The sequence below is a fragment of the Anser cygnoides genome, chromosome 33, assembly GCF_040182565.1.
Source record: "Anser cygnoides isolate HZ-2024a breed goose chromosome 33, Taihu_goose_T2T_genome, whole genome shotgun sequence".
In the NCBI taxonomy this organism is placed as follows: domain Eukaryota; kingdom Metazoa; phylum Chordata; class Aves; order Anseriformes; family Anatidae; genus Anser; species Anser cygnoides.
This window is the reverse complement of record NC_089905.1, coordinates 2319169-2384747: the sequence shown is the minus strand read 5'-3', so window position 1 is coordinate 2384747 and position 65579 is coordinate 2319169. Positions and strand designations below refer to the sequence as shown.

General features: G+C 46.3%; 13 protein-coding genes and 1 pseudogene across 15 annotated transcripts; 13 read left to right on the top strand and 1 right to left on the bottom strand.

Annotated features, from left to right (window-relative positions):
• Positions 1 to 1371: 1371 nt before the first annotated feature.
• Positions 1372 to 2105, top strand: LOC136788166 (feather beta keratin-like). The gene is made up of 2 exons (XM_066986238.1): positions 1372 to 1436; positions 1772 to 2105. Exon 2 carries the CDS (start codon positions 1793 to 1795, stop codon positions 2087 to 2089), a length of 297 nt encoding a protein of 98 aa, XP_066842339.1. The 5' UTR covers positions 1372 to 1436; positions 1772 to 1792; the 3' UTR covers positions 2090 to 2105.
• A 3112-nt stretch (positions 2106 to 5217) lies between these two features.
• LOC136788160 (feather beta keratin-like) lies at positions 5218 to 5990 on the top strand. Its single transcript, XM_066986193.1, has 2 exons — positions 5218 to 5353; positions 5673 to 5990. The coding sequence occupies exon 2, from the start codon at positions 5694 to 5696 to the stop codon at positions 5988 to 5990; it is 297 nt and encodes a 98-aa protein (XP_066842294.1). The 5' UTR covers positions 5218 to 5353; positions 5673 to 5693.
• Positions 5991 to 9282: 3292 nt separating this feature from the next.
• Positions 9283 to 10055, top strand: LOC106029419 (feather beta keratin). The gene is made up of 2 exons (XM_013170705.3): positions 9283 to 9418; positions 9738 to 10055. Exon 2 carries the CDS (start codon positions 9759 to 9761, stop codon positions 10053 to 10055), a length of 297 nt encoding a protein of 98 aa, XP_013026159.2. The 5' UTR covers positions 9283 to 9418; positions 9738 to 9758.
• Positions 10056 to 12238: 2183 nt separating this feature from the next.
• Positions 12239 to 13485, top strand: LOC136788100 (feather beta keratin-like). Its single transcript, XM_066986000.1, has 2 exons — positions 12239 to 12391; positions 12727 to 13485. The coding sequence occupies exon 2, from the start codon at positions 12748 to 12750 to the stop codon at positions 13042 to 13044; it is 297 nt and encodes a 98-aa protein (XP_066842101.1). The 5' UTR covers positions 12239 to 12391; positions 12727 to 12747; the 3' UTR covers positions 13045 to 13485.
• Positions 13486 to 16118: 2633 nt separating this feature from the next.
• Positions 16119 to 17348, top strand: LOC136788104 (feather beta keratin-like). The gene is made up of 2 exons (XM_066986007.1): positions 16119 to 16255; positions 16591 to 17348. The coding sequence occupies exon 2, from the start codon at positions 16612 to 16614 to the stop codon at positions 16906 to 16908; it is 297 nt and encodes a 98-aa protein (XP_066842108.1). The 5' UTR covers positions 16119 to 16255; positions 16591 to 16611; the 3' UTR covers positions 16909 to 17348.
• A 1624-nt stretch (positions 17349 to 18972) lies between these two features.
• On the top strand, positions 18973 to 20204 carry LOC136788141 (feather beta keratin-like). Its single transcript, XM_066986137.1, has 2 exons — positions 18973 to 19114; positions 19447 to 20204. The coding sequence occupies exon 2, from the start codon at positions 19468 to 19470 to the stop codon at positions 19762 to 19764; it is 297 nt and encodes a 98-aa protein (XP_066842238.1). The 5' UTR covers positions 18973 to 19114; positions 19447 to 19467; the 3' UTR covers positions 19765 to 20204.
• Positions 20205 to 23068: 2864 nt separating this feature from the next.
• Positions 23069 to 23841, top strand: LOC136788140 (feather beta keratin-like). The gene is made up of 2 exons (XM_066986136.1): positions 23069 to 23204; positions 23524 to 23841. The coding sequence occupies exon 2, from the start codon at positions 23545 to 23547 to the stop codon at positions 23839 to 23841; it is 297 nt and encodes a 98-aa protein (XP_066842237.1). The 5' UTR covers positions 23069 to 23204; positions 23524 to 23544.
• A 3281-nt stretch (positions 23842 to 27122) lies between these two features.
• Positions 27123 to 28337, top strand: LOC136788139 (feather keratin 1-like). The gene is made up of 2 exons (XM_066986135.1): positions 27123 to 27269; positions 27604 to 28337. The coding sequence occupies exon 2, from the start codon at positions 27625 to 27627 to the stop codon at positions 27919 to 27921; it is 297 nt and encodes a 98-aa protein (XP_066842236.1). The 5' UTR covers positions 27123 to 27269; positions 27604 to 27624; the 3' UTR covers positions 27922 to 28337.
• A 4374-nt stretch (positions 28338 to 32711) lies between these two features.
• LOC106029417 (feather keratin 1-like) lies at positions 32712 to 35111 on the top strand. Its single transcript, XM_013170700.3, has 2 exons — positions 32712 to 32744; positions 34328 to 35111. Exons 1-2 carry the CDS (start codon positions 32736 to 32738, stop codon positions 34700 to 34702), a joined length of 384 nt encoding a protein of 127 aa, XP_013026154.2. The 5' UTR covers positions 32712 to 32735; the 3' UTR covers positions 34703 to 35111.
• A 1427-nt stretch (positions 35112 to 36538) lies between these two features.
• LOC106029420 (feather keratin 1-like) lies at positions 36539 to 40763 on the top strand. Of its 2 annotated transcripts, none has more exons than XM_048049339.2 (3): positions 36539 to 36576; positions 38804 to 38894; positions 40001 to 40763. In XM_048049339.2, the coding sequence occupies exons 1-3, from the start codon at positions 36554 to 36556 to the stop codon at positions 40373 to 40375; spliced, it is 489 nt and encodes a 162-aa protein (XP_047905296.2). In that variant the 5' UTR covers positions 36539 to 36553; the 3' UTR covers positions 40376 to 40763. The 2 variants fall into 2 exon arrangements, with proteins under 2 accessions (XP_047905296.2, XP_066842332.1); XM_066986231.1 differs by lacking the exon at positions 36539 to 36576 and adding an exon at positions 38641 to 38658.
• A 4072-nt stretch (positions 40764 to 44835) lies between these two features.
• LOC106029418 (feather keratin 1-like) lies at positions 44836 to 47125 on the top strand. Of its 2 annotated transcripts, XM_048049341.2 has the most exons (3): positions 44961 to 44990; positions 45987 to 46100; positions 46297 to 47125. In XM_048049341.2, the coding sequence occupies exons 2-3, from the start codon at positions 45996 to 45998 to the stop codon at positions 46666 to 46668; spliced, it is 477 nt and encodes a 158-aa protein (XP_047905298.1). In that variant the 5' UTR covers positions 44961 to 44990; positions 45987 to 45995; the 3' UTR covers positions 46669 to 47125. The 2 variants fall into 2 exon arrangements, with proteins under 2 accessions (XP_013026157.1, XP_047905298.1); XM_013170703.3 differs by lacking the exon at positions 45987 to 46100 and having other exon boundaries at positions 44836 to 44990.
• Positions 47126 to 51923: 4798 nt separating this feature from the next.
• LOC125180256 (feather beta keratin-like) lies at positions 51924 to 53915 on the top strand (annotated as a pseudogene).
• Positions 53916 to 54852: 937 nt separating this feature from the next.
• On the bottom strand, positions 54853 to 56404 carry LOC125180255 (scale keratin-like). Its single transcript, XM_048049322.2, has one exon. It carries the CDS (start codon positions 55721 to 55723, stop codon positions 55064 to 55066), a length of 660 nt encoding a protein of 219 aa, XP_047905279.2. The 5' UTR covers positions 55724 to 56404; the 3' UTR covers positions 54853 to 55063.
• A 3363-nt stretch (positions 56405 to 59767) lies between these two features.
• On the top strand, positions 59768 to 61521 carry LOC125180254 (scale keratin-like). Its single transcript, XM_048049321.2, has 2 exons — positions 59768 to 59826; positions 60492 to 61521. The coding sequence occupies exon 2, from the start codon at positions 60514 to 60516 to the stop codon at positions 61171 to 61173; it is 660 nt and encodes a 219-aa protein (XP_047905278.1). The 5' UTR covers positions 59768 to 59826; positions 60492 to 60513; the 3' UTR covers positions 61174 to 61521.
• The last annotated feature ends 4058 nt before the right edge of the window (positions 61522 to 65579 follow it).

Here is a 65579-nt window from a genome sequence, read left to right as displayed (position 1 = left end):
TTTAGAGGGTGATGTGAACCTTGTTTAAATCTTGGCACGATGCAGGTAAATTCAGCCTTGGTGTGTATAATGGCGAGGGGAGGTGAATGGCGATGCGGAGTTTGTTTCCTTTCCTCTGAAAGGGCTTATGGAGAATCTTTCACTTGTCCTGAAAACACTGCAGAGGACAGGAATAGAGCAGGACGAGTATCCTCTTCCCAACTGGAGCATTCCTGTGGTGAAAAGTGTTATGTCTTGCAGGGTATTATGTGTGCATCACTGTGTCCTGAAGCCAAGTGGGTCTGGAGCAGCCCCGCAGGACTCCTCCAAAAATCCCACTCTGCTGCTGTGCAGGCTGTGCCTGGGGTGGTCCCAAGCCAATGATTGCTTTGTCCCTCCACCCTGGCCTCAAGCTGGGGAGACCGAGGTTGTGGCACACCAACAGCTCTGTTCTCAGTTCCCCCTTCCCACACTCTTGTCCTCCACAGGCACTGCTTTGCTCCTGCCACTCTGATCCTGCCTCAGGCAGAGTTAGGGGCACGTCTGGTGCCCTTGCTCATCTGGCTGCCCTTGTGAGGACTCCCAGAGCACGCGTGCTGCTGAGCAGGGTGGGTGAGGTGTCCTGTGGAAATCCTACCAAATATGTGCTTGTGCCTGCTGTGCTGTCAGTCTGGACAGCCAGGGCGCAAAGACATGGGCAGGCAGAGTGATGTGTATCAATTACTCAGCATGTGCTTTTGTTATTGAAGCTCTCCAGCAGGAAGTCTTGGGAGGGCAGCAGCCTTCATTCCCAATTCTTGGAATTAAGATTTGTAAAGCAGGAAGGTACAAAGGGGAGAAGTACGGTTACAAAAGAAGAGCCAGGCACATTTCTCCCAAGAGCAATAGTTAATCTGAGGGAGAGTCTAAAACCAAGATTAGAGGTGCCTTGCCTAGAAATACAATGACTAACAGAACCTGAGTAAGCGCTGCGTTAAGGAGGGAGATTGATAATGCTGACCCTCACACCTGGAAGTCCAGCCTGAAACTTCAAGGCTAGGGAGGAGATGTACTCCAAATATCAGGACGAGTGCTGAAGCAAGGCTCCAGGGAGTAAGAGGCTCGCATTGCCTTAAGAGGTAGGACAATCCTCATCATTGTCTTCATCATCTCCTTGTGCTGACGTGTATTTTTGCCTGGAAACATTTTGGCCTCTAATCCTGTGACTTGAAAGAAGCCAGCGTGGCAGAATGGCTATGACATGAGCAAGGAAACGAAAAGGGAGCATTGCAGGGAACAAATAAATGCCAGAGATTCTTAAATTGTAATATTTTGCATGTGAGATGAGCTTGCTAGTAAAAACATTACCTGTGCAAATGGTGCCTCTGGGCCTGGGGCAGTCTGGAACAGTATAAAAAGTCATCCAACAGCAGGCTGCCTCATCCACTTCTCTTGCCTTCTCCTCCTTGGTGAACAAGGTGAGCTGCAAGTGCCTTCTCCTCACTCCCCTCTTGCTCTTCTTCTCCCCTTGGCCTTCTGGCCTTGACCGAGTCTTTGCCTCTGTGCAGCTTTGGTGTGGGCCTTGCCCCTTGACGCTGCTCCCTCCATCACTGTTCTGCACGCCACTGTGGGGGAAGGTGGGAGGAGGTCTTGGGCTGTCTTTGCAGGGGCCCTTGGGGACACAGGCTCGCAAGCCCCTCTCTGTCCTCACACAGCCTGTCGCTGCTCCCCAGACTATGCCTTCTGTCTTGGCCAGCAGGCTGTCAGGCTGCTGCTGACACGCTGCTTGTTCTTTCCCTGCCCTCTCTCCCAGGTACGCCTCCATCCCACAGCCATGTCCTGCTATGATCTGTGCCGTCCCTGTGGCCCAACCCCGCTTGCCAACAGCTGCAACGAGCCCTGTGTCCGGCAGTGCCAGGACTCCCGTGTGGTGATTGAACCATCTCCCGTGGTGGTGACCCTGCCCGGCCCCATCCTCAGCTCCTTCCCCCAGAACACCGCTGTGGGATCCACCACCTCGGCTGCCGTTGGCAGCATTCTGAGTGAGGAGGGAGTGCCCATCTCCTCCGGGGGCTTTGGCCTCTCTGGCTTTGGTGGCCGCTACAGTGGCAGAAGGTGCCTGCCCTGCTAAAGCCCACGAGGATGACCAGTGAGTGCATCGACCAGGAAGCACGAAGCCAGGTGCCGGACTGAGGATGGAGCTGCTGGCCAGGGTTTCCAGATGGGCTGAATCCCCTCGTGGCCTCCTGCAGAGCAGAGAGGGAAGCCAGGGTGCCAGCCTGTGCTGTCTGGAAACATGGCCAGCAGACATCTTCTTCTCCCACTTTCTTCTCTGCATCATGAGTCCTTGTTGTCTCCTGCTGTCCTGTTGCATGGGTTCATCCGGAAGCAAGTCAAGAGTGTCCTTACTGTTTGTTCTCCCTCTTGTCATGTGAAGGAGGAAGACATGCATCCTGTTGTGGTGATGGGGGTTCTGACTGCCAGCTGTCCTTGTGGCAGTCTGGACTCCATCCCTTCCACCATGAGCTGCTTTGATTCCTTCTTCAGACTCATTAAAGTTTTTGCTTCAATATAATCTGAGTCTCCATATGTTCCTTTTCTATTTAGATGCCCAGTGAAAGATTTAATCTGGCTTGTTACTTTTTTCCTGTGATTCCCAGCCATGCTCTGTAGAGGGAACTGCGATATCATGGAGTCTACAGGTTCTTCTGCAATGAGACTATTGAATTCTGTGCCTACACTCCTGTTTCTGAAGCAGTCAACCTTTCCAAGAGTGCTGCACAGTCACTGCTTGTGAGTTTGTGTTACTGTTCCCCTGTGGCATTCAAGTGAGGGTTTCTGCCAAGTCCCTGTCTGACCCTTGCCTACCAGAGCAAGGAGAGGAAGAAATCCTCCTGGATGAAGCCGTTGTGCCTTCCTGACCTTCTTCCTCAACCTGTAAGAGAACCAAAAACAGAGAGGGAAGTAACATGGCTTGTGTGGAGGTGGCACATACTTGTTGGGTCCAACTGCACCGGGCTCTGGTGATTGCTCCTGCCACAGGGGACACAAGGGAAAACGAGCTCCACATATGCTTCTTCCCATATGCTCTAGTCCTCCACAGGAGATGCTTTTGTCTGTGTCACCCACTTCTGCTTGAGGCAGAGTGAGGGGCACCTCTCATGCTATCCCCTATGCTGGGGAAATCCTACGATGCCTTACACTGTAACTAAAGGCCTGCATTCTCTGACCGACCACTGGTGTCAGGCAAAGCCCTCAGCGTTGCTGTGCAGGAAGACCCTCAGGAAACACACTCTTTGTCAACATTCCTGAGCCACCTTGAGCTGACAGCAGAAGCAAAGTGCAGTGAAAAGCGGATACCAGGGAGGGAAGGCAGCATCTGCAGCAGGCGATCAGGGAGCGCAGGGTGCTGCAGGGCATTGCAACTTCTGGGCAGACCCTGAGCTGCGAGACATGTTTTGCCTTGGAAAATTAATTGAAGCTTCCTTCCTTTCTTCTTTTGTGGTAGATGCAGCTGGTGTCCTATGTCCCAGGTGCACAGGAGATTTCCTCCTCTTGCACATCAGTTGTCTGAGTGCAGCAGAGGCCCAATGGCCCTCATCAGGCTCACCAGAGGCCTCGCACCGCACCCTCCTCCCATTGACCCCAGGGCTATAGTTAAGCTCTGTCCTGAGCCTTTGGCCTCCCTTTCAGCTCTGGGTCATCAGTGTGGGTTGCCTGGTCTGTTACAGATTTGCTTATGCCTATCCTTGTGTCCCCTTGGTGGGCCCAAAGTTGCCCAGTGGTTTCCCAGCTTTCCCTTGGGTCTGCCTGTTTTTTTTTTTTTTTGTATTGTTTTGTTTTCCCGGGCCTAGTCAGCAGTCCTTGGGCCCTGTGTTGACCCTGGTTGCTGTCACTGGACCTGACCCTGAAGTGTGGACTGGCTTGTCATCAGTCCTGTGTTACCACCATGAATCTGACCATTGAGCTGGACTCCTGGCTGAATCTGCCTTCCATCTCCTCATCTTCCTTGCTCAGGTGCTGTGCAACGAGAGCCATTGCTGGTGTAGCTGCTGCCCTGCTGGCTGTATGGCCTTGCTTGGCTCCTGGCTCCCATTTTGTAGGCAGCAGGTGGCTCCTACTGAGCTGTGACAGCACTCTTTGGGATAGATGTTCACTGTCATCATCAGGGTAGTACTGTGCGCCTTCAAACCCTTCCTCATCTTCCTAAATGAGGAATTTGGTTGGGCCTCTGTGATTAGAGAGTTGCCTGTGTCTGGTGGAGTCCCAGCCTCATTGGGAAGGCATTTTGTCCACCCCGTGGGATAAGGGCCTGGCTGAGGGGCCTGAGCTCTGTATGCTGATTATCCCAAGCTGGGCGGTTGTTCCCCCAGGAACTGTGCTGCTGAAGGAAAGTGCAGGGTATGTCTTGGTGTTGCCCCTTGGCACACGTCCCCAGGGACGTCCTGATAGCTGCTGCTGCCCAGGCTGCCCTCGATGGCACTCCCAGACCTCCCTTGTTTCTGGGCAGAGTTCTGTGTTGCATGGAAATATGGTCACATTTTTGCTGGTGTGCACTGTTCTGTCAGTATGTGGGGTCAAAGCAGAATCTGAGGCGTGGAGATGGGGAAGGAGGAAAGCAGCTCTATTTGTTGTCCAGTATGGGCCTTTGTCTGCAGGAGACATCCCGGTTTAACAGGAGTGGGCAGCAGGAGTGTGTGTTAGAGAGAGAGCCATGTCCCTGTTTCTGAAAGAGGCCTGCTGTGGTGACAGGGGACCTCTAGTTGTTGGGGGCAGAGGGGAGAGGAAAACCAGCCAAGCTTTTGTCTCCTGAGAGCAATGCTTGGTCCCACAGAAGGGCTGAGGCCTGATGGCAGAGCTGCCATGCTTGGAAATCTGTTGCCTAAGGCAGCCTGAGCAGGTTGATAGGTAAAGCAAAGGCTGTGTCTGCTCTTTGCTGATGAGTCTGGCTGGCAGTCTGACCTTTAAGGGTGGGTTTGCAAGGAAATGAGTACCCATGCATTTAGGACAAAGCCTGAAGGAAGCTGCAGGAGGGTGAGAGGCTGGCACCACTTGACAATTTGGCCATCTCCTTCTTTTTGCCTTCATCTTCTTCCTGTGCTTTTGTGTCACTTCCCCAGAAGCATTTTGGCCTGTAATCCTGTCACTTGAAAGGAGCCTGTGTGATGGAATGGGCATGTCCTGAACAGGAAAATGAAAAGGGGTCACTGCAGGGAACATAAGACACCCATTTCTTTAATTGTGGTGTTTTGCATACTTGACGGTCTTGTTGGTAAACACATTACAAGTGCAAATGGCGCCTCTGGGCCTGGGGCAGTCTGGACTGGTATAAAAGCCTGTCCAACAGCAGGCTCCCTCATCCACTTCTCTTGCCTTCTCCTCCTTGGTGAACAAGGTGAGCTGCAAGGACCTTCTCCTCACTCCCCTCTTGCTCTTCTTCTCCCCTTGGCCTTCTGGCCTCGATCAAGTCTTTGCCTCCGTGCATGTTTGGTGTGGGCCTTGCCCCTTGACGCTGCTCCCTCCATTGCTGTTCTGCTTGCCACTGCAGGGGGAGGTGGGAGGAGGTCTTGGGCTGTCTTTGCAGGGGCCCTTGGGCCTCTCTCTGTCCTCGCACAGCCTGTCGCTGCTCCCCAGACTATGCCTTCTGTCTTGGCCAGCAGGCTGTCAGGCTGCTGCTGACACGCTGCTTGTTCTTTCCCTGCCCTCTCTCCCAGGTGCGCCTCCATCCCACAGCCATGTCCTGCTACGATCTGTGCCGTCCCTGTGGCCCAACCCCGCTTGCCAACAGCTGCAACGAGCCCTGTGTCCGGCAGTGCCAGGACTCCCGTGTGGTGATCCAGCCCTCTCCCGTGGTGGTGACCCTGCCCGGCCCCATCCTCAGCTCCTTCCCCCAGAACACCGCTGTGGGATCCACCACCTCGGCTGCCGTTGGCAGCATTCTGAGTGAGGAGGGAGTGCCCATCTCCTCCGGGGGCTTTGGCCTCTCTGGCTTTGGTGGCCGCTACAGTGGCAGGAGGTGCCTGCCCTGCTAAAGCCCACGAGGATGACCAGTGAGCGCATCGACCAGGAAGCCTGAAGCCAAGCGCCGGACTGAGAACGGAGCTGCTGGCCAGGGTTTCCAGATGGGCTGAGCACCCTCGTGGCCTCCTGCAGAGCAGAGAGGGAAGCCAGGGTGCCAGCCTGTGCTGTCTGGAAACACGGCCAGCAGACATCTTCTTCTCCCGCTTTCTTCTCTGCATCATGAGTCCTTGTTGTCTCCTGCTGTCGTGTACCATGGGTTCATCCGGAAGCAAGTCAAGAGTGTCCTGTTTCTTCTCCCTCTTGCCATGTGAAGGAGGAAGACATGCATCCCGTTGTGGTGATGGGGGGTCTGACTGCCAGCTGTCCTTGTGGCAGCCTGGGCCGGATCCCTTCCTCCAAGTGCTGCTTTGATTCCTTCTTCAGACTCATTAAAGTTTATGCTGCAATGTAATCTGTGTCTCCTCATGATCCTTCCCTTTTGGCATTCCCAGCCATGCTCTGTCGAGGGAACTGGGATATCATGGAGTCTACAGGTTCTTCTGCAATGAGACTATTGAATTCTGTGCCTACACTCCTGTTTCTGAAGCAGTCAACCAGTCCAACAGAGATGCACAGGCAGTGCTTTTGTGTTTGCCAGACCATTCTGCAGCATTCACCTAAGGGTTTCTGCCAAGTCCCTGTCTGACCCTTGCCTACCAGAGCAAGGAGAGGAAGAAATCCTCCTGGATGAAGCCGTTGTGCCTTCCTGACCTTCTGCCCCAAAATGGAAGGGCACCAGCATCAGGGAGGGAAGCAACATGGCTTGAGTGTGGTTGCTTAATTACACCATGCTCTGGTGATTGCTCCTGCCACAGGGGACACAAGGGAAAACAAGCTCCACAACCCTTCTTCCCATATGCTCTAGTCCTCCACAGGAGATGCTTTTGTCTGTGTCACCCACTCCTGCTTGAGGCAGAGTGAGGGGCACCTCTCATGCTATCCCCTATGCTGGGGAAATCCTACGATGCCTTACACTGTAACTAAAGGCCTGCATTCTCTGACCGACCACTGGTGTCAGGCAAAGCCCTCAGCGTTGCTGTGCAGGAAGACCCTCAGGAAACACACTCTTTGTCAACATTCCTGAGCCACCTTGAGCTGACAGCAGGAGCAAAGTGCAGTGAAAAGCGGATACCAGGGAGGAAAGGCAGCATCTGCAGCAGGCGATCAGGGAGCGCAGGGTGCTGCAGGGCATTGCAACTTCTGGGCAGACCCTGAGCTGCGAGACATGTTTTGCCTTGGAAAATTAATTGAAGCTTCCTTCCTTTCTTCTTTTGTGGTAGATGCAGCTGGTGTCCTATGTCCCAGGTGCACAGGAGATTTTCTCCTCTTGCACATCAGTAGTCTGAGTGCAGCAGAGGCCCAATGGCCCTCATCAGGCTCACCTGGGGCCTCGCACCACACCCTCTTCCCATTGACCCCAGGGCTATAGTTAAGCTCTGTCCTGAGCCTTTGGCCTCCCTTTCAGCTCTGGGTCATCAGTGTGGGTTGCCTGGTCTGTTGCAGATTTGTTTACCACAGAATCACAGAATTGTAGAGGTTGGAAGGGACCTCAAGAGATAATCGGGTCCAACCCTCCTGCCAAAGCAGGTTTCCTAGGGAAGGTTGCCAAGGTAGGCATCTAGAAGGGACTTGAATATCTCCAGAGAAGGAGACTCCACAACCTCCCTGGGCAGCCTGTTCTAGTTCTCCATCACACTTACCTTGAAGAAGTTCTTTCACATGTTGGCGTGGAACTTTCTGCGGAATTTATGCCTGCCCCTGGGTCCCCTTGGTGGGCTCAAAGTTGCCCAGTGGTTTCCCAGCTTTCCCTTGGGTCAATCTATTTTATTTATTGATTAATTGATTTATTCTGGGCCTGGTCAGCAGTCCTTGGGCCCTGTGTTGACCCTGGTTGCTGTCACTGGACCTGACCCTGAAGTGTGGACTGGCTTGTCATCAGTCCTGTGTTACCACCATGAATCTGACCATTGAGCTGGACTCCTGGCTGAATCTGCCTTCCATCTCCTCATCTTCCTTGCTCAGGTGCTGTGCAACGAGAGCCATTGCTGGTGTAGCTGCTGCCCTGCTGGCTGTATGGCCTTGCTTGGCTCCTGGCTCCCATTTTGTAGGCAGCAGGTGGCTCCTACTGAGCTGTGACAGCACTCTTTGGGATAGATGTTCACTGTCATCATCAGGGTAGTACTGTGCGCCTTCAAACCCTTCCTCATCTTCCTAAATGAGGAATTTGGTTGGGCCTCTGTGATTAGAGAGTTGCCTGTGTCTGGTGGAGTCCCAGCCTCATTGGGAAGGCATTTTGTCCACCCCGTGGGATAAGGGCCTGGCTGAGGGGCCTGAGCTCTGTATGCTGATTATCCCAAGCTGGGCGGTTGTTCCCCCAGGAACTGTGCTGCTGAAGGAAAGTGCAGGGTATGTCTTGGTGTTGCCCCTTGGCACACGTCCCCAGGGACGTCCTGATAGCTGCTGCTGCCCAGGCTGCCCTCGATGGCACTCCCAGACCTCCCTTGTTTCTGGGCAGAGTTCTGTGTTGCATGGAAATATGGTCACATTTTTGCTGGTGTGCACTGTTCTGTCAGTATGTGGGGTCAAAGCAGAATCTGAGGCGTGGAGATGGGGAAGGAGGAAAGCAGCTCTATTTGTTGTCCAGTATGGGCCTTTGTCTGCAGGAGACATCCCGGTTTAACAGGAGTGGGCAGCAGGAGTGTGTGTTAGAGAGAGAGCCATGTCCCTGTTTCTGAAAGAGGCCTGCTGTGGTGACAGGGGACCTCTAGTTGTTGGGGGCAGAGGGGAGAGGAAAACCAGCCAAGCTTTTGTCTCCTGAGAGCAATGCTTGGTCCCACAGAAGGGCTGAGGCCTGATGGCAGAGCTGCCATGCTTGGAAATCTGTTGCCTAAGGCAGCCTGAGCAGGTTGATAGGTAAAGCAAAGGCTGTGTCTGCTCTTTGCTGATGAGTCTGGCTGGCAGTCTGACCTTTAAGGGTGGGTTTGCAAGGAAATGAGTACCCATGCATTTAGGACAAAGCCTGAAGGAAGCTGCAGGAGGGTGAGAGGCTGGCACCACTTGACAATTTGGCCATCTCCTTCTTTTTGCCTTCATCTTCTTCCTGTGCTTTTGTGTCACTTCCCCAGAAGCATTTTGGCCTGTAATCCTGTCACTTGAAAGGAGCCTGTGTGATGGAATGGGCATGTCCTGAACAGGAAAATGAAAAGGGGTCACTGCAGGGAACATAAGACACCCATTTCTTTAATTGTGGTGTTTTGCATACTTGACGGTCTTGTTGGTAAACACATTACAAGTGCAAATGGCGCCTCTGGGCCTGGGGCAGTCTGGACTGGTATAAAAGCCTGTCCAACAGCAGGCTCCCTCATCCACTTCTCTTGCCTTCTCCTCCTTGGTGAACAAGGTGAGCTGCAAGGACCTTCTCCTCACTCCCCTCTTGCTCTTCTTCTCCCCTTGGCCTTCTGGCCTCGATCAAGTCTTTGCCTCCGTGCATGTTTGGTGTGGGCCTTGCCCCTTGACGCTGCTCCCTCCATTGCTGTTCTGCTTGCCACTGCAGGGGGAGGTGGGAGGAGGTCTTGGGCTGTCTTTGCAGGGGCCCTTGGGCCTCTCTCTGTCCTCGCACAGCCTGTCGCTGCTCCCCAGACTATGCCTTCTGTCTTGGCCAGCAGGCTGTCAGGCTGCTGCTGACACGCTGCTTGTTCTTTCCCTGCCCTCTCTCCCAGGTGCGCCTCCATCCCACAGCCATGTCCTGCTACGATCTGTGCCGTCCCTGTGGCCCAACCCCGCTTGCCAACAGCTGCAACGAGCCCTGTGTCCGGCAGTGCCAGGACTCCCGTGTGGTGATCCAGCCCTCTCCCGTGGTGGTGACCCTGCCCGGCCCCATCCTCAGCTCCTTCCCCCAGAACACCGCTGTGGGATCCACCACCTCGGCTGCCGTTGGCAGCATTCTGAGTGAGGAGGGAGTGCCCATCTCCTCCGGGGGCTTTGGCCTCTCTGGCTTTGGTGGCCGCTACAGTGGCAGGAGGTGCCTGCCCTGCTAAAGCCCACGAGGATGACCAGTGAGCGCATCGACCAGGAAGCCTGAAGCCAAGCGCCGGACTGAGAACGGAGCTGCTGGCCAGGGTTTCCAGATGGGCTGAGCACCCTCGTGGCCTCCTGCAGAGCAGAGAGGGAAGCCAGGGTGCCAGCCTGTGCTGTCTGGAAACACGGCCAGCAGACATCTTCTTCTCCCGCTTTCTTCTCTGCATCATGAGTCCTTGTTGTCTCCTGCTGTCGTGTACCATGGGTTCATCCGGAAGCAAGTCAAGAGTGTCCTGTTTCTTCTTCCTCCCATCTTTTGAGGGAGGAAGATGTGCATCCTGCTGTGGTGAAGGGGGGTCTGACTGTCAGCTGTCCTTGTGTCAGACTGGGCCGGATCCCTTCCTCCAAGTGCTGCTTTGATTCCTTCTTCAGACTCATTAAAGTTTTTGCTGCAATGTAATCTGAGTCTCCTTATGTTCTTTTTCTATTGGGATGTCCGGTGAACCTTTCCAAGGAGAACTGTGATGTCTTGGAGTGGAAAAGCATGGGTGGATATGGTCCTAATATGGATCATCTTCATGCCTGTAGGAGATGAGTACTCTTGAAGAATTTGGTCTTTATAAATGTCAAAGAGAGGTGGAGGAAAGTCGTATTGGCAAAGTCTTAGAAGGGTGTCCAGGAACTCCCTCTAATTGAACTATCACCAACAATGAAGGTTTTCCAACACTTTGTACTCTGCTGCTCAAGGCAGGAAGGTATGAAGGGGAGAAGCATGACTGAAAAAGAAAAGCCACAAACATTTCTCCCAAGAGCAATAGTTAATCTGAGGGAGAGTCCAAAACCCAAGATTATAGGTGCCCTGCTTAGAAAGGTGATGCCTAAGAGGATCTGAGTGACCATAATGTTTATGGGTGACACTAACTTTGTTGATGACACCAAGGCGAGTGGTACAGTTGATATCCCTGTTGGGAAGGGATTTTAGCAGGAGGGACCCTGCCAGGTGTGAGAACTGGGGCCATGTGAACTTCATGAAGTTCAGCAAGGGCATGTGCAAGTTCCTGCGTCTGGTTTGAGGAAATCCCCCATGTCAGTACAGGCTGGGTGTGGGCATGTAGATGTGGTGCTTCGGTACATGGTTTAGTGGTAGCCTTGGCAGTGCTAGACTAACAGTTGCACTTGATGATCTTAGAGGTCTTTTCCAACCTAAATGACTCTACGATCCTGTGAATTGACTGAGATTGGCCCTGCAGAGTAGGAGTCAGCAATATGTGCTTGTAGCCCAGAAAACCAATTACATCTTGGGCTGCATGAAAAGAAGTGTGGCCAGCAGGACAAAGGGAGGTAATTCTCTTTGTCTACTGTGCTCTACTTCACCCAGAGAACCGTATCCATCTCTGGGTTCCCTGGTACAAGAAAGACGTGGACCTGTTAGAGCAGGTCTAGCAGAGGCCATGAAAATGACCTGAGGGCTGGAGTACCTCTGCTATAAAGACAGGCTGAGAGAGTTGGGCTTGTTGAGCCTGGAGAGGAGAAGGCTCCAGGGAAACATTGCAGCCTTTAAATATCTAAAGTTGTCTTGTAAGAAAGATGGATAAAGACTTTTTACCAGGCACAGCAGTGACAGGACAAGGGGAAACAGTTTTAAAGTGAAAGAGGGTAAGTTGAGAGGGGATCTAAGGAAGAAAGTTTTCACAGCGACAGTTGTTACACACTGGAAGCCTCAGCATTGAGAATGTTCAAAGTGAGGTTGGATGGAGTATGAGTAACCAGATCTGGTGGAAGATGTCCCTGCCCAAGGCAGAGGGTTGGACTAGATGATCTTTAAAGGTCCCTTCCAAACTAAGCCATTGCCTAACTTAAGATTTTATTACAGCATCAGGGGGAGCAATTGATGATGCTGGCCCTCCCATGCGGAAGTCCAGGCGAAGCTTCAGGGTTAGGAGGAAACCTACCCCAAACATCAGGACAAGTGTTGAAGCAAGGCCCCAAAGGGCAAGAGGCTGGCGTTCCCCACCGAGGTTGCACACTCCTCATCACTGGCCGCATCATCTGCTTGTGCTGACGTGTCACGTCTTCTGGAAAAAAATATTTTGGCCTCTAATCCTGTGACTTGAAAGAAGACTCCGTGGTGGAATGGGCATGTCTTAAGCAAGGAAATGAAAAGGGAACGTTGCAGGGAACAGAAACAAGACACCCATTTCTTTAATTGTAGTGTTTTACATACAAATGGGCTTGCTATAACACATACTGCATACGTGGTGTGCCACTGGGCCTGGGGCTGTCTGAGCCAGTATAAAAACCCATCCAACAGCATGCTCCCTCATCCACTTCTCTTGCCTTCTCCTTGGTGAACAAGGTGAGCTGCAAGTGCCTTCTCCTCACTCCCCTCTTGCTCTTCTTCTCCCCTTGGCCTTCTGGCCTCGACCGAGTCTTTGCCTCTGTGCAGCTTTGGTGTGGGCCTTGCCCCTTGATGCTGCTCCCTCCATCACTGTTCTACTTGCCACTGTGGGGGAAGGTGGGAGGAGGTCTTGGGCTGTCTTTGCAGGGGCCACTGGGGACACAGGCTCGCAAGCCCCTCTCTGTCCTCGCACAGCCTGTCGCTGCTCCCCAGACTATGCCTTCTGTCTTGGCCAGCAGGCTGTCAGGCTGCTGCTGACACGCTGCTTGTTCTTTCCCTGCCCTCTCTCCCAGGTGCGCCTCCATCCCACAGCCATGTCCTGCTACGATCTGTGCCGTCCCTGTGGCCCAACCCCGCTTGCCAACAGCTGCAACGAGCCCTGTGTCCGGCAGTGCCAGGACTCCCGTGTGGTGATCCAGCCCTCTCCCGTGGTGGTGACCCTGCCCGGCCCCATCCTCAGCTCCTTCCCCCAGAACACCGCAGTGGGATCCACCACCTCAGCTGCTGTTGGCAGTATCCTGAGTTCTGAGGGAGTGCCCATCTCCTCCGGGGGCTTTGGCTTCTCTGGCATTGGTGGCCGCTACAGTGGCAGAAGGTGCCTGCCCTGCTAAAGCCCAGGTGGACGTCCAGTGAGCGCATCGACCAGGAAGCCCGAAGCCAGGTGCCGGACTGAGAACGGAGCTGCTGGCCAGGGTTTCCAGATGGGCTGAGTACCCTCGTGCCCCCCTGCAGAGCAGAAAGGGAAGTCAGGGTGCCATCCTGTGCTGTCTGGAAACACGGCCAGCAGACATCTTCTTCTTCTCCCGCTTTCTTCTCTACATCATGAGTCCTTGTCTCCTGCTGTCCTGTTCCATGGGTTCATCCGGAAGCAAGTCAAGAGTGTCCTGTTTCTTCTTCCTCCCGTCTTTTGAGGGAGGAAGACGTGCATCCCACTGTGGTGAATGGGGGGTCTGACTGTCAGCTGTCCATGTGGCAACCTGGGCCGGATCCCTTCCTCCAAGTGCTGCTTTGATTCCTTCTTCAGACTCATTAAAGTTTTTGCTGCAATGTAATCTGAGTCTCCTTATGTTCTTTTTCTATTGGGATGTCCAGTGAAGCCATGCAGGGAGCACTGTGATGTCTTGGAGTGGAAAAGCATGGGTGGATATGGTCCTAATGTGTATCTCCTTCATGCCTGTAGGACATGAGTACCCTTAAGGAATTTGGTCTTTATAAGAGTCAAAGAGAAGTGGAGGAGAGTCATATTGGCATAGTATCAGAATCACAGAATCACAGAAATGTAGGGATTGCAAGGGACCTAAAGATATCATTGGGTCCAACCCCCTTGCCAAAGCAGGTTCGCTAGAGCAGGTTGTCCAGGTAGGTGTCCAGACAGGTCTTGAATATCTTCAGAGAAGGAGAGTCCACAACCTCCCTGGGCAGCCTGTTCCAGTGCTCTGTCACTGTCACTGTTATGAAGTTCTTTTGCATGTTAGCGCGGAACTTCCTGTGATCCATTTTGTGGCATTGCCCCTTGTCCTGTCCTCACATACCACTGAAAAGAGGTTGGCCATATCCCTCTGTCTCCCACACTTAAGGTATTTATAAACATGAATAGAATCCCCTCTCAGTCTTCTTTTCTCAAGGCTGAACAGACCCAGGTCTCTCAGCCTTTCCTCATAGGGGAGATGCTCCTTGACCCCTTTGTGGCCCTCTGCTGGACTCTTTCCAGGAGATTCCTGTATTTTTTATTCCAGGAGCCCAGAACTGGATACAGTACTCCGGGTGAGGCCTGACCAGGGCTGAGTAGAGGGGGAGGATCACCTCCCTTGACCTGCTGGCCACCCTCCTTTTAATGCATGCCAGGATCCCTTTGGCCTTCTTGCCTACAAGGGCACATGTTGGCTCATGACCAACCTGTCGTCCACCAGGACCCCCAAGTCCTTCTCTGCAGAGCTCCTCTTGAGCAGGTCATCCCCCAGCCTGTACTGATACATGCAGTTGTTCCTTCCCAGGGGCAGGACTCTACACTTACTCTTGTTAAACCTCATTTGGTTTCTCCCTGCCCAGCTCTCCAACCTGTCCAGGTCTCACTGAATGGCAGCACAGCCTTCTGGCATGTTGGCCACTCCTCCTAGCTTTGTATCGTCAGCATACGTGCTGAGGGTGGACACTATTCCCTCATAAAGGTCGTCGATGAAGATGTTGAACAAGACTGGACCCAGCACTGACCCCTGGGGAACACCGCTAGTCACAGGTATCCAGCCAGACTCTGCGATGCCAATCACCACGCTCTGAGCTAGGACGGTCAGCCAGTTCTCAACCCACTTTATTTTCCAATAATATATCCCACACTTTCTCAGCTTTGCTAGCTGGATGTCGTGGGAGAGAGTTATGGGTGACACTAACTTTGTTGATGGCACCAAGGCGAGTAGTACAGTTGATATCCCTGTTGGGAAGGGATTTTAGCAGGAGGGACCCTGCCAGGTGTGAGAACTGGGGCCATGTGAACTTCATGAAGTTCAGCAAGGGCATGTGCAAGTTCCTGCGTCTGGTTTGAGGAAATCCCCCATGTCAGTACAGGCTGGGTGTGGGCATGTAGATGTGGTGCTTCGGTACATGGTTTAGTGGTAGCCTTGGCAGTGCTAGACTAACAGTTGCACTTGATGATCTTAGAGGTCTTTTCCAACCTAAATGACTCTACGATCCTGTGAATTGACTGAGATTGGCCCTGCAGAGTAGGAGTCAGCAATATGTGCTTGTAGCCCAGAAAACCAATTACATCTTGGGCTGCATGAAAAGAAGTGTGGCCAGCAGGACAAAGGGAGGTAATTCTCTTTGTCTACTGTGCTCTACTTCACCCAGAGAACCGTATCCATCTCTGGGTTCCCTGGTACAAGAAAGACGTGGACCTGTTAGAGCAGGTCTAGCAGAGGCCATGAAAATGACCTGAGGGCTGGAGTACCTCTGCTATAAAGACAGGCTGAGAGAGTTGGGCTTGTTGAGCCTGGAGAGGAGAAGGCTCCAGGGAAACATTGCAGCCTTTAAATATCTAAAGTTGTCTTGTAAGAAAGATGGATAAAGACTTTTTACCAGGCACAGCAGTGACAGGACAAGGGGAAACAGTTTTAAAGTGAAAGAGGGTAAGTTGAGAGGGGATCTAAGGAAGAAAGTTTTCACAGCGACAGTTGTTACACACTGGAAGCCTCAGCATTGAGAATGTTCAAAGTGAGGTTGGATGGAGTATGAGTAACCAGATCTGGTGGAAGATGTCCCTGCCCAAGGCAGAGGGTTGGACTAGATGATCTTTAAAGGTCCCTTCCAAACTAAGCCATTGCCTAACTTAAGATTTTATTACAGCATCAGGGGGAGCAATTGATGATGCTGGCCCTCCCATGCGGAAGTCCAGGCGAAGCTTCAGGGTTAGGAGGAAACCTACCCCAAACATCAGGACAAGTGTTGAAGCAAGGCCCCAAAGGGCAAGAGGCTGGCGTTCCCCACCGAGGTTGCACACTCCTCATCACTGGCCGCATCATCTGCTTGTGCTGACGTGTCACGTCTTCTGGAAAAAAATATTTTGGCCTCTAATCCTGTGACTTGAAAGAAGACTCCGTGGTGGAATGGGCATGTCTTAAGCAAGGAAATGAAAAGGGAACGTTGCAGGGAACAGAAACAAGACACCCATTTCTTTAATTGTAGTGTTTTACATACAAATGGGCTTGCTATAACACATACTGCATACGTGGTGTGCCACTGGGCCTGGGGCTGTCTGAGCCAGTATAAAAACCCATCCAACAGCATGCTCCCTCATCCACTTCTCTTGCCTTCTCCTTGGTGAACAAGGTGAGCTGCAAGTGCCTTCTCCTCACTCCCCTCTTGCTCTTCTTCTCCCCTTGGCCTTCTGGCCTCGACCGAGTCTTTGCCTCTGTGCAGCTTTGGTGTGGGCCTTGCCCCTTGATGCTGCTCCCTCCATCACTGTTCTACTTGCCACTGTGGGGGAAGGTGGGAGGAGGTCTTGGGCTGTCTTTGCAGGAGCCACTGGGGACACAGGCTCGCAAGCCCCTCTCTGTCCTCGCACAGCCTGTCGCTGCTCCCCAGACTATGCCTTCTGTCTTGGCCAGCAGGCTGTCAGGCTGCTGCTGACACGCTGCTTGTTCTTTCCCTGCCCTCTCTCCCAGGTGCGCCTCCATCCCACAGCCATGTCCTGTTACGATCTGTGCCGTCCCTGTGGCCCAACCCCGCTTGCCAACAGCTGCAACGAGCCCTGTGTCCGGCAGTGCCAGGACTCCCGTGTGGTGATCCAGCCCTCTCCCGTGGTGGTGACCCTGCCCGGCCCCATCCTCAGCTCCTTCCCCCAGAACACCGCAGTGGGATCCACCACCTCGGCTGCCGTTGGCAGCATTCTGAGTGAGGAGGGAGTGCCCATCTCCTCCGGGGGCTTTGGCCTCTCTGGCTTTGGTGGCCGCTACAGTGGCAGAAGGTGCCTGCCCTGCTAAAGCCCAGGTGGACGTGCAGTGAGCGCATCGACCAGGAAGCCCGTAGCCAGGTGCCGGACTGAGGACGGAGCTGCTGGCCAGGGTTTCCAGATGGGCTGAGTACCCTCGTGCCCCCCTGCAGAGCAGAAAGGGAAGTCAGGGTGCCAGCCTGTGCTGTCTGGAAACACGGCCAGCAGACATCTTCTTCTCCCGCTTTCTTCTCTGCATCATGGGTCCTTGTTGTCTCCTGCTGTCCTGTGCCATGGGTTCATCCGGAAGCAAGTCAAGAGTGTCCTGTTTCTTCTCCCTCTTGCCATGTGAAGGAGGAAGACGTGCATCCGGTTGTGGTGAAGGGGGGTCTGACTGCCAGCTGTCCTTGTGGCAGTCTGGACCACATCCCTTCCACCACGAACTGCTTCGATTCTTTCTTTAGACTCATTAAAGTTTTTGCTGCAATGTAATCTGTCTCCTTATGTTCCTTTTCTATTGGGATGTCCAGTGAAACTGTCCGGGGGGAAACGTGACGTCTTGGAGTGAAAAAGTGTGGGTGTATATGGTCCTAATGTGGATCTCCTGCTTGCCAGGTGGAGTTGGCTAGTCTCGAGGCAGATAGCTGTTTGTGGAGAGGTGGAGTGGTGTATTGTGTTTATAAGACATAATGAGGTATGCTTGTGCAGACCAGTGCACAACTGGATGAAGCTCTGATGGTGGATTACCACTCTAAAGATATTGTTTTGCTCATGCTTCCTCCAAGGACATCTGCAAAAGCCTCAAGGAGGAGAAAGTCCCAAAGAAGTCAAAGGGACAGGTGGCAGCTAGGGCAGCAGTGTAAATTGAGATCTAAGCCCTGCTTTGATCTTGTGCTGTGGGCGTGTGTAATGTCTAGGGGAGGGAGAGGGAAACATGGAGGGTGCTTCCTCTCCTCTAGGGAGAAAATTAGTGTATGTGGTATGTCCAGAAAACACTGCAGAGGACAGGAATAGAGCAGGACGAGTATCATCTGCCCTGGTGGAGCAGTCCTGTGGTGAAAAGTGTTATGTCTTGCAGGGTATTATATGTGCATCACTGTTTCCTGAAGCCAAGTGGGTCTGGAGCAGCCCCGCAGGACTCCTCCAAAAATCCCACTCTGCTGCTGTGCAGGCTGTGCCTGGGGTGGTCCCAAGCCAATGATTGCTTTGTCCCTCCACCCTGGCCTCAAGCTGGGGAGACCGAGGTTGTGGCACACCAACAGCTCTGTTCTCAGTTCCCCCTTCCCACACTCTTGTCCTCCACAGGCACTGCTTTGCTCCTGCCACTCTGATCCTGCCTCAGGCAGAGTTAGGGGCACGTCTGGTGCCCTTGCTCATCTGGCTGCCCTTGTGAGGACTCCCAGAGCACGCGTGCTGCTGAGCAGGGTGGGTGAGGTGTCCTGTGGAAATCCTACCAAATATGTGCTTGTGCCTGCTGTGCTGTCAGTCTGGACAGCCAGGGCGAAAAGACATGGGCAGGCAGAGTGATATGTATCAATTACTCAGCATGTGCTTTTGTTATTGAAGCTCTCCAGCAGGAAGTCTTGGGAGGGCAGCAGCCTTCATTCCCATTTCTTGGAATTAAGATGTGTAAAGCAGGAAGGTACAAAGGGGAGAAGTACGATTACAAAAGAAGAGCCAGGCACATTTCTCCCAAGAGCAATAGTTAATTTGATGGGGAGTCAAAAATGAAGACTAGAGGAGCCCTGCCTAGAAAGGCAATGTTTAACACAAGATGAGAGCATATTATAAAGGGGAGCAATTGCTGTGGCCAGACTTTGAATGTAGAAGTCCATCCTGGTGCTTCAGGTTTAGGAGGAGAAGAGCCTCAATCATCAAGATAAATACTAACACAATGCCCCAGAGAGTAAGAGGCTGGCATCCCCTGGAGTGCCAGGACACTCTTCATCACTGGCAGTACCATTCTTGTGCTGACGTGTCCTTTCTCAAACATTTTGGCCTCTAATCTTGTCACTTGAAAGGAGACTGCCTGATTGAATAAACATGCCCTGAACAGGGACATAAAAAGGAAGCATTGCAGGTAACATAAACAAGACAATTTCTGTAATTGTAATGTTTTGCATGTAACATGAGCTTCTGATAGACACATTACATGTGCAAAGGATGCTTTGGGCCTGGAGCATTCTGGACCAGTATAAAAACACATCCAACAGCAGGCTGCCTTATCCACTTCTCTTGCCTTCTCCTTGGTGAACAAGGTGAGCTGCAAGTGCCTTCTCCTCACTCCCCTCTTGCTCTTCTCCTCTTGGCCTTCTGGCCTTGACCGAGTCTTTGCCTCTGTGTAGCTTTGGTGTGGGCCTTGTCCCTTGACGATCCTCACTCCATCACAGTTCTGCATGCCACTGTGGGGGAAGGTGGGAGGAGGTCTTGGGCTGTCTTTGCAGGGGCCCATGGGGACACAGGCTCGCAAGCCCCTCTCTGTCCTCGCACAGCCTGTCGCTGCTCCCCAGACTATGCCTTCTGTCTTGGCCAGCAGGCTGTCAGGCTGCTGCTGACACGCTGCTTGTTCTTTCCCTGCCCTCTCTCCCAGGTGCGCCTCCATCCCACAGCCATGTCCTGCTACGATCTGTGCCGTCCCTGTGGCCCAACCCCGCTTGCCAACAGCTGCAACGAGCCCTGTGTCCGGCAGTGCCAGGACTCCCGTGTGGTGATCCAGCCCTCTCCCGTGGTGGTGACCCTGCCCGGCCCCATCCTCAGCTCCTTCCCCCAGAACACCGCAGTGGGATCCACCACCTCGGCTGCCGTTGGCAGCATTCTGAGTGAGGAGGGAGTGCCCATCTCCTCCGGGGGCTTTGGCCTCTCTGGCTTTGGTGGCCGCTACAGTGGCAGGAGGTGCCTGCCCTGCTAAAGCCCACGAGGATGACCAGTGAGCGCATCGACCAGGAAGCCTGAAGCCAAGCGCCGGACTGAGAACGGAGCTGCTGGCCAGGGTTTCCAGATGGGCTGAGCACCCTCGTGGCCTCCTGCAGAGCAGAGAGGGAAGCCAGGGTGCCAGCCTGTGCTGTCTGGAAACACGGCCAGCAGACATCTTCTTCTCCCGCTTTCTTCTCTGCATCATGAGTCCTTGTTGTCTCCTCCTGTCCTGTGCCATGAGTTCATCTGGAAGCAAGTCAAGAGTGTCCAGTTTATTCTTCATCTCACCATGTGAGGGAGGAAGACGTGCATCCCGCTGTGGTGAAGGGGGGTCTGACTGCCAGCTGTCCTTGTGTCAGACTGGGCCGGATCCCTTCCTCCAAGTGCTGCTTTGATTCCTTCTTCAGACTCATTAAATTTTATGCTGCATTGTAATCTGTGTCTCCTCATGATCCTTCCCTTTTGGCATTCCCAGCCATGCTCTGTCGAGGGAACTGGGATATCATGGAGTCTACAGGTTCTTCTGCAATGAGACTATTGAATTCTGTGCCTACACTCCTGTTTCTGAAGCAGTCAACCAGTCCAACAGAGATGCACAGGCAGTGCTTTTGTGTTTGCCAGACCATTCTGCAGCATTCACCTAAGGGTTTCTGCCAAGTCCCTGTCTGACCCTTGCCTACCAGAGCAAGGAGAGGAAGAAATCCTCCTGGATGAAGCCGTTGTGCCTTCCTGACCTTCTGCCCCAAAATGGAAGGGCACCAGCATCAGGGAGGGAAGCAACATGGCTTGAGTATGGTTGCTTAATTACACCATGCTCTGGTGATTGCTCCTGCCACAGGGGACACAAGGGAAAACAAGCTCCACAGCCCTTCTTCCCATATGCTCTAGTCCTCCACAGGAGATGCTTTTGTCTGTGTCACCCACTCCTGCTTGAGGCAGAGTGAGGGGCACCTCTCATGCTATCCCCTATGCTGGGGAAATCCTACGATGCCTTACACTGTAACTAAAGGCCTGCATTCTCTGACTGACCACTGGTGTCAGGTAAAGCCCTCAGCGTTGCTGTGCAGGAAGACCCTCAGGAAACACACTCTTTGTCAACATTCCTGAGCCACCTTGAGCTGACAGCAGGAGCAAAGTGCAGTGAAAAGCGGATACCAGGGAGGAAAGGCAGCATCTGCAGCAGGCGATCAGGGAGCGCAGGGTGCTGCAGGGCATTGCAACTTCTGGGCAGACCCTGAGCTGCGAGACATGTTTTGCCTTGGAAAATTAATTGAAGCTTCCTTCCTTTCTTCTTTTGTGGTAGATGCAGCTGGTGTCCTATGTCCCAGGTGCACAGGAGATTTCCTCCTCTTGCACATCAGTAGTCTGAGTGCAGCAGAGGCCCAATGGTCCTCATCAGGCTCACCTGGGGCCTCGCACCACACCCTCTTCCCATTGACCCCAGGGCTCTGTCAAGCTCTGTCCTGAGCCTTTGGCCTCCCTTTCAGCTCTGGGTCATCAGTGTGGGTTGCCTGGTCTGTTGCAGATTTGTTTACCACAGAATCACAGAATTGTAGAGGTTGGAAGGGACCTCAAGAGATCATCGGGTCCAACCCTCCTGCCAAAGCAGGTTCCCTAGAGGAGGTTACCCAGGTAGGTGTCCAGATGGGCCTTGAATATCTCCAGAGAAGGAGACTCCACAACCTCCCTGGGCAGCCTGTTCTAGTGCTCCGTCACCCTTACCTTGAAGGAGTTCTTTCACATGTTGGCGTGGAACTTTCTGCGGAATTTATGCCTGCCCCTGGGTCCCCTTGGTGGGCTCAAAGTTGCCCAGTGGTTTCCCAGCTTTCCCTTGGGTCTGCCTGTTGTTTTTTGTTTGTTTGTTTGTTTTGTTTTGTTTTTTTCCCTGGGCTGGTCAGCAGTCCTTGGGCCCTGTGTTGACCCTGGTTGCTGTCACTGGACCTGACCCTGAAGTGTGGACTGGCTTGTCATCAGTCCTGTGTTACCACCATGAATCTGACCATTGAGCTGGACTCCTGGCTGAATCTGCCTTCCATCTCCTCATCTTCCTTGCTCAGGTGCTGTGCAACGAGAGCCATTGCTGGTGTAGCTGCTGCCCTGCTGGCTGTATGGCCTTGCTTGGCTCCTGGCTCCCATTTTGTAGGCAGCAGGTGGCTCCTACTGAGCTGTGACAGCACTCTTTGGGATAGATGTTCACTGTCATCATCAGGGTAGTACTGTGCGCCTTCAAACCCTTCCTCATCTTCCTAAATGAGGAATTTGGTTGGGCCTCTGTGATTAGAGAGTTGCCTGTGTCTGGTGGAGTCCCAGCCTCATTGGGAAGGCATTTTGTCCACCCCGTGGGATAAGGGCCTGGCTGAGGGGCCTGAGCTCTGTATGCTGATTATCCCAAGCTGGGCGGTTGTTCCCCCAGGAACTGTGCTGCTGAAGGAAAGTGCAGGGTATGTCTTGGTGTTGCCCCTTGGCACACGTCCCCAGGGACGTCCTGATAGCTGCTGCTGCCCAGGCTGCCCTCGATGGCACTCCCAGACCTCCCTTGTTTCTGGGCAGAGTTCTGTGTTGCATGGAAATATGGTCACATTTTTGCTGGTGTGCACTGTTCTGTCAGTATGTGGGGTCAAAGCAGAATCTGAGGCGTGGAGATGGGGAAGGAGGAAAGCAGCTCTATTTGTTGTCCAGTATGGGCCTTTGTCTGCAGGAGACATCCCGGTTTAACAGGAGTGGGCAGCAGGAGTGTGTGTTAGAGAGAGAGCCATGTCCCTGTTTCTGAAAGAGGCCTGCTGTGGTGACAGGGGACCTCTAGTTGTTGGGGGCAGAGGGGAGAGGAAAACCAGCCAAGCTTTTGTCTCCTGAGAGCAATGCTTGGTCCCACAGAAGGGCTGAGGCCTGATGGCAGAGCTGCCATGCTTGGAAATCTGTTGCCTAAGGCAGCCTGAGCAGGTTGATAGGTAAAGCAAAGGCTGTGTCTGCTCTTTGCTGATGAGTCTGGCTGGCAGTCTGACCTTTAAGGGTGGGTTTGCAAGGAAATGAGTACCCATGCATTTAGGACAAAGCCTGAAGGAAGCTGCAGGAGGGTGAGAGGCTGGCACCACTTGACAATTTGGCCATCTCCTTCTTTTTGCCTTCATCTTCTTCCTGTGCTTTTGTGTCACTTCCCCAGAAGCATTTTGGCCTGTAATCCTGTCACTTGAAAGGAGCCTGTGTGATGGAATGGGCATGTCCTGAACAGGAAAATGAAAAGGGGTCACTGCAGGGAACATAAGACACCCATTTCTTTAATTGTGGTGTTTTGCATACTTGACGGTCTTGTTGGTAAACACATTACAAGTGCAAATGGCGCCTCTGGGCCTGGGGCAGTCTGGACTGGTATAAAAGCCTGTCCAACAGCAGGCTCCCTCATCCACTTCTCTTGCCTTCTCCTCCTTGGTGAACAAGGTGAGCTGCAAGGACCTTCTCCTCACTCCCCTCTTGCTCTTCTTCTCCCCTTGGCCTTCTGGCCTCGATCAAGTCTTTGCCTCCGTGCATGTTTGGTGTGGGCCTTGCCCCTTGACGCTGCTCCCTCCATTGCTGTTCTGCTTGCCACTGCAGGGGGAGGTGGGAGGAGGTCTTGGGCTGTCTTTGCAGGGGCCCTTGGGCCTCTCTCTGTCCTCGCACAGCCTGTCGCTGCTCCCCAGACTATGCCTTCTGTCTTGGCCAGCAGGCTGTCAGGCTGCTGCTGACACGCTGCTTGTTCTTTCCCTGCCCTCTCTCCCAGGTGCGCCTCCATCCCACAGCCATGTCCTGCTACGATCTGTGCCGTCCCTGTGGCCCAACCCCGCTTGCCAACAGCTGCAACGAGCCCTGTGTCCGGCAGTGCCAGGACTCCCGTGTGGTGATCCAGCCCTCTCCCGTGGTGGTGACCCTGCCCGGCCCCATCCTCAGCTCCTTCCCCCAGAACACCGCTGTGGGATCCACCACCTCGGCTGCCGTTGGCAGCATTCTGAGTGAGGAGGGAGTGCCCATCTCCTCCGGGGGCTTTGGCCTCTCTGGCTTTGGTGGCCGCTACAGTGGCAGGAGGTGCCTGCCCTGCTAAAGCCCACGAGGATGACCAGTGAGCGCATCGACCAGGAAGCCTGAAGCCAAGCGCCGGACTGAGAACGGAGCTGCTGGCCAGGGTTTCCAGATGGGCTGAGCACCCTCGTGGCCTCCTGCAGAGCAGAGAGGGAAGCCAGGGTGCCAGCCTGTGCTGTCTGGAAACACGGCCAGCAGACATCTTCTTCTCCCGCTTTCTTCTCTGCATCATGAGTCCTTGTTGTCTCCTGCTGTCGTGTACCATGGGTTCATCCGGAAGCAAGTCAAGAGTGTCCTGTTTCTTCTCCCTCTTGCCATGTGAAGGAGGAAGACATGCATCCCGTTGTGGTGATGGGGGGTCTGACTGCCAGCTGTCCTTGTGGCAGCCTGGGCCGGATCCCTTCCTCCAAGTGCTGCTTTGATTCCTTCTTCAGACTCATTAAAGTTTATGCTGCAATGTAATCTGTGTCTCCTCATGATCCTTCCCTTTTGGCATTCCCAGCCATGCTCTGTCGAGGGAACTGGGATATCATGGAGTCTACAGGTTCTTCTGCAATGAGACTATTGAATTCTGTGCCTACACTCCTGTTTCTGAAGCAGTCAACCAGTCCAACAGAGATGCACAGGCAGTGCTTTTGTGTTTGCCAGACCATTCTGCAGCATTCACCTAAGGGTTTCTGCCAAGTCCCTGTCTGACCCTTGCCTACCAGAGCAAGGAGAGGAAGAAATCCTCCTGGATGAAGCCGTTGTGCCTTCCTGACCTTCTGCCCCAAAATGGAAGGGCACCAGCATCAGGGAGGGAAGCAACATGGCTTGAGTATGGTTGCTTAATTACACCATGCTCTGGTGATTGCTCCTGCCACAGGGGACACAAGGGAAAACAAGCTCCACAACCCTTCTTCCCATATGCTCTAGTCCTCCACAGGAGATGCTTTTGTCTGTGTCACCCACTCCTGCTTGAGGCAGAGTGAGGGGCACCTCTCATGCTATCCCCTATGCTGGGGAAATCCTACGATGCCTTACACTGTAACTAAAGGCCTGCATTCTCTGACCGACCACTGGTGTCAGGCAAAGCCCTCAGCGTTGCTGTGCAGGAAGACCCTCAGGAAACACACTCTTTGTCAACATTCCTGAGCCACCTTGAGCTGACAGCAGGAGCAAAGTGCAGTGAAAAGCGGATACCAGGGAGGAAAGGCAGCATCTGCAGCAGGCGATCAGGGAGCGCAGGGTGCTGCAGGGCATTGCAACTTCTGGGCAGACCCTGAGCTGCGAGACATGTTTTGCCTTGGAAAATTAATTGAAGCTTCCTTCCTTTCTTCTTTTGTGGTAGATGCAGCTGGTGTCCTATGTCCCAGGTGCACAGGAGATTTTCTCCTCTTGCACATCAGTAGTCTGAGTGCAGCAGAGGCCCAATGGCCCTCATCAGGCTCACCTGGGGCCTCGCACCACACCCTCTTCCCATTGACCCCAGGGCTATAGTTAAGCTCTGTCCTGAGCCTTTGGCCTCCCTTTCAGCTCTGGGTCATCAGTGTGGGTTGCCTGGTCTGTTGCAGATTTGTTTACCACAGAATCACAGAATTGTAGAGGTTGGAAGGGACCTCAAGAGATAATCGGGTCCAACCCTCCTGCCAAAGCAGGTTTCCTAGGGAAGGTTGCCAAGGTAGGCATCTAGAAGGGACTTGAATATCTCCAGAGAAGGAGACTCCACAACCTCCCTGGGCAGCCTGTTCTAGTTCTCCATCACACTTACCTTGAAGAAGTTCTTTCACATGTTGGCGTGGAACTTTCTGCGGAATTTATGCCTGCCCCTGGGTCCCCTTGGTGGGCTCAAAGTTGCCCAGTGGTTTCCCAGCTTTCCCTTGGGTCAATCTATTTTATTTATTGATTAATTGATTTATTCTGGGCCTGGTCAGCAGTCCTTGGGCCCTGTGTTGACCCTGGTTGCTGTCACTGGACCTGACCCTGAAGTGTGGACTGGCTTGTCATCAGTCCTGTGTTACCACCATGAATCTGACCATTGAGCTGGACTCCTGGCTGAATCTGCCTTCCATCTCCTCATCTTCCTTGCTCAGGTGCTGTGCAACGAGAGCCATTGCTGGTGTAGCTGCTGCCCTGCTGGCTGTATGGCCTTGCTTGGCTCCTGGCTCCCATTTTGTAGGCAGCAGGTGGCTCCTACTGAGCTGTGACAGCACTCTTTGGGATAGATGTTCACTGTCATCATCAGGGTAGTACTGTGCGCCTTCAAACCCTTCCTCATCTTCCTAAATGAGGAATTTGGTTGGGCCTCTGTGATTAGAGTGTTGCCTGTGTCTGGTGGAGTCCCAGCCTCATTGGGAAGGCATTTTGTCCACCCCGTGGGATAAGGGCCTGGCTGAGGGGCCTGAGCTCTGTATGCTGATTATCCCAAGCTGGGCGGTTGTTCCCCCAGGAACTGTGCTGCTGAAGGAAAGTGCAGGGTATGTCTTGGTGTTGCCCCTTGGCACACGTCCCCAGGGACGTCCTGATAGCTGCTGCTGCCCAGGCTGCCCTCGATGGCACTCCCAGACCTCCCTTGTTTCTGGGCAGAGTTCTGTGTTGCATGGAAATATGGTCACATTTTTGCTGGTGTGCACTGTTCTGTCAGTATGTGGGGTCAAAGCAGAATCTGAGGCGTGGAGATGGGGAAGGAGGAAAGCAGCTCTATTTGTTGTCCAGTATGGGCCTTTGTCTGCAGGAGACATCCCGGTTTAACAGGAGTGGGCAGCAGGAGTGTGTGTTAGAGAGAGAGCCATGTCCCTGTTTCTGAAAGAGGCCTGCTGTGGTGACAGGGGACCTCTAGTTGTTGGGGGCAGAGGGGAGAGGAAAACCAGCCAAGCTTTTGTCTCCTGAGAGCAATGCTTGGTCCCACAGAAGGGCTGAGGCCTGATGGCAGAGCTGCCATGCTTGGAAATCTGTTGCCTAAGGCAGCCTGAGCAGGTTGATAGGTAAAGCAAAGGCTGTGTCTGCTCTTTGCTGATGAGTCTGGCTGGCAGTCTGACCTTTAAGGGTGGGTTTGCAAGGAAATGAGTACCCATGCATTTAGGACAAAGCCTGAAGGAAGCTGCAGGAGGGTGAGAGGCTGGCACCACTTGACAATTTGGCCATCTCCTTCTTTTTGCCTTCATCTTCTTCCTGTGCTTTTGTGTCACTTCCCCAGAAGCATTTTGGCCTGTAATCCTGTCACTTGAAAGGAGCCTGTGTGATGGAATGGGCATGTCCTGAACAGGAAAATGAAAAGGGGTCACTGCAGGGAACATAAGACACCCATTTCTTTAATTGTGGTGTTTTGCATACTTGACGGTCTTGTTGGTAAACACATTACAAGTGCAAATGGCGCCTCTGGGCCTGGGGCAGTCTGGACTGGTATAAAAGCCTGTCCAACAGCAGGCTCCCTCATCCACTTCTCTTGCCTTCTCCTCCTTGGTGAACAAGGTGAGCTGCAAGGACCTTCTCCTCACTCCCCTCTTTCTCTTCTTCTCCCCTTGGCCTTCTGGCCTCGACCGAGTCTTTGCCTCCGTGCATGTTTGGTGTGGGCCTTGCCCCTTGACGCTGCTCCCTCCATTGCTGTTCTGCTTGCCACTGCAGGGGGAGGTGGGAGAAGATCTTGGACTCTCTTTGCAGAGAAGCTTTGGGACCGAGCCCCCAAACCTCTCTCTGTCCTCATGCACCCTCTCGCTGCTCCCCAGACTATGCCTTCTGTCTTGGCCAGCAGGCTGTCAGGCTGCTGCTGACACGCTGCTTGTACTTTCCCTGCCCTCTCTCCTAGGTGTGCCTCCACCCCGCGGCCATGTCCTGCTACGATCTGTGCCGTCCCTGTGGCCCAACCCCGCTTGCCAACAGCTGCAACGAGCCCTGTGTCCGGCAGTGCCAGGACTCCCGTGTGGTGATCCAGCCCTCTCCCGTGGTGGTGACCCTGCCCGGCCCCATCCTCAGCTCCTTCCCCCAAAACACCGCTGTGGGATCTTCAGCATCTGCTGCTGTTGGCAGCATCCTGAGTGAGGAGGGAGTGCCCATCTCCTCCGGAGGCTTTGGCCTCTCTGGCTTTGGTGGCCGCTACAGTGGCAGAAGGTGCCTGCCCTGCTAAAGCCCAGGTGGACGTCCAGTGAGCGCATCGACCAGGAAGCCTGAAGCCAAGCGCCGGACTGAGGACGGAGCTGCTGGCCAGGGTTTCCAGATGGGCTGAGCACCCTCGTGCCCTCCTGCAGAGCAGACAGGGAAGCCAGGGTGCCAGCCTGTGCTGTCTGGAAACATGGCAAAATACCTTAATCTTTAAATATCTGCTTCTGATTACTTCTGTTGCATTTTAACTTTGCTTTGTGTAATCCTCTCTTTATGAATAAGTTGAGGGTACTTAATGCCTGAGTAAGGAAAAGCAGTGTCTTCTTTGTCTCTGTTTCAGTTTTAATGGCTTAAATGGCTTCCTTCCTTTACATAAATATGTACTTTGCTTTTGCATTGTGGAATGTTTGCGTTTCTCATTAAACTGATTCTGCATCTTAATTTGAATTTCATTGTTTTTTGTTCTCTATTTCCACCCTTTTGGCTGGAGTATATCATTATATGGTAAACTCTATGCATTTATTAAACCATACCTTCACAGTTGAATTTCAGAAATGAATAGTCAGCAATAATCAACGCGAAGTTTCTTCACTATTTACACCGTTCTTGAAGCATTCAACAGGTTTTCTTGCTAGCTTTTTCCATTTTTTTCCACATCCATGTGGAATGTTACTATTGCGAACTTTCACGTTGGTAGCTTTCTCATCTTGTCTCTTAGTTTTCTTTGAAACTCTGAAAATTGGAAAGTGCGGAGTAGCTTGTCAGAACTTATATTTGTCTGGGTTTTTGTTTGGTTGGTTGTTTTTTATTTTTTTTAGCATGAATGCTACTAACCTCTGAAGATCTAACCACGATAGGCTTTGAGTCAAACTTGTGATCTTGACTCAAAGCCTCAGGACTGAAATGATTGTTCACAACTCCTAAGAATAAGAAGACTCTGAGTGATTAATCATTAATACATTTTTATGGTCAACTTCCACGTTCTCTCTTTCAAGCCTTCAACAAAGTAGATCTTATTCCTTAGCTAATCTGTACAAGAACTCTAATCCACACACAAAAAATTATGTGGGTGAACTAGTTAAATGGCTGTGTTTGCCTTAACAGATTTTAATCCTGCTTCCAGCGAAGACTTTTCTCAAAGAATATTGAAACCCTGCGCTTTGTGTGCTACTGAGGGTTATCAAAAAATAGTAACGAATGCTTGTTTTATCTAGGCACAAAACCATCTAGAAATGCATCTGAGCTCTTAATTGTGTCATTACCTCATTAGCTCCAGTGGCAGAGCAGTGTGGGGTCCAGTATGACACAGAACAGGAAAGCAGTAAGAGTAGCATCTAATTTCTGATGACTCTAAAGCTTGTGCATAGCTTTCTCTTTAGGAGCACAAAAGCTTCTATTTGAAAATGGAATTGTCGTAGTGCTGAAGTAAAAACAGTGAAAGAACCAGGTTGAAGTCAGCAGACATTCAGGTTCAAAGCTGGAACTAGCCCAATATCCAAACGGTGGGGGTAAAAAGGCAGATGTATTCTTTTCAAATGTCTTACGCTTATGTTTCTCTTCTCTTCTCTTCTCTTCTCTTCTCTTCTCTTCTCTTCTCTTCTCTTCTCTTCTCTTCTCTTCTCTTCTCTTCTCTTCTCTTCTCTTCTCTTCTCTTCTCTTCTCTTCTCTTCTCTTCTCTTCTCTTCTCTTCTCTTCTCTTCTCTTCTCTCTCTTCTCTTCTCTTCTCTTCTCTTCTCTTCTCTTCTCTTCTCTTCTCTTCTCTTCTCTTCTCTTCTCTTCTCTTCTCTTCTCTTCTCTTCAAGAACTGCTTTCTTGCGAAGTTGCAAAATTAGGAAAAGAATATTTAGTTTAGAGATAAGATGGCTTATGGCCTTTTTTAGACTGTGGCTTGAGGCAGCAAAGTATAAAAGATGAAAAGTCAATAGATGTTAGACTGAATAGAGCTTCTGCTGAAAAAAATCACTTCCCTGAGTGTATTTAAAAAAAATAAAAGAACAAATGTATACCTGAGTATATGGTGTCCTATCAACAGAACTGGTATGACTGAGGTAATTAGTTATTCACCCAGATCTGTGGGGAATCACTGATAACACCGTTATACATCAAAAAATGTCTTTCTGTTTGGTGGAAGGTAGGTGTCTTTCTATGATGCAAATAGACACATACAGAGTATAGAAATGTGTTTCAGAAGAAGGAACTGCCTAGCTTAGTGGCCTGTCTCTGACAACAGCATATGCTGAAAAGTGTGTTTTGTGGTTCTTCTTGTGAATGAAATAGACTGGAGATCTAGCCTCTTCCATAAGTATTTAAGTCTTTGCCTTGCAATACTTGTCGATTAAAAAAAAAAAAAATCTCCTAGAACTAACCATCTTCAGATAATATGGCAACAAGGAATGTTTGTGCAGAGTGTTGAAGCCTTTAGTAAAAGTAAATGTGGTATTAGAAACTTCCTGAAGAATGTGAATGTCTGTTTAAAAGCAATGTCCTCTTTGCATGTTGAGATTGGAGAAATGGATACAATAACTATGACTACGACTTTTTACAAATTTCTCAGACTATTTGAGACTACTGAAGCATCTTTTTTTCTCTTTTTCTTTTTTTTTTTTCTTTTTTGCGTGACTTAGTTCTCACATACTTTTTTTTTTTTTTTCAGGCGGAACCTTTTTTTGATAATGAAATTGTTCTGCTTTTAGTTTTCTAGTCTAGGTTCCTTCTGGCATTGCATGAGAAGCATACTCTATCCATTTAAAATTCTTTCATCTTCACAATTTATGGGTTCAATTAATTTCTGGTACTTCTATACTGACTCCATTAATGTCAGTACGAAATGAGTCAAAGCCCAGTCTAATAAAGCATTCTTTTCAGATCCTCAGCAATTTGTTACTTTACAGGTGTCTTGGAAGTACAATCTAAGATCACATTCAAGACATTTATTAAAGCTCTTTGTGTGCAATTCCCTGCCTGACCTAGTTAAGAGCAATTGTCATTTAACTTGTTCATCATTCTTAAAATTTCCAAGAAAGGCTCCAAGCCTCCTGGATGAGTTCTTTGAGCCAACCAGTGCAGTCTGAAGTCAGGCCACCATCAGAAGACAGTTCACAAGTCTTCTTGAAAACATTGCTGTGATCTTTCATAAGTTTGTTTTTAAAGTGAGTTATTATATCAAATAGAAGCTCTTGTGTTAAAAGAAGGAAGAAGAACAGAAGTGCTGAAAACAGTATTTATGAATATTGTTACACGTTTTACAGGAAAATTAATTCTCCGAGTTGCCAATAAGAACCTGCTGCAACAGAGAACTAAAAGAACTTTAAAAAATGTAGGTGCCACATATATGTTTATGGATTGATATCGTTTAGGTCTGGAAAGGCAGGGAAATATTTAAGAGTGTAGGTGGATCACTATAAATTATATTACTGAAATATGAAGAGTGGTTCAAAATTGCTAAAACATTGATTGTTCTTTAAATAATAGTTCAGAGCTGTTTTTCATAGAGTCCATTAAAATACAGATGGATCCCTTTTGTGAAGCTAGGTGGCAAAAGATGATCCGGGCTGACAGATTTTGAAGACATCCCATTAGGTGGATTATAAAGGTGATCAAACCCCATTATATATCATGAGCAGTTTGATAATTCCATGAATATGCACATTGTTAATGAAAGTTGTGAAGAAAAATGCGAACATAATAAAATTTTGCATATGTATTCCACTTGTGTAATGAATTTACATCAGTCTGGAGTGCCATCAGTGCTATACTGAAGTCTGTAGCAAGGGGAATAAATATGATTGCAAATGGCTAATTTTTGTGTTTCCTGCCCCCCCCCCCCCCCCCCCCAATAACTTCACAGTTAAAGTCATGTGAGGAGAAGAGGATAATATCTCAAAATAAAAATAGTTTAAAATTCATATGTCCTCAAGATGACTTGTGAAATGCTCTTCATATTTGTTGTCTGAGAAGATACAGAGGGGAGTTATAGGTTTGCTTCATAGAATAACTAAGACATCAAGTTCAGAACGAGTCTGCAAATGTTCCCAGGTGATAGCAGCTGCACCTCAAACTATGACACCAAAGTGTGTGATACTGAACTAGATGAGACCATTCCTAACCTTTGTGTCTTGTCCATGGTGAAGAAGCAAAATCCTGTACAGATTTGAATCTGTACTGAAAAATACGAATTACCCTAATTCACACCAGAAACACTTTCTGCTGCCGTATTTCATCATGCTGTTTCATATAACAGTATTTTTGTCTGAATTTCACAATGGGTTCTGGTTCTTTCTCATTGGATTTGGTGGGATTTTGTTTCATGTGTGCATATGGTTGTGGGTTTTTTTGCAGGGCCTTGAGAAAACACAAAAGTTCAGTCTAGATTTTTCTTATGCTTGGCTGGAGTCAGAGCTTTGCAACCATTGGTAGAGCACAGAATTTTTTAAGGACTGACACTCATATTCTTAATAAAAGAAAAAAATGGATGATAAGTTATGTATTCCATAAATTTTCCTTAATCTTTATCTTGATGACTGAAGTGTGTTGAATGTACAACACATACATTCTGTTGTGACTGAAAGGTGGCACTGGAATAAATTCGGCCCATAATACCATAAGATGAGAGAAACTTGTATGGCAGAATATTCATGTCAGATGATAAGGAAATGAAAACAATAATAAACAGTAAGGAAAAGGCATTTAATCGGTTGGAAGCATTTTGCATTCAGGGCATACTTGTTGGTAAATAATTTCATGCACAAAGGATGTCTGCAGTCCCCAGGCCATCCAAGACAGTATAAAAGCTAGCTCTACTCAAGGTCCTTCCTACCACTTCTTAACTTTTTCTCTTTCATGAACAAGGTTAGTTGAAATCTACTTCTCTTTCTATTTTCTGAATTCTTCCTTTCCTAACAATTTGATTACTGTACTTCTTCCTCCATAGTATTCTGCTAGCTGCTGGTTTGGGGGAAGTGGGTGGGTGGGGGGCGGTGGGGGGTGCTTTTTTTGTTAGGGAAGTATTTTTTCAATATTTGAGTTGCAGGGATTTCTAGAGGCCAGGCTTGGCTATATAGATCTTTGAAATGCTGATATATTTTTATTCAAATGTGTGCTTTCAGGTATGCTAAGTGACTTGGAAAATCCCAATACTAATAATATTAGAGATTAACAAACTGAATGGTTAGAATACAGAGATCTATATGCCCAGGAGAAAAAGCATATTTTATATCTTTAAGGGTCTGTTTCATCACCTGCAATGCTTGAAATTTCATCTGGGTTGACATGAAGAGAAAATAACAGTGTTTGTAAGGGATAAATTTATCTTCAGAAATGTTCAGAAAAATCTGGTTCTGTGCTGTTTATGTTGTAGGATGCTTCTCCAGTGTTTCCATTTTTGTTATGACAAATCTACTCCTGGGCACAGTGGGAAGTAGGAGGGTAAAAGGAACCATATTCTCAAGGAAGCAGCTGGAGAGGAAGAAGATTAGGAAGGTTTAAAGCAGAGGTTTGTGGGTCTTAAAAATCAGTTACATTGAACCACAAGCTTTTGATATCTAAATACTACTTTCTAAATGAGGAAAAAAAGAAGCTGCATACTGAGATTAGAAGCATTCACACTGGGTTTAACAAGGGTATTGACTCTAATACTATAGTAATTAATATAGACTTTAATAGTGCAGATATCATCAAAATGTTCTGCTTGGTATCTTATAGCTGCCAGGTTTTTGAAATTGTAGATTGCAATGACATCTCCCTCAAGTTTAGGGAAATGGTTTCAGGGTCAGTGAGGATAAAGAAGAACAAAAATAGAGAACCGAGTACCCACAGGCTGAGATAGGCATAGGAGATAGTGAAATTTGTGTTTGTTGGAATGCTGGAACTGGTCACAGGGAGCATGCAGGGGCTGCATGGATTTCTCATGGATAGCATGTGTATGGACAAGTCATTTGGGACAAATTTCTAAACAGCTCAGCTTCAAGTATGCCAAATGGTACTGAAATTTGTACCTCTTCTTAGATGAAGTTGGCACCTGGAAATTCTTCATTCCATTTTCCATCTGTCTGATGAACTTTATCCATAAATGCATGGCTAGGAATTGTGGCTAGGAAATACTCATAATTACTACGTCTGCAATGCTTTTAATACTTAGGTTGGATCTCAGTAGTGTATTTCCAGACAGAAAATCAAAATACTAAAATATAAGTCATGAAACAAGTATGTATTCTTTTGTTCTGCTGCCATTTATTCCATTGGATCACCAAAAATTGATAAAGGACTTTTTCAGCCTCCATCTTCTTGTAGTATAGTTAAGAAGTGGTTTTACTTCTCCACTTGACTCTTGAAAGGTTACCTGGAAAGCTCCAGTGGTCCTGGTACCTGAGATGAGTAAACAGTAAACTGCAATATGACTCCTATGCTGCATTTGTTCTGATCCTGTATTTCAGACTTGCCTCCATCCTGCAGCCATGTCCTGCTATGAGCGGTGCCCTTCCACTCCCTGTGGCCCAACCCCGCTTGCCAACAGCTGCAACGAGCCCTGTGTGCGGCAGTGCCAGGACTCAACAGTGGTGATCCAGCCCTCTCCTGTGGTGGTTACCCTGCCTGGCCCCATCCTCAGCTCCTTCCCCCAGAACACCACTGTGGGATCCTCAGCATCTGCGGCTGTTGGGAGTGCACTCAATGCTGAGGGAGTCCCCATCTTCTCTGGTGGCAGCTCCTTGGGATTTGGGAGCTTTGGCTATGCAGGCCTGGGCAGCGGGTACAGCCGGCCCTACCGTCGCTACAACACCTACCGCAGCAGTTTCAGTGGGCCATGCTAAAGCATGAGGAGCGAGCGCGAAGAAATGACCAGAAACACTGAAGCACGACCCGATGCAGGAGAGAGCTCATGGCCATGGTTTTCAGATGTGGTGTTAGGCACCCACAACTCCACCTGAAGTGCATGGAGCTGTGGGAGTTAGTCATTCCCTAAAATGAGGCCCTTGTTCTGAATATGCTACTTTGTATTTCTAATCAAGTATGTAATTCTGCTACCCATTGCTGTATTTGATACTGCCTAGTGCTAAACATACTTTAAACAGTAGATGGGACTTGATTGTCAAGGTGTAGTCGTACACTGAAAGAAGAGCTCTCTGTGGGACACATCACCTTTCTTCCCTTATTAAAACCTGTTGCTTTGCAGTATTTTAATGCACTCTTTAGTATTATTAAAGTTTTATCATATTCCAAGTCTTCTGTTATTTTTATTCCCTATCCTACCTTACTTTGTAACTTTTTCTGGATGAAATTCATCACTGTGTAGATCATCAGTACCAGGCAGAGCCATGGTATGAATACTAGCAGAAACACCGATAAGAGGAAAAGAAGATATATTTAGAGGTTGAGATCAAGAACATATCTTATATTTCAGCTGAAATGCATATTGATTCCAGAGTGATTTATTGTAATACTTGATTTTCTGCATCTCTGTCAGGAAAGTTTTCTCAAGACAGGAAGTGTTTTATTATCTAACAATGACATACTGGGTAATGCATATCTAATCTAGCCTATAATTATGTTTGTTTTAAGGAATACTGTTGTGATTCACTCTCAATAACTCTGACCTAGAGCTGCAGGGTGCAAAGAACCATCAAATCACTGCTTGAATGCTTGGATTCATAAGGTCAAACACGAACAGCAGCACAAGTCCAAGGAAGGTATAGACATAGCTTTTTGTGAGAGACAGAGCAAAACCATTTGGTCTATTTGCTTGCTACTTACCACAGAAGTACTGTCTATTTTAGGGCTCCTAATAAAAGCCTGGCTGTCTTTAATGTCCTGTCTGTAGTGCTACAGAATTCCAACAGAAAGCACGTGGAATGAAGCATGCTAATAAATACAGGACACTGGTAGGCATCAAAACCTTAGGAGTTCTCTCAAGTAAATTATTAGTGCTGAAAGTAAGTACCTGACATTAAAACCAGTATTGCACAGCCACTGAAGCTACTAAAGCAATAGATTTTTGGGAAACAAATTGAAGGCGTTCTCATGTAGGGAAATGTTTGAGGCATTCAAATAATTCTAGTTATCAAACAAATTCTATTGCAGCTGGTTGAATGGTCCCCAAGACTTAAATTGTTCCAGGTAGTTAAATTGTTTTGTTTATAGTTTATGCACCAGTCTAGTCTCATCCTGGCATCAGATGAAAAGACTTCCTCAAAGCTTCTTTCATCTCAAAGACTTGTGGATCATTTCAATAAACACTTTGTACTGTTACATTCACACCTGTGAAGTCAACATAAAGATGATACAAATTTTAGTTCATGTAAATGATTTGTCAGTTCTGGCAATTTGGTAGTTCACCAGCCTAATGGGAGCACTCTGTCGTTACACAAAGTGTTTTAATTGAGTGCATGGAATGCGAAACGCCATCACTGATCCATACATGAGAGCTGTTCAGTCCTGGTTCACCAGTCTTAGCAGTCCCAAAAAGCAAGATCCAAAGACTCACAGCATTTTAGCTGAACTCTGCTAGGTGCCAATTAGACTAAACTGGCAGAATGTCAATTGAAGTATTTGCAGGCTGTTTCTAAGATATTATACACCCTCCAAGGAAAGGAGGGTATGTATTTTGTGTTACTAGAGGGAAGAATGAGGAAAAGGTAGCATTTTTTGCCTACCTAGTTTTAAGGATGAAAAGGAAAAAATTACCCAGGTGAGTGATTTCTTTCACTTACTCTAAGGAAAAGTTGTATGTGAGATAGAGATTTTGTGGAAAGAGAAGGACGTAGTAACTGTTGGAAAGGAGAGGAAAATTTTCCCCTGGAGAATCATTAAAATATTTAGAGTTATAGGAATTTACAGAAATTCCTTTCCTTTCCTTTCCTTTCCTTTCCTTTCCTTTCCTTTCTCTTTCCTTTCCTTTCCTTTCCTTTCCTTTCCTTTCCTTTCCTTTCCTTTCCTTTCCTTTCCTTTCCTTTCCTTTCCTTTCCTTTCCTTTCCTTTCCTTTCCTTTCCTTTCCTTTCCTTTCCTTTCCTTTCCTTTCCTTTCCTTTCCTTTCCTTTCCTTTCCTTTCCTTTCCTTTCCTTTCCTTTCCTCCTTTCCTTTCCTTTCCTTTCCTTTCCTTTCCCTTCCCTTCCCTTCCCTTCCCTTCCCTTCCCTTCCCTTCCCTTCCCTTCCCTTCCCTTCCCTTCCCTTCCCTTCCCTTCCCTTCCCTTCCCTTCCCTTCCTTCCCTTCCCTTCCCTTCCTTCCCTTCCCTTCCCTTCCCTTCCCTTCCCTTCCCTTCCCTTCCCTTCCCTTCCCCCCTTCCCTTCCCTTCCCTTCCCTTCCCTTCCCTTCCCTTCCCTTCCCTTCCCTTCCCTTCCCTTCCCTTCCCTTCCCTTCCCTTCCCTTCCCTTCCCTTCCCTTCCCTTCCCTTCCCTTCCCTTCCCTTCCCTTCCCTTCCCCTTCCCTTCCCTTCCCTTCCCTTCCCTTCCCTTCCCTTCCCTTCCCTTCCCTTCCCTTCCCTTCTTTCCCTCTTTCTTTCTTAACCAACTATGACATTTTTTAATAAAATAATTTGTTTCTGAAGGCGTGTACTTTGAGTTAGTTTGTGAAGTCCTTTGAATGATCTTGACTCACACACTTTGAAATTGGGTTATTAGCCAGGTGATGCGAGAGCTGAGATCTTGTCATGTACCTTGAAATTTAGGTAGCATGAAACTTTGCATATTTGAGCCATTAGTGAAAAGCTATTCTGCACTTTGAAGTCCTTTGCTCTTCTGAAGACCAAGACCAACCTATGTATAAAGATACTCCTCATTGAGAGTTAATTCACATCTCTTGCTGGAGGACTGTGACGCTAAGAGAAGAGACCTGATCCCTGCTCTTTGAATACTTTTCATCTGCGCAAATATTTCTGTCAGGCCACTGCAGGCTGCAGAGGTGAAACAAATCACGTAATGATAAATATAATAGAGAAATGCTGGGTGCAATTTCTACTGACGCTGTAGCTTAGTTCAGGCAGAGAACTGCCTTTAAGAACCAATAACTGCAAGCAGTCTTAATATCCATATTCCTATCTAATTTGATGTGAAAATTGATGTACGTCTCTTTGACTTGCTGGGGTTTCATGTAGGAATAATGTTGATTCTTCAGATGAAAGACTGCAGAAATCAGATAAAAAGTTAGAGGCAGTTAATAAAGTCCCTAAAGTAATAAGATCATGTCATCACACTTTTTCATTAAAGTCTGTTTGTTCGACTTTCACGTGGAAAAAGAAGCTAAAAAATATAGTCCTGTGTGTATATTAGCTGTGTTTGTACAAACTGGGGAAAAAAAAGTATGGGTTAGCCTACAATAAAACACTCTAGAAAGTGTTTTATTGTCTCTGGTCAGCAATTCTCACTGGTCTTAATTTTCTCTTTTCTTCTATTCATGGAAATTTGGTGCTCTTCTCAGCTGTATGCTTGTGAGGGGTTGAAATAGTGCAGAAATGCAAAATTTGGGAATATATATAATGCATCACATCTTGTGGTCAGGCCGACCCCTTGAAATGGAAATGGTCATGAATTGAGCCCAAGCTCGCATCTCAGAGCTTAATGATTGTTCACCTAAAGAAGTGAAGTCTTGAATAAGGACTATGCATCACATACGCTCCCCTTAAGCAATGTCTTGACAACAGAAAAGAAACAAAATGTACATTGGCCTTAGGAGGCAATATAATTATTGCTGTAATTCATATGAATCACCACAGTCTTCCAAGGAATTAAATGGGTGCTCATTGCTGAAGATGAAAGCTTTGCCTGTACTGGAATGTGAGTGTAATAAGGGGAGGGGAAAAATAGAGAAATACAAAAAGAGATTTTTGGGGAAAAAAAAAAAAAGAGTTAATCAGTTTGGTGGATTTTGCATGCAAAAGTATGTACTGTTAAATAATTTCATGCATAGTATATGTCTCAGGTCTTCAGGCGGTCTGGAATGCAGTATAAAAGCCTATACAACACAAGACTCTTCCATCCACTTCTCTTGCCTTATTCGCCCAGGTGAACAGGTAAGTCTGAATCTACCCAGTGTCTTTTTAAATGCTAAACTGTGACTTTGATGACTGCTTTTTGTTGTTCTTAGTTCTTTATAAACATTGCTAGGTGGTTTTTTTTTGTTGTTGTTGTGTTTTTTTTTTCCTTTTGGGGAGGAAAATTAGAAAGGCTTACTTCTATCAAACAGAAAGGCTTTATTTATTTGTGAAGCAGGGTGTAATGATGCAAGACTTAAACTTCAATACTGGCAATATTGTCTCTCAAAACATGCAGCTTCATGCCCCATTTTAGAGGCTGGTGCTAAGGGAGTAGCTAGCCAGAGGACCTGGCTGGAAATACAGTCTTGTCTTAAGATATAGGGACTAGTCAAAAAATAAATGTATTCTGAGTTCCAGGATCTATCCCAAGTCCTCTTTTCCACTGGCAGGAGAGCTGAGATCCTAGGAGACTCAAATACATTGAATTCGAACTAGGGCAAGACTTCTGACCAAGAAAATAATCCTTTTTCCCACTCCATGGCTGCCTGTTCTGGTCATACATACTTTGGGACCAAAGGACGCATCTAAAACACTTTTCTACAATTCTGCAAATGCTTCTGGATGGGCTGCTAGATAGTAAGTTCTAGCACTGAGACATTAAACTCAGGTATGTGTCAGGATAAGGCTCTGCGTTTCCACCCAGATGGTAGCTCCAGCAGCTGTCCTCCATCTCCGCTATAGTGGCACCATCTCCACTTAGTTGCTGCAGAGGGGAAATTGCCAAGGAATGGGAAATGCCTTTGCTGGTAAGGGTTGGGGGAGTTTAACCACAACTGGCAGCATGGTTCAGAGGCCACCTGCTCCAGCAGTCTTGAAAAAGATACAAGAAACTTCTATGTCATTTTCAGACTGCTCACTGTGGATTTTGGTCTAATAAATGACATTAGTACTAGGTTAAAGGTTGGACTAGATGATCTTAGAGGTCTTTTCCAACCTGAATGATTCTGTGATTCTATGATTCTATGAAATGATTATCCCTCTAACCACCTTGTCTAGTTACTTTCCCATGTTAACCCCACATCTGAGTTTTATAAATTCAATACAACTTTTATATTGCATATGATTTCTTTGCTGTGTTTCAGACATCTCTCTGTCCTGCAGCCATGTCCGCTAATGACCTGTGTCCTCCCACCTCCTGTGGCCCAACCCCACTTGCCAACAGCTGCAACGAGCCATGTGTCCGGCAGTGCCAGGAATCGACATACGTGATCCAGCCGCCTCCTGTGGTGGTTACCCTGCCTGGCCCCATTCTCAGCTCCTTCCCCCAGAACACCGCTGTAGGATCCACCAGCTCGGCTGCTGTAGGCAGCACCCTCAGCTCTGAGGGAGTCCCCATCTCCTCTGGGGGCAGCTCTTCGGGATTTGGGAGCTTTGGCTATGCAGGCCTGGGCAGCAGCTACAGCCGGCCCTACAATCGCTACAACACCTACCGCAGCGGTTACAACGGGCCATGCTAAAGCATGAGGAGCAAGTGCGAAGAAATGACCAGAAACGCTGAAGCACGACCCAACACAGGAGAGAGCTCATGGCCATGGTTTTCAGATGTGGTGTTAGGCACCCACAACTCCACCTGAAGTGCATGGAGCTGTGGGAGCTTGGCATCTCCTAAAATAAGGCATTTGCTTGTCTTATTCTTTGAATACTTCATATTTCTGATGAAACTTTTTTTTTCCTATTGCTGTAGATGGGACTTTATTATTTCAGTACACAGCAGCATTGAGAAAAGAAACCTAGGATGAAAAGACATATTAGCTGTTGTCTTACTGACTCCTAGAAATATTTGCTTACACTTTGTACTTTTTTATTCCACTTTTTGCTCTCATTAAAATTATGCTGCATCATAAACCAAGTCTCCTGGTGTTTGTTTGGTAACACCTACTAGCAGCCTGCTCTTGGTAAAATTTCTTACCATTTTTTTTTAGTAATTAACTGCTACTATTTCATATTGACTAGAGTTAAATATTCGGCTTACTACTTCTATGCCAAGAAATCATTTCTACAGCCAGGAAACTTTGGCTTCCTTGTATATACAAGGTAGATACTCTGCAGCGAAGTAGAGTCTGTGTGTGTGTGTGTGCGCGTGCATGTAAGTGCAAAGTAGATACATGGCAGGAAGACCATAGGGAATTTGGCAGGGTTATGCTCTAAGAAGAAACCTGCTCCCTCTGCAAATTGTATTGAGTATTTTTTTGTAATTAATGCCAGCTTATCTGAGACTAAATAAGTGTAGAAATTCTACTGTAGACAGTGCTCTTAGTGCTTCTGTGGTGCTGAAATAATTGGGTTTGGTGGAGGTATTTGCATGCACTCACTGGCTGCAGGCAGCTGTGGAGTTAAATGACAGGCTGAGTTTTCATCCCATGATAATGTCTGTAATTTCAAAGTCTATTTTCAGCATGAAAACCCATCTCTTCGTACTGGGACGGAAAGGATTTAAAAGAGTGTGTGTTAGTCCTGCGTCTCCAGCTCCAAGCAAGTAGGCTGTGATCATTTCCTTCCTAAATGACTAATGGAAGTAAATGTAAAATCAGGGACCTGCCATGTATTTGTGGTAAAATTCATGAGTGAGATCTCATGCAACCCTTGCCAGAAATAAATGAGGGACTGTGAAAAGGGTTTATACCAATGATAATAGGCAACCCCTTGCTCTGAGCTGATGCATTCCAAGTATGCATTTGTCTTTCTGTCTTGGCACTGAGACATCTTTCTGTGAGGTAGGTGGATCTGACACATAGGGCCTTGAGCAGAGAAATTCTAATTGCACAATTACAATTTGAAATGTAATTAACATATGCATTAAAAAAATTATTCAAAAGCATTTGAAAAATAACTAAAGCCCACCCATTGTGGGTGTGGTGTTCTGAAGAAGCTCTGGTGAGTAAATAATTTCTTCCCTCTAGCATGAACTAATTGTTGTTGTTGTTTTCTTCTACTGTGCCCTTTGAATTCTGGTATAACAACCCCACTATAAGCTGTCTCTTTGCAGAAATACTCCACAGGTCTCTATGCAGAAGTTATTACATTTATTTTTTGACAAAAAGAGAAATTGTAATATAAGTTGTTTAAGCTTATTAGACCACAGTAAGATGCCAAACCTCAAAATTTAGTCATTTTAAAGTTCTTTATAACAATATTTGATTATCACTAACAATGAAAATAGCTATGTATGAAATAGGTACGAACTTTTAGGACTTTATATATCTACCTATATTTGAACATGCTTGCCTTCAGGGAAGGTGTCTGAGCAGCGTAAGTTGATATTGTGAAGCTCAAGTTGCAGGCTGTGCCTACATCAAATGCCATCCCAGATTATACAGAGTGCATATTATTCATCTGCCTGTGTCAAACGACAATTTGCAGCAACAAATTGCAACAGAAACAGCAAAGATACCCAGTCTGATTGAACCTTAAGATACATATGTATCTTTGGTTTTAAGCACTAAGTCCTAATACTATGAGGCTATTAGCAGGGTTCACTGTCAATGGCCTCAAAGCAGGTGTCCTAGATTATTGTGTGAACTTCAAACGGCTGTGCAGTCTGTTTGCAATGCTGTCAATAACATCAGTATTAGTACAATTAGCTAAGATTGAGGTCTGAGATTAAAGATATAACTATCAAACCCACTGTCGACAGTGAGTGAAGGAGACTGCACAGGAGGGATCTGTGCCGTAAAGACTTTTACAGATTTGTACAACCGTTCAAAGCCTCTGAGGCATCCATTTCTTTGAACAAGCTAATTAATTACAGCTCAAAAGTTATTGCAGGTGGCAGTCTTCTCATCAGGGACACTGCTCTGTTCTCTGTGTGTCTGTGTTTCCACGCACAGATTTTGGGGTCAATTTTGTGTCTGGAGCCATTGCCCAGAGATTAATGTGAGTAAGATTCCAGTTCTCTTTTGATTAAGAGCTTTTTTCAGCCATTTAGTCACTTACAGGTGTCTCAGGAGGATGTTCTCACATTATGCAAAAACTTTTAATTATAATATGAATATACAGACCTGTCTCTGATTATATAAAAACAGCCATGAACATCTGATTCACTCACTTTAATTCAGCCCAAAGATCAGGACATGAAGTCATTCTGACTGTACAATAATGTGGCTGGACTTAGAACACTAATTATTGTAATCACTTTTAAGGAAGGTCATAGACATCTCTGAAAACATTGCTAGGTCCTTTTCTAAACTCTGAGTCTGATTTTAAAATTATTTAAGCAGAGCTTGGAAGAAAGAATATTTTTTTTTTAAATGATGAAAATCATCTATCAGTACTGCTATGCAAATTAATTCCCTAAATAGGTGTTGAAAAAGCTTGCTAATCCCTCAGAGTATGGAGAAATACTGAGGAATGACTAGGGTTGGTGAAGCTAAAAAAGGATAGAGTAATTTCTTTTTGAATCTCCTTGGAATATGATATAGCTTGAAACAAACCTTGAGGTATTTTTTAATTAAAAGTGAAATAGCCATAATTCCTGCCACCAGCAACAGTGACATAAATTTTAGAAGCCAATGACTGACCTGTACTCCCAAATCTTAATAATAGATTATTATAGAAGTGATATGAGGATTCATATCTGGGTCGCATATCTTAAGGTTCCACATAATATGATACTTTGCATGCCTAGAGTTTTAATAAAAGTTTCTGATAAACTTTGATGTTCTCAGGAACATATGACAAAGCCAAACAAGTTTCTGTTCCCAGGGGATCTTCACAAAGACGCTCATAATTTGGAGATGATTTGCATGTCTAAGTAATTAAAGTGCTAGGAGAGAAAAGACCTGAGTGCTGATCTCAGTGCCAAGGACTGCTTTTGTATTTTACCCCTTTACTATTTATCCTGCAAGACCTTTCTACGGAAAAAGTTTGATGTCATTGCACAGTTCAGAAAAAAAAAAAAAAAGATAGCAAGTGAAGAAATTGCTGATATTTTATGTATTTTTGATGCTTCTGCACTGGGCTACCACTGGTAACACATCATGTACCAGTACTACAGGGGCAGCAGGAGAAATTAATACTCCCATACAAAAGAAAGAAATCTTGTATGTGACTGCTTCTGCCTCCACAGGTCAGTTTTGCAAAGCAATATCCTTTGTAGGACTCTTCCTTGAGAACAAATGTCACCAAACATTATTATACATGTGGAAGTTAGCTTAAAAGCAGCTGCTGATATGTTGAGGTCTGAGATAAGAATAAAGGTGCATCTGTGGATTCCATAAATTAAAAACTCCTAAGAGATGAGGCCCAGAATTAGAGAGCCAGGAAAGATGCTGTATAAGATTTGTGCTTCAGAATCTTCCACAGAAACAGAATAGTTTGATGTTATCTCATTGGACTGGACATGTTATACCTTTTTTTTTTTTTTTTTCCATGTCAAAGAATTGGTATCTTAGTTTTTCTAGTTATATCTTGGCCTTTGTACACAGCCGTAACTCTTTTCAGTTCCTCCTGATTCTCACAGAGTTCTTCATTTCCCTTCACTTTGGCAATATTGAGTTTTTTCTCTCATCTTGAGGCCTGAGTTGGGTGTAAATTGTATGTGCGTTCCCAGCCATTTTCTGAAAAACTCAGTCTCTCTCCTCTTCTCCCTGAGAGCAGCTGGAATCCCTGAACTACAGCTGCTCATGGATCGGCTTCCAACTCATTAAAAGCTGAAATTCTTCATGATTTGCAACAATATTTACCTTGCAGAGGAGGGCTTGTACAAGGGGCTGTATTATGTAAATTCAGCTTAATCTCCTTTAATGACACCAGGCAGATCCAAAAGAGTTTTGAAGGCAGAATAAATTTTTCTGAATTAATTATTCTAATGTTACCAGAAATTAACTTGGCCCAGAATATTTTAAGATGAAAGAAACTTGTGGTCAGATATAAATACCGCAAGATAAGGAAGTGAGGCAGTAATAAGCACAAATACTGAGGCAAAAAAACCATGTAATCAGTAGTGGCTCATAAATAACTTCATGCACAAAGAATGTCCCAAGTTGTCAGGCAACTTGGGATGCAGTATAAAAACCTGAGCAACTCAAGGTTCTTCCATCCATTTCTCTTGCCTTCCTTGCCTTCGTGTATAGGGTAAGTCTGAACTCATTTGTTCTCTGTCTGTATGTTGAACTGTTACCTTGATGATTTTGTAGCTTTTCCTCTCTAATATTGTAGTAGATTCTTTTTTTTTTTAATTATTAATTATTTTATTTATTTTTTTTCCTCTGAGGGAGGAAGCTGGGAGGGCTTTTCATATGAAAGAGAATGTTTTCTCTTGGTGGCCAATTATTAAAATCATGGAATGGGGGAGTTAGACACATGTTAGTTAGACAGCAAGGTCCATTTATTCAACTTCAGGATCAAAACAAGTTATTAGATATGGCAACTGAACATAAAAAAAAATCTGCAGTCACTTCTTAGGTATGTTCAGAGTAGTGTGCTGGTCTGTGGAATATTTATCAAACACCAGACATTCAGAGAAATAGGGGGCCAATACTGGCATTTTATTCTTTGCAGTCCTGGGTCACCAGCTCATCATGCAGAAAGCCTCAGTCCATGCCTGTCTTTGAATCCCAACTCATAGTTCTGCACACAAGGAGTAACCTTTAACCAACTGCCTCCCCATGCTCCAAACAACTGGACAGATTTCTACGGTAGCTTCTGAGAGCTGCTACTGTTTTTAATGTTAATAACAAGACAAAAAGTGGAAGTGTTCCTGAATTCAGCTGCCTGCCTTCCATCTCGTGTCAAACAAATGTTGAGTGCTTCAGTTTCTATTTTCCAGTGTCTTAAAACTGGGAGAAGGGACCTCCAAGATGGGACTTGCAGGAAAGAAAGCGATACAAAGAAGTGGGCAAGATTATTTCCCGTATTAGCGTTGGGTAGGATGCTTGTCATCCTTGACTGTTGAGCAAATATGCCAGCCTTGGATCAGGAATAACAGGCCAGGTCTTACCCATTCCGGCTGAGCACCTTCCCCTGAAGGCTACAGAATCAGCCTCCATTTCTCTAGGACACACCGAGCCCTAATAGCTTTCCTGTGTGCAGCCACTGCAAGGGGAAGTGTTCAAAGTTCCCTTTTTCCAGGGTAGCACTATGGCCATGTGGTTAGGGCACTCTCTGCAGTGTGAGCGACGAGGTTTTCAGCACCGCTACATGCCCCGGTTCCTGGGTGAGTTTACTAACCACGGAGGCTTCAGGGTAAGTTACCAAGCAAAATGCATTAGTGCTACCTTCCCTAGCAGTCTCCTTAAAGAAAATGCAAACTCAACCCTTTTTTCAAAGTACTCTGGAGCAAAAATTTAATCTTGCTCCCCATTTAATCTCTTGTCAGTTTGCTATATTAAAGAGAAGTTTAATCCAATTCTTGTATGGCATTTATTTCCTTCTGTTTCAGATTTACCTCCACCCCAGAGCAATGTCCTGCTATGATCTGTGTCCCCCCACACCCTGTGGCCCAACCCCACTCGCCAACAGCTGCAATGAGCCCTGCGTCCGGCAGTGCCAGGACTCAACAGTGGTGATCCAGCCCTCTCCTGTGGTGGTGACCCTGCCTGGCCCCATCCTCAGCTCCTTCCCCCAGAACACCGCTGTGGGATCCTCGGCATCTGCAGCTGTGGGGAGCGCTCTCAGTGCTGGGGGGGTCCCCATCTCCTCTGGCAGCTCCTTGGGATTTGGGAGCTTTGGCTATCCAGGTTTGGGCAGCGGGTACAGCCGGCCCTACCGTCGTTACAACACCTACCGCAGTGGCTTCTGTGGGCCATGCTAAAGCATGAGGAGCAAGGGCGAAGAAATGACCAGAAACACTGAAGCACGACCTGATGCAGGAGAGAGCTCATGGCCATGGTTTTCAGATGTGGTGTTAGGCACCCACAACTCCACCTGAAGTGCATGGAGCTGTGGGAGCTTGGCATCTCCTAAAATCAGGCCTTTGCTTGTCTTTTGTTATGCTTTACTATGTATTTCTGATCAGATGTCTTGTTCTCTTATGCTTTTTTGTATTTGATAATGACTAGGTAAAATATGTAATTATTAGAAGTTGTTCTGCATGACTGAATTAGTACAGTCCATTTAAGTTACAAAGAAGGAAGATCTCATTTTGCTGAGTGTGTCATTGTGAGAGGGATGAGTGGGTACTGTCCTTACTGGACCTTGGAAATGTATTCCTTACACTTTACATTGCTTCCTTCCATTCCTCAGCCTCATTAAATTTGTGCTGCATCATATTCTGAGTCTGCCTGTGTTTCTTTCTACTCTCAGCCCATTTTCCAGCCTGTCTGTGGTGAAACAGGTCTGTTTGCACGTCATCCATGCCAGAAACTACTGTGCAAATAACTCCAAACCAATTGCTAAATGGGAATGAGTCAGATTTCAGTTGTGGACAACATTTTTCCTTTTTTTTCTATATATGGTAAATCTAGCAGAAGAAAATTTGTCAAAGGCTAGAAAAGGCAGATGAGGTTCCCCTGCAATGGGTATGCCTCCTGTTGTAACATAAGCAGGCAATCTTAAAGTAAGCAAGCTGCTTCTGCTTACTTTCTTTAAATACCCTTTACCTATTGCACTATGGAGATGGAAATGGGTCCTTTAACTGTTTTGATATCACTCTTCTATGAAAAATTGTTAATTTGACATAGATTTCTTCGAAGAGGGATGAGAATGGAGGAATAGGCTCACTTGAGAAAGGGGATGAGCTCCCCTTCAATGAGAAGTGGAATAGCCTAAATTCAGGGAAAAGTTCACTGAAGAAAATCATATTTCTCCTCATCCTTCTGTAGACATAATAAGTAAGAGGAGTAAGAGGAGTTATTAAAAAAAAAAAAAAAAAGAGGTAGAGAGACTGGAGGAAAATCTGGAGGAATATGAGGAACACTAGAAATTATGGGGAGTGCTGAAATGCTACCTCCACTCATCTGTTCTCAGTTTGATCTACAAACTGGAAGGAGATTGTGACTTTTTTAACCTATCTGTGACACTTAAGAGGAACCCTTTAAAAGAAAGGAGTGCTTATGCTTGTCTTGAGAGCACCTGAGCTTGCTAAGCGTGAAGGTGGAAGGAGAGGGGTGGCAAGCTGCTGCAACCCCTTGAGTGCACTTTGATGGGTGCAGCAGACCTCTTGGCAACTGTGAGCAGACTCCAGCAAGTGGTGGAGGTGAGGACGAGAAGGCTATGTGATGTTTTTGCAAAGTAATTAGTCATTGAAGTTTGCTGGCCTGGGACATGTATTTGTGAGAGAGAAATTAAAAGATTTTAAGTTCCATCCCTTTCCCACTGTGTCTTTATATACTTAGATCTACCTATTGTGCCTAGCAGATCTGAACTTTATGTGGCATTGCTTTATCCTAGCATGGCTGTATGTGTTGTAATAAAGGTGGTCTTCAGAGACTGGGAGCTTTGGTCCCTGAAGGGAATAGGCTTGAAAAGTTCTACGTGAAAGCTCTGTGTGATTCAGTGTTCTGTCTCCCCACACAGCTCGCAGCCTGCTATCTCTGAAATTTCTTACTTTGAATCTTTGTCTGTACAGACTGATGCTGAACTATAATTAAGGCCAGAGAAAGATGTTGACAAAGTTATACTGACTACAGTCATTACTGAAGCTAAATTAAAGGAGGTACATCAGTTCGATGAAAGAATCCATAATTTCAAGGAGTAGGTTTTCTTAATTAACAACAGAAGAGAATGGAAAGTTAGCAGTTTGATATTATAATACAGCAGAAGGCTAGTCTGAATTAAATGTATAATATGATTTTTTGCTGTCTCAACTGAAGCTATTGCTTGATTAAAGGGGATTCATTCCAAAGATGTCATCCTTCATTTACAGTTCCAGCAAAATAACTTTCTCTTATGGAACTCAATCTGCCTATCTAACACAACAGAGGAATTACAATTGCACAGTAGCAATGTGACTGGAGAGTCATGGCTAAGGCACTACAGTTCAAGTATCTCTAACATATCCAGGTGGACAGACAGCATCATTTCTCCCTAAAAAAATACATTTTTCTACTGCTGTAATCTCCTTCTGCAACTCTCTGATAAGCTTTAATCTAATTGACTGCATTAAACCCCTCTGCAGTTGTAACCTCTGTGCTTATAAAGTCTTGCTGAAGTTGGGATATTTCCTTTGTGTATTCAGAAAGGAGAAAGGTCTGGTATGTGGCTTATTTCTTTAAAACAAACAAAACAAAACAAAAAAACCTAAAGCGTGATTTCCTCCCTTAATTCATACCACAGACTGCTCTTTTTGTAATAAAATTACTGTAGCAACAAGTGTTGCACCATCCTAAAAGTGAAAGTTTTATTCAGTGCTGCAGAATATGAGCTAGATTATTGTGTTCCAAAGAAATTTTCTAGACAAGACAAGCTGCTTGTCAAATTATTACTCTATTGGCTTTAGAAGTGTCATCCCATGTTAGATCGGGGCTTATGTAATTGGGAAGCATGTGTGCAATAACACAGTACCAGACAGTACAGCAGCAGCATAAAAAATAGCGCATGATACTGTATACACGCTCTGAAACAAACAAACAAACAAAAAACAGTCATCTTCTTCTAGACTGATAAACTTGCATCTGTTAATCTCTGAACAGATTGAAGAATTTGGTCCCATGGATGGAAGTGGGACACTCTTTGCTCTTGCTGTCAGTAAAGGCGTATTTCAATGCCAAACTTTATAAAACTGAAATCAAAATTATAGTGTCTGCTGTGCCTGCAGGGATTACAGAAGACAGAAAGGTTCTGAAGGACGAGAGCTTTTATAGCTTTCTCAGGCTCCCTGGAGGACCCAAGACATTCTTGCACACTTACTAACTAGCTCCTGCATTTTTATTTTTTTTTAATTCTTCTCTTTTTGCATATGGCTGTGTTCCAACTAGTAAAATTGTTTTGTTTACTGTTTATGTTTATTGCCTGGACTTATCCGGGTGTTAGATGAAAACCACGATCCATGGTGTCTCTTTCATCTTTACGGTTTGCATCCTTTAAATATGTCTGGCTCCATAATACCAACTCCACCTTCCCAAGATGTGGATGAGTCAAAATTCAATTTGGTTAGGAATTTTGTCTGCTCTTCAGCATTTTGGTCACACTGGCTCATGGGAGCAACATCATAGCAAGAACTTTTAATTTAAGACCTGAGTGTGCAATTTCATCCCTGATAAGTGACTGTGAGATTTAGGTTTGCTACTCTTTGTGATATTCCAATGAGCAATATCCCAAAGCTCCTGGGATGATGAGATTGAATCAGTGGAGCTAATTTGACACATGAACACCTTCAGGAGAGAAATTGTGACTCTCTTATCATCACCGTACCTTTTGATGAGCTTTTTTTTATTATTATTATTATTTATTTATTTTTAATACATGTTTCTATCATGGTAAAGAAATAGCTACTTCTACAGAGGAATATGTATTTTAACATTCTGACACCACAGTGGTGTGTTTGTATGTGTGTATTGGTAAGGGTATTGGAGAATAACCGATAAATCTCAAGGGACAGGAGAGCTTCAGACAGTAGTGTCACTGGTTGGGGCAGTATGGGTAATGTCATCTCATACCTAAGAACATCCAGTGACTGATGATTGGAATGAGATTTTTGAAGCATGTGATTTTATGCAGACAAATTAAATTTTGAGGAAAAAATGGAATGACTCCAGCTTCTGAAGCCGTATAATGTGATGCAGTTTGGGAACTTTATTAGTAATCCTGGTCACATTTTGAACACTGACTATGTTCAAATAATGTCACACACCTTCAAATCTTCTGTTAACTCAATATTTGCATGTCTGAGCCATTGATGAAAATTTGTTGTGAATTTTGAAGACCTTTGTTCTTGAAAACTGTGCAATCAGCATTTATTTCCCAGGAGATCTTCATGAAGATACTCACAGTTTAGATATAATTTACATGTCTCTAAGTGATTTAAACATTAGGAATGGGAGATTGGAGTACTGCTCTCTGCCGTAAAGTATGCTTATACATTGTATACAATTACTTCTTAAGCTAGAAATTGTCTTTGAAAAAGAAATTGAAATGTTGCACGTTGCAACATTCTTTAAGACCATGCAAAATGAAGACAAAGTAATTCACTTTCAAGAAAGGAAAAAATATATATATATATTAAACACTTCTGTAGGTAGCTGCCATTAATTTGGAGTATAATTTTGTATAATATTGGAAGACATGGTAGGGGAAAAGAATTATGTAGCTGCACATGTAAAACCTGTGACTTTAATGACCCCATAGGTAAGCTTGCTCAAAACTTTGAGTGCCAGTGTCTCTGACTAGCCAAAAATTCACATGCATCCTCAATTTGACCTGAGCTGCTTTTCCTAGAGTCTGATGTAGGAATAAAGTTAAAACTGCAGACTCCTTAGATGAAGGATGTTGACGCTCAGTCTCCAAATTGAAGACCTGAATCTCAAATTCCTTCATGGAAATGCACTAGCTTATATTAAATGAATAGATAAAACTGCCGACACTCTTTCATCCTGTCTCCTGAGTCAAGGAAGTAAAATAATATTTTCCCTCAAATAATAATTCCCTGTTTCCCAGGAAGTACTTTTGAGGGTGCTAAAGTGGAATCAACTCTGCTAAGGGCTTTCTGTAGCAACATGGTTATCTGAGTGTGTGCAGCTGCACAGCTGCTTGAGAGGAAATTGCTCTGGTTCCGAGTCAGAGCCAGATGTGTGAGCAACTTATGGTCTTCATGAAGTGGGAGGGGGAAGTCACAGGGCAGTGTTTATCATATGCATCTTTCCTAATATATTTATTCATCTCTGTCAAATGATGTGCACGGCATATATTGCCCTTAGGATGCAAAATAATTTCCTTAGTAGCTGAGATGAATCAGTTGATCTGACCAGGAATTAACAGGGCTCATAAGATGTTTAAGATAAAAGAAACATCTGTAGTGGGATGCATACGTTATGATGAGGAAATTAAAACAAGGCAACAGCAAGGAAAAATAAATCATCAGCTGGGAATATTTTGCATACAAGAAGTCTTTAGCAATTGGCTGGTAAATAGCTTCATGCACAAAGTATGTCTCAGGTCCTCAGGCACTCTGGGACAGAGTATAAAAGCCAGCACAGTGCAAGTTGCTGCCATCCACATCTATTTTATTCTCCTTGGTGAAAGGGTAAGTCTGAATCTTTCTATGTCCTGAATGATATTTTATTTTTACACTGGCCTGTTTTATACCAGTCTAAGGTTTATGTTCTTCATCAGTGTGTGTGGGAGACCTGCAAGTAGCTCTTTCCATGCAGGGAGGCAGCTGGTCTTTGAAGGGTGGCAATTGCTGGGAACAGGGCTTCACTCATTTTTCAGTTGGGTCACTGGAGCATTCAGTTCCAAGATGCTGAAGTCACTGCATGTGAACTGCTCAGCAACTAGAAGTGGGTGTGGAGAACCTGCACAGAGATTTTTGGCTCTTGGAGCTTTTTCTGAAGGTAGAGAGGTATGTGGACTTGAATTTTTCAAAAGCGTGCTTAGTAATATTGAAAGCGTATCCTTTCTTGCACCAGGATACCAGGAAAAATAATCCTTCTCCATCCCTAAGTACTTTGGGATCAAAAACGTTTGAATTGTCTCCTTCTAAAATGCTCTGTATACTTTGGCACTAGATCTCCCTGGCAGCACCTCAGTAGCCTGTAACTGAAATATCAGCACAGCTCCCATCTATTTTTTCTTATCAAATAATTTGAGACAATGTCAGCTTCCATTTCTTCTTTTAATAAACGGGCTGAAAGTTGCTTTCTCTTCAAGACTGATGTATGAGGAAATAAGCACAAAGGACAGGGGAAGAGTAAGAGTTAGGCAGAATATTTGTTTTGCTGTTTAAGAGGCAAGCCTGTATGCGGGGAGGATACTGCCACATTATCAGGTTATGCTCCTCACTTATCCCTGCTGAGGAATTTTATCTTCTTCCCTCTGTTGTGGAACAAATTGCAACATGGGACAAAGTTTCTCACAACTGTATGGTCAGGACATCAGAAATACAGTCCCTTACTTCCTACATACTGCAGGCTCCATACAACCTAGGGAGTGTTGTGAGAAATGAGCTAACAGAGACTGCTCAGGATCAGGCAGAACTGCCCCTTGAGCTATCCTCCGTAATGGAGAGGAGTTTGGGTTTCACTGAAATCCCCTTTCAATCCAAGACTAACACATCATTATTTTCTCCCCACAGTCTCTAGTTAGTTTTTGGTACTCTCCAGCATCTCAGCATCTCAGTTACACAACTATAATTACAACTTGCTTCTTGTACTTACTGTCTTCTCTGTGTTTCAGATTTACCTCCATCCCGCAGCCATGTCCTGCTATGACCTCTGTCCTTCCAACCCCTGTGGCCCAACCCCGCTTGCCAACAGCTGCAACGAGCCCTGTGTCCGGCAGTGCCAGGACTCAACATACGTGATCCAGCCCTCTCCTGTGGTGGTGACCCTGCCCGGTCCCATCCTCAGCTCCTTCCCCCAGAACACCACTGTGGGATCCTCGGCATCTGCAGCTGTGGGGGATGCTCTCAGTGCTGGGGGGGTCCCCATCTCCTCTGGCAGCTCCTTGGGACTCGGGGGCCTTGGCTATTCAGGCCTGGGTGGCCTTTATGGGAGGTCCTACCGTCGCTACAACCGCCGTGGGAGCTGTGGGCCGTGCTAAAGCCCCAAGGAAAAACCACAAAGGAAAGGAACCAGAAGCTTAAAAGCAAGATCCAGACACAGGACTGAGTTCACGACCATGGCCTTACGCTAGCTGACCACCCTCAGCTTTTCCCTGAGCTAATGGGACTGCAGGAGCTTGGCATTTCTGATTTAATGCCTTTCTCTGTTATCAATGAGGTGAAAAATGTAACTTTGATTGCTGCATATTGGCATTGGGTGTCCAGCCGTAAAGCATTGCCTTGAAATGGATGACTAGTTTTATCCATATTGAAACCTATTGCTTTCCTGTGCTGTATATTTTATTTTATTTTTTAGTTATTCTACTTCTTGCTCATTAAACTTATGGTGCATTATAAACATATCCTCTGATGTTTTTCCTTCCTTCTTTTCTTTGGAGCTCTTTTTTAGATAAATTTGTCAGTTTATATGTTGTCAGGACCAGGCAGATCTTCATTTAAATCATACCATAAAAATTAGTAAGGAGATAATTAAAGACATATGTAAACAGTGAGTAATACCCCTTTTTTGATAAGGTATTTTTCCTTAGCCACACTTCTTTCAGAACAACATTAAATATTCATTCCTGGCTAACAAACAGTGGGTAAAACAGGTGGGGAAACCTAATCCTGTCTTACAGGCAATGTCTTTTCATCTCTTGCTCTTCCAGTTCCTTAGAGCTCATAAAATCCCAGCAACCTCCTCTATTATTTTCCTGACTCATTTTTCACACTATGAAGAAGAATTGCCATTAAGAAAAATGGAAGTAAATAATAGCAAAAACATTAAAAATTAACAAATTAGAGAAGAAAAATATGTATGATTCTTCCTTTATTTCCTTGTTTGTTTAGGAATACTGAAATTAAGGGGTAATTGTTTACTAAATTATGTGGTGATTAGGGGACCTTTGAGGTGTCACCAGAAATCCTCAGAGCAATAACAATTACCCTCCTGTTCTAAACCTTGGGGAAGATAATGACTTCTGAATTGCTAAACAAATATTCATTAACACAATTCTGATGCCATAAGGATCCCAATTAAACTTTCATTCTGCAATTTGAAATGACATGGACTAGGGCAGACTTTCTAAGTTAACTCAGCACACTAGGGAGCTTTGCTCCCAGAGGAGGCTGAGGGACAAATGAAAACCAAGGAGTCTCACGTGCAACACCACAGGACTTTATTGTGACAGGGAAGCATAGCAGGCGATTACAGAAACTCAAGGTGATCCAAGGGGAAAGGCATGATGCAGGTACTGCGTCGTGGGTACTGGTGCCCTGCTCAGGGCCTCCTGGGCCAGTTGAGGTGGCAGGAGGCTGCAGGGGATGCCGAGGCAGAAGCCAGGGCACTCTGTGGCACAGGGCAGTGGGACACTGGGCACACAGCCACATCCAGTCCCCAGGCCCCGGCAGCTGATGGGTGCTGCTGGTCCCCAGGGTTCTTGCTCCATGTCCCCATGCCAGGGTCCTTGCTTCAGAGCTGTCACTGGCTCTGGGCATGGCTGCGGTGGTCTTAGAAAGACCCACAGCTACCGCGGCGGGACCTTCTCCACCTGGTACCAGGGAGGCAATAGCCCATGCCACAGGAGGAGAGGCCAGAGCTGTAGGACCTGCCAAAATTGCCAAAGCCACTAGAGCCATACAGGCCCCCGTAGCCCAGGGAGCCCCCGTAGCTCAAGTCATCCCCATAACCTAGGCAGCTCCCATAGCCCAGGGACCCGCCATAGCCCCCCAGGCCAAAGGAGCTCCCGTAGCCCTGGGACCCGCCATAGCCCCCCAGGCCAAAGGAGCCCCTATAGCCCAGGGAGCTGCCATAGCCCCCCAAGCCCACAGAGCCCCCGTAGCCCTGGAACCCCCCCAGGCCAAAGGAGCCCCCAAAGCCTCGGGACCCTCCAAAACCAAAGGGGCCCCCATAGCCCAGGGAGCCCCCATAGCCCAGGGAGCTTCGGGAGCTGAAGGAGCCCCCCAGAGTGGCTGGGCCCGAGGATCCCACAATGCTCTCCTGAGGAAAAGAGCTGAGCACAGGGCCCGGGACTGTCACCACTGCCGGCGGGGGGATGATCACAGCTCTGGAGGGGGGACACTGCTGCACGCATGGCTCATTGTAGCTCTCGGCAATTGGCTGAGGGCAGGTCACCCCGTAGGGTCTGTAGGACTCCATGGAGCAAGACATCCTTCTTGTAGTGGTTGTGAGTCTGCAGTGCACAGCAAGAAGCAAGTTTAAGGTAAATGGACAAGCCTTAGAGCTTCACTATGAGGAATCTAATGAATCTAATTTATAAGCACAGCTTAAACAAACAAACATTTGCTAGTATATTTACAGTACGTTAAGAAAGGAAGTGTCAGTTATAGCCAGACATTTCTCTATGTTCATATTGCTTCTCTAGTAGCACCCAACTTCCAAGTGAGAACATTTGTTCTTACGGGGCAAATGCTACCACAAGAGGTATTTACTATGCTCCCTCTGATACTTTTAAATTTCCTAGTGCATGTAGCTCCTGAATTGGAATTAAAATGCCTGGGAAATGGATAGTCAAAGTAACATTATATAATTGCCCATTTTGCTGTAAGGAGACCTTCCAACACCTGCAGTTTTCCAAGCCTGCCATTCCATAGCATCACATATGATTTAGCATTAATTGAAAAAACTTGAGAAGGACAGAGGTTGAGCCAAATAGGACTTACCCTGTTCACCAAGGAGAATAAGCCAGGAGAAGTGGGTAGAGAGGCTTGGAGTATGGAGAGCTTTTATACATTTCTCAAACTGCTTACAGGATATGATACACCCTTTGCGCCTTAGGTCTTACATAGTAACAAAACAACCTTGATATTGAGGGATTTATTTTTGCTTGCTTTGCACTGCCACTCCCCATCTTTGAAAAAAAAGGTGTGATACAATGCCAGTACCAAGTCATGGGCATTGGATTGATGAATGATGGGATCTTCCAGTCATCTAGTGCCCAGCACCAGCATTGGCACATCTGTTATTTAAGTACACTTTAAGTTTTATATAACACATATATGTTTTATGTAACATGACTACTATGTGGCTTACTGGTTAAAAATAAGTCACAGATAACACGTTTGCTACTAGTCAATATTTGCTGTATAAAGGTTTTACTTTTTTGTTGTTGTTGTTTTCAGATAGTGAACTTACAATGACTGTCATCATTTGGGCTGCTCAGTGTGGCAAATCGAATCTGACATCTGAAGTTGCATCACAGGATAGGAAATGATGGGGCCTTTAAATAATTTGGGTCTGTGGTCTTGAATATCTCATTATAGGCCAATCACTAGCTCTGCTGCTTGCCTGCAGCGTAATGCACTCAGGGGAGACCATAAAAGATATCTAGAGATACAGTGGTAAATATTGTTGCTACTGAAGTGAATGCATTGAATAAACTACTTTAATTCACATAACAACTACCTCTATCAGAAATTTGGAGGAGAGATGGTTTAAAAAAGTTTATCAAAAAGAACAAACATTTTTTTTTTGTATATCTCTCTCAAGACCTTTAGTGTGAAGAACAATAAATATTCAAGTATAGAAGGAGTGGCAAAGCATCCCCCAGTCAGCCACTTCAAAACAGCCTTTTCTTTTTTTTTTTTTTTTGAAAATAGTTACAACAGCAACTAGGAGTCATTTTGGAAGGTGAAACACACTGAAAGTGGATAAAAAGGGGGGAAAGAGGTAGTACAAAGAAGAATTTCAGGTATCCACATCTGGTTTAGAAACATTTTTTTTTTTTAATCTTTGTTTGCAACCCAAATGACATTAATTACTGACGAATTATAAAGTGGCTTCTATTGTTATTTTACTGTTGTCTTTGAAATGTCAGTGACACATCTCAGAGATGTTCCAGATCTTCCTAGGAATGATAAGAGGCTTCACAAACACCTACTAAAAATTCATATTCAATTGTTGTAGGATTGTTCTACACCGACGTGCTACCATCAGCATGCAAATCTTGTGCAAGAGCATCAGTTTAGAGGTGTGTGGACCAAGTGCTCTGTGTCATAATGTACAGCTTCATGTGTAAGAGAGGGGGTCATGTAGGGGTGACAGCATGAGATCTGGAGACTATGAGAGCAGAGAATTTAGGACATCAGTTTGAGACCCTTTGTTTTTCAGAACATGGACGGATAACTTGTTCAGCCTGAAAATTCAGGTAACCTTTAAGGGGGCTCTTATTTTTTCCTTAGAATTTAAGGTATTAGAATTTCAGGCATATTACCAAAATACAGGCTCATAAAGGGAGATGAAGCTACAATTTGCATTCATAGCATGGACATTGTAATCTCCCCAAACTTATTAATATTTATTAGAATAAAGAGCTTGACATTATGAATGAAAATCAAATTGTTGCGAGCGTCAAATTTAAAAATCACAGCCTGATTATGGAAGCAAAATGAGTGACGTTGGTTGGCATATTTTTGAATGATGCTGTTTCATAACAAGGGAGCTTCTAAATCCTGCCCTTCTTCATTTAGCATGATTATAACAGAAATTGCAAGCATTAAGTGTTAATGAGTGTTTGTGAAGCAGCTTAAAGTCATTATCTTCCAGGTGCCTCTCATTATTATCAGCAAATCCTGATGACACTTCAAAGGTACAGCTATTTAACAATTTCGAGGTCATTTATAGCCTATCTTTTGAAATATTGTTAAATTAGAAAACAACAGATTGGCAAATAATTGTGTGATACCACAGAATTATCCCATTAATAAAATGCTATTAAAAGGGATATATTTTAATTTCCCATTTTTTCTTAAGTTGTCAGTACTTCTGGGATGGGGATTAAAAACAAAAACAAAAAAAAAGGAAAATAAGGATTGTTTTAAAATGTATTTCTAACTTGCAAAAGGTGAGATTCCAAATTAAATTTTCAAGTGGTTATTAGCTTTAGACAGAGACCCCATTAACCATTCTGATGGCATCAAGAAGGCCTTTTCTGCTTCTCTGGAGCAGCCATTCTCAGCTCAGCCTCTCCTCTTTTAACCTGGTGTCATCTGAATTGTCTCAGCAGAGTTGAGTGAATGATGTTGGAAGATATTTCAATAGGTGAATGCCAGCTCCACTTGGGTTGTAGTTAATATTTATAGCAACAACGGGACTGTATCATTCCCCTATGTCACTGGAAATGCATTAAATCAGACACAAATCTCCCTGCCTGAATTAGTTATAGATAAAACGAAAAGCTTAAACCAAGCTAGAAACTTTGTCATGTCCTATTGCTCTCTTGCTGTTACTAGCAATACTGATCATAGAATCACAGAATCTCCCAAGTTGAAAGGGACCCACAAGGACCCATATCGAGTCAAACTCCTGGCTCCATACAGGACCACCAAAAAATCCAATCCTATGTCTGAGAGCGGTATCCAAACACTTCTTGAACTCCAGCGGGCCTGTTGCTATGACCACTGCCCTGGGGAGCCTGTTCCAGTGCCCGACCACCCTCTCAGTACCCAACCAAAAGACACCAAGGTGGTGTCTGACCACAACACCTATTCCATCAGAAGTGAGCCTGCAAAACGTCAGCCCTTTGCCCTGATCTGTCAGAATGTTTATAGATCCCCAACCAACTGCAAGAAGAGGACAAGAGGTAGAAGCACTTTTTTTTTTTTTTTTAAATTTGAGAGTGACTGAGAACTGGCACAGGTTGGCCAGGGAGGTTGTAGATTCTCTTCTTGGAGATCTTCAAAAGCTGCCTGGACATGATCCTGGGCAACCTGCTCTGGATGGCCCTGCTTGAGCCCGGGGCATGGAACTGATGACCTCCAGAGGTCCCTTCCAAGCTGAACCCTCCTGTGATTCTGTGTGAGGAGAACTTGTGTCCTCTCAGAGCTGAATGTCTAGCTCACATTAGATGACCTTCACCTAGTTCTTGCACATGGCACAGAAAGGGCCCCATGTCATGCAGGTACTATCCCAAACATTAAAATGGGACTAACATGACGCATGTTTCTTGCTCTGGCTTTTAGTCAATGACTGTACAGGATGCAACCCTTTGGATGCAAGTTTCATAAATCCTCTAAAATGAAAATCACAGATAACTGATTGTCATCAGCATTGTATCACACCCATAGTAACTCTTGGGAGGGACAGTGCTGACAAGGCAATATGAAAGCTCCCACTATCATGTTTGTTTTGTAACAAATTAGGACCAGAGGCACAAATGATGGCTTAAAGACAGCGGCTGGGGAAGCATATAAAAACTCATGTTCCCTGCAGCCCATCTATCCGCTTCTCTTGCCTCAGTCTCCGCAGCAAACAAGGTAAGCGTGGTTTCCACTCTGTCTTTCTACTACCATTACCTTTTATTTTTACAGTGCTTTTACCATGGAGAAGATTCCTGCATGTGTGATCACAGATTTACACCCTTTGTTTCATTCTGAAAATGAATCTGTCCAGGCAGAGCATCAGGAGTCACTGCGTTAGGATAGGAAGTAAATCTTCAAGCTAGAAAAATACGAATACTTGAAGTGCGTTAGGAAGCCTGAATTAACACATACAGGCAATGAGATTTTTCTCCTCTTCATACTGACTTCTTTTTCTCTGGTTCTTACACCTTGTGAACGCAGTACAAAATGCTGGAGACAGCATTACAAAATGTACCTGTCTCCAGCATTTTGTACCTCAGCACTACAAAACGCTGGAGACAGATCATTGAGTTACTCCAGTCTGGCACCTAGTAATTTCTCCAGAACAGAATTTGTGTTTCACACCAGATTCTTCACAAAGCTGATCATGATAAGATTAAAGATAGTATAAGGGCAGTTGATAGAAGAAAGAGTTTCATTTGTTATATACATAAATTTACTCTTAACTGCTGGTGATTCAGAAACGCATTCAACACTTAGAAATCTTGGTTCATCTCCTCATAGTGAAGCTCTAAGGCTTGTCCATTTACCTTAAACTTGCTTCTTGCTGTGCACTGCAGACTCACAACCACTACAAGAAGGATGTCTTGCTCCATGGAGTCCTACAGACCCTACGGGGTGACCTGCCCTCAGCCAATTGCCGAGAGCTACAATGAGCCATGCGTGCAGCAGTGTCCCCCCTCCAGAGCTGTGATCATCCCCCCGCCGGCAGTGGTGACAGTCCCGGGCCCTGTGCTCAGCTCTTTTCCTCAGGAGAGCATTGTGGGATCCTCGGGCCCAGCCACTCTGGGGGGCTCCTTCAGCTCCCGAAGCTCCCTGGGCTATGGGGGCTCCCTGGGCTATGGGGGCCCCTTTGGTTTTGGAGGGTCCCGAGGCTTTGGGGGCTCCTTTGGCCTGGGGGGGTTCCAGGGCTACGGGGGCTCTCTGGGCTTGGGGGGCTATGGCAGCTCCCTGGGCTATAGGGGCTCCTTTGGCCTGGGGGGCTATGGCGGGTCCCAGGGCTACGGGAGCTCCTTTGGCCTGGGGGGCTATGGCGGGTCCCTGGGCTATGGGAGCTGCCTAGGTTATGGGGATGACTTGAGCTACGGGGGCTCCCTGGGCTACGGGGGCCTGTATGGCTCTAGTGGCTTTGGCAATTTTGGCAGGTCCTACAGCTCTGGCCTCTCCTCCTGTGGCATGGGCTATTGCCTCCCTGGTACCAGGTGGAGAAGGTCCCGCCGCGGTAGCTGTGGGTCTTTCTAAGGCCACCGCAGCCATGCCCAGAGCCAGTGACAGCTCTGAAGCAAGGACCCTGGCATGGGGACATGGAGCAAGAACCCTGGGGACCAGCAGCACCCATCAGCTGCCGGGGCCTGGGGACTGGATGTGGCTGTGTGCCCAGTGTCCCACTGCCCTGTGCCACAGAGTGCCCTGGCTTCTGCCTCGGCATCCCCTGCAGCCTCCTGCCACCTCAACTGGCCCTGGGGCCCTGAGCAGGGCACCAGTACCCACGACGCAGTACCTGCATCATGCCTTTCCCCTTGGATCACCTTGAGTTTCTGTAATCGCCTGCTATGCTTCCCTGTCACAATAAAGTCCTGTGGTGTTGCACGTGAGACTCCTTGGTTTTCATTTGTCCCTCAGCCTCCTCTGGGAACAAAATTAGCTCTTGTACAGTGATGTGGTATCTAGACTCCCTCAGGAATCCAAACGTCATGTGAAAAAATGAACTGTTGTTCAGACTTTCATGCAATTCTTAGGTGTGTCCATTTAATTTATTATTATTAGTACTACTACTAATAATAATGATTATTGTTTTCTAGGACTTTAGTCAGTAGGTATTTTGCAGAACTGTCAGTGGCCTTAAAATGGCTTACACATCAGTTTCTGCATTTGTGTTTTTATGTTGAAACATACTGGGTGCACTATGGTGTGGGTTTTTTTTGTTTGTTTGTTTGTTTTTTCCTGTGCAGGAAATATTTTATTTTATTTTATTTTATTTTATTTTATTTTATTTTTTTTATTTTATTTTATTTATTTTATTTTATTTTATTATTTTATTTTATTTATTTTATTTTATTTTTTTATTTCCACTTATACAAGTTGTCCTGGTATATTACCCTATTATCCTTTGAAGGTTGGGATGTATAGTATGAATTGTGTGTTGAGCTCAGACGAGTTCATAGACCCTACTCTGACCTGCTTGGCAGCAGAGCTCTTACATGACGAAGAAAAAGTGTGGAGGTAGCTTTTTTTTTTTTTGTCTTTAGCTTTAACTGTTCTTGTTGTTGTAAGACAACAGTAGACAAAGGAACAAGGGGAAAAGCCCACCAATGGTAAGAGTGGGATTTGTGCAAGCTTTTTGAGCTACATTTGCCTATCAGTGATGGGTATGGAAACCTGATACCAAGAGCTGAACTTCCCAACCTGTAAGACTGTTACAAAGACATGACTGGGGCTGGGGGAGCAGAAATCTGATTGCATTATGCATCAAAACTGCAAAGACAGTTAAAGTTGGAGGAAAACAACATAAACTTCATTGACATGGTTTAAAATCCCTGCATTTCTTAAATTAATCTGTGAGAAATATCCTCAACTAGCATAAAATGAGAAATGAGACAGGAGGAATTTAGATAAATAGTCTGAGGTGTTTAATGCGTCATCAACAGGGATGCTCCTGCTGTCTTGGCCTGCAGCTACTTTAGAGGAGCTGGCTGTACCAGTGGGAGGAGAAGTGGGAGGAGAAGGGGCTGGAGTACCTGTTGCTGAGGGTGGAGAGGGCTGAGCTCCTGTACCTGCAGCCAAGAAATGCCCCAGAGTTATACAGAGTCCTGCTGCAGAGGCTCCCCGAGCTGATGCATGCCCCAGAGGTGGAAGAGCCCCCAAAGGCGGGTGCCCCGGAGGAGCCCACCATGGCTTGCTGGGGGAAGGAGCTGAGGATGGGGCCGGGGAAGGTGACGACGACAGGGGGTGGCTGGATGAAGGCCGTCGAGTTGGGGCACTGTCACGCGCACAGCTCATTGCAGCTCTCAGCGATGGGCTGGGGGACGGCGACGCTGGTTTTCGGTGGGTACAGGTCGTTGCAAGCCATCTTGCAGGATGAAGGTCAGACTGCAAGCCCCAAGATGTGGCTTTGCTTGAAATAGAGTGTTTACTTATATCCCCCAGAATGCCACTGAACAAAGCTGAAAAAGTGGTCATTTATTAGATGTATCTTAAACTTCATAGAATATTAAAATAATGATCTGAAATAACATTGTTTTCATCTGTGATTTTTAATCTCCTTGGCTTAGAATATCCAAATTTTTTTTATGAGGAATGAGTTTCTGCATTCACACCCATTCCCCTAATCCTGCATTCAGCCTTGCTTTCACTAACAGAATAGTTACAGAGATAAACCACCTAATGCTGCTCAAAATCTGAGTATGCCTATAGGAAATACAAGAAATCTAAAAACCATACTCACTAAGTTCAGCAAGGTGAATAAGCCCCAAAAAGTGTCTGGATGTACTCAGGGGCTAAAGTTTATATAGAGTTTCTTGACACGCCTTCAGGATTTGAAACTCATTTGGCGCTTGTCTGCTAACAGAAATTGTTTAACAGTTCTGCATGCTGAAATTTTTGTGGTTGCCATAGTTATAATTTTATTCAAGTTCTCGTATCATGTGATGGATTTCTTTAATCTTAGTTCTTAATTGGCTAGTGTAATTCCTACTATCATTACAGTGACCTGACTGGAATTACCATGTGCATTAAGCTGACTCTACATGTTACCTTGTCCTTTATGAATTTGTCATAAGTAGGGCTGCTCAAAGATTTTGTAAGACTCAGCTTTGGCTGACATGCACATTTTTCCTTAACAGCCCTTAAAATTTATCTGGTAAATTAGTTGGAGGCATAATGAAGCTTAGCATAGGACTACCCAGGAATCTGTGTTTTCCATCCCTAACTTTAACAGACCTTGTTAACCTCAGATGAGTTTCAAGTGATCATGAATATTAGCAGAGATCCTACAGTACACACTGTTATTCACCAACAGCTTTCCACAGAGAGGAACAGTCTTTTCATCTACCTATAAATGTGCCAGCTCAATCATATGTAAAAAAAATCATTTTGCTTCATTATAAGAGTTTAAATGTGCGTTGAAATTCAGCTTTAAAGGAGCCCACGGTTCTGCTGACAGTGATTTGTGTTAGGAAATCAAAGAAATCATCAGCCAGATGTATATAAAGTCCCACCCCTGCCCAAGATGAACCAAAACAGGTATGACTACAAGGAAAAAGCAAAGAAGCAGATGCAGTTTTTTTTTTTAGATGATGTCGGCATTAAACCTTACCAAGTATGTTCTGGGGCTCCTTGAAAAAAAAGTACGTTGTAGTGATTTCACAAACTTTAATTGGTGTTCAACCTAGCTACTGTTTAGTGTTGTGTTAATGTTTGAAAATGTGTTAGTGATTTAGACACTTCAGTGTTACACAATTACATCACTTTTATGTACAGGTGTCAAGGTGGTGCATGCCATTACTTTAATTAGAACACCATTGGAAGTCCTGGCTCTCATGGGTCAACATTAACACAGCTTTTCTTTTAGTTCATTAAAAAAAAAATCTCAATCAGATGTCACACACAGTGTGTATCAGATGAAAAAATATCTGTATTTAAAACTATACTTTGCAGAAAGAAACTCTACATACATTTGTGATTATTTATCTTTCCCCCCCTGTACTTTTACAGAGGATAGTCTGTATCTTCTATTCCAACTCTAATGTTTTTATCCATGTCCAAGACATTCTATGGACTCTTCCCATTGGCAACGCTAAGAAGATGCCCAGAGCTGATCTGGACTTAATTCCTGCAGTACCTAAGCTGAATATTTCTAGTTTTGATACAGCTTGACTCATATTTTTTTTTTCTCTTCATGTAATAAAGAAATTGATTAGATTTTTGATTTTTTTTTTTCTCCTTGGAATTTGGTAGGACTTGTGGCTGGGGAAGAAAGTGGAAACAAATGCTGGCTAAAAATCAGTGTTTTCCCAATAAGCTCCGCCTTGCATTTATTGCAGGGGAAGACAAAAATCTCTCTCCAGGCATAGAAAATGAATTACTGCAATCTACATTTTACCCAGTCTCTAAGGATGACTTCCTTGCCCACATTTATAGTTTACCATGATGTTTACAAATCAGAGCAAGTTGTGCCTTATTACTCTCTCTGGGCAACAAGCCCTCCCCACATCCAAGACCTCCATTTCCTCTCTCCACTTGCTAGCCTTACTTTATGTATAAAAACATTGTTATTTAAATGTTCTTCCAATTCTAAAATGTCTTTTGGGGGTTCCTGTGGGAAAAAAAAAAAAAGATTACTACAGATTTTCTCAGGCTTCTAAGGAACAAAGGATATCAAAGCAGTTTAGAAACACTGACTAATGATTTATGCAAGTAGACTGTTTTGTTATAATGCAATGTGAGTGTCCCAGGGGTGAGTAATAGCATCAGGCTAAACAGAGAGCCCTATCGCTCCCCTAATCAGAATATGGTCTGTAGCCACTGGAGCTGGCCAGCTCTGTCTCTGCCCTACTTTCCCTTTTGTGTCATCCAGAGCAGTCTGCTCCTCTCCCAGCGTGTCAACAAACATCTTCAGCAGGAGCGTGGATCCTGCAATACAAACTTCC

What these genes read in the sequence shown, in the direction of transcription:
- LOC136788166 (XM_066986238.1), top strand. Translation starts at nt 1,793, where the DNA reads ATGTCCTGCTATGATCTGTGCCGTCCCTGTGGCCCAACCCCGCTTGCC.
- LOC136788160 (XM_066986193.1), top strand. Translation starts at nt 5,694, where the DNA reads ATGTCCTGCTACGATCTGTGCCGTCCCTGTGGCCCAACCCCGCTTGCC.
- LOC106029419 (XM_013170705.3), top strand. Translation starts at nt 9,759, where the DNA reads ATGTCCTGCTACGATCTGTGCCGTCCCTGTGGCCCAACCCCGCTTGCC.
- LOC136788100 (XM_066986000.1), top strand. Translation starts at nt 12,748, where the DNA reads ATGTCCTGCTACGATCTGTGCCGTCCCTGTGGCCCAACCCCGCTTGCC.
- LOC136788104 (XM_066986007.1), top strand. Translation starts at nt 16,612, where the DNA reads ATGTCCTGTTACGATCTGTGCCGTCCCTGTGGCCCAACCCCGCTTGCC.
- LOC136788141 (XM_066986137.1), top strand. Translation starts at nt 19,468, where the DNA reads ATGTCCTGCTACGATCTGTGCCGTCCCTGTGGCCCAACCCCGCTTGCC.
- LOC136788140 (XM_066986136.1), top strand. Translation starts at nt 23,545, where the DNA reads ATGTCCTGCTACGATCTGTGCCGTCCCTGTGGCCCAACCCCGCTTGCC.
- LOC136788139 (XM_066986135.1), top strand. Translation starts at nt 27,625, where the DNA reads ATGTCCTGCTACGATCTGTGCCGTCCCTGTGGCCCAACCCCGCTTGCC.
- LOC106029420 (XM_048049339.2), top strand. Translation starts at nt 36,554, where the DNA reads ATGAAAAGGAAAAAATTACCCAG. An exon ending in AAAAGGAAAAAATTACCCAG is followed by an intron (nt 36,577 to 38,803) that starts GTGAGTGATTTC and finishes TATATGTCTCAG; the next exon opens with GTCTTCAGGCGGTCTGGAAT. An exon ending in TTATTCGCCCAGGTGAACAG is followed by an intron (nt 38,895 to 40,000) that starts GTAAGTCTGAAT and finishes GCTGTGTTTCAG; the next exon opens with ACATCTCTCTGTCCTGCAGC.
- LOC106029418 (XM_048049341.2), top strand. Translation starts at nt 45,996, where the DNA reads ATGGCCATGTGGTTAGGGCACTCTCTGCAGTGTGAGCGACGAGGTTTT. An exon ending in CTAACCACGGAGGCTTCAGG is followed by an intron (nt 46,101 to 46,296) that starts GTAAGTTACCAA and finishes CTTCTGTTTCAG; the next exon opens with ATTTACCTCCACCCCAGAGC.
- LOC125180255 (XM_048049322.2), bottom strand. Translation starts at nt 55,723, where the DNA reads ATGTCTTGCTCCATGGAGTCCTACAGACCCTACGGGGTGACCTGCCCT.
- LOC125180254 (XM_048049321.2), top strand. Translation starts at nt 60,514, where the DNA reads ATGTCTTGCTCCATGGAGTCCTACAGACCCTACGGGGTGACCTGCCCT.